At 36.4% G+C, this 68,185-nt stretch overlaps 1 protein-coding gene across 1 annotated transcript; it reads left to right on the forward strand.

The window, feature by feature from the left end:
* The first annotated feature begins 3,510 nt into the window (after positions 1-3,510).
* LOC121431049 lies at positions 3,511-58,041 on the forward strand. Its single transcript, XM_041628519.1, has 31 exons — positions 3,511-3,597; positions 6,061-6,176; positions 6,512-6,664; positions 7,496-7,628; positions 7,989-8,089; positions 8,645-8,755; positions 9,310-9,398; positions 9,926-10,103; positions 10,864-10,913; positions 11,231-11,276; positions 12,908-13,015; positions 15,782-15,845; positions 16,373-16,548; positions 17,971-18,141; positions 19,725-19,887; positions 21,686-22,942; positions 26,276-26,369; positions 27,242-27,321; positions 31,941-33,910; positions 35,852-35,937; positions 36,935-37,004; positions 37,470-37,688; positions 38,505-38,699; positions 39,143-39,418; positions 44,793-44,871; positions 47,780-48,028; positions 49,303-49,451; positions 50,499-50,593; positions 51,246-51,395; positions 56,669-56,804; positions 57,526-58,041. Exons 2-31 carry the CDS (start codon positions 6,138-6,140, stop codon positions 57,574-57,576), a joined length of 6,738 nt encoding a protein of 2,245 aa, XP_041484453.1. The 5' UTR covers positions 3,511-3,597; positions 6,061-6,137; the 3' UTR covers positions 57,577-58,041.
* The last annotated feature ends 10,144 nt before the right edge of the window (positions 58,042-68,185 follow it).

Genomic DNA, 68,185 nt, shown 5'->3' on the forward strand with positions numbered 1-68,185 from the left:
CAATTGCATAATTACAATGTTTTGTAGGGGTCTTAGTATTATTATACAAAAGAATCTGGGTGTGGGGTACAGACATATTTTTTACTGGGTGTAAATTTTAAAAATTGGTTTTAGATTTGATTTTCTTTTTTAATTCATTTCCTAGATAACCTGGTGTGAAGGAAAGAGTACGTTTTACACAACTCATGTTATTCCAAGAGAATATGATAGGGTCGTATGTTAGAAGATTTTTTTTCGTAATTTTTGTAATGATTAGGTCTGGAATAAAGACCACATTCTAAACCTCTTTTTAAAAACATGTTCTTAGGTTCAAGGATTGCTTGGTATTAGATTTGGAGTTATTTATATTTTTACTCTTAGCCTTATTTTGAAAAACAAATGACTGGGTCTGGCTGAAAGACTACGCAATATGTCCATGTTATCCAGCATTAATAAGATTATGTGGTCTTTATACGGTTTTTGTTTTTGTTGTATTGTTATTTACAATTTTTGAATAACAGGGTTTGGAGAAAAGGCTAAGCTCGATATTCTTTTTTTCCACTGGAATATCATTATGGTATCTTCGTTTGGACTTATATTATAATTTTTGAAATAACTGGGTCTGGAAAAAAGACTTTGGACTTACATTATAATTTTTGAAACTACTGCGTCTGGAAAAAGACTGGACTTTTGTGCTATATGAAGGCATTACTATAGGGTTTTAGTTTTTAGTTTTAAATAACCGGGTCTGGAGAAAAGACTATGCTTGATTCTCAATTTACTCATAGCGCGTATATTCACAATAAGTTCAGTACAATTTAAAACAACAACAAAGACTTTGATTCCACCAGTTTTAATTAACTGGGTCTGGAGAGAAGACTAGGCTCGATTCTCATTTTTATTCCACCGGAACATCATTATCGTATCTTAGTTTGGACTTCATAATATTGGAAACAATCGGGTCTGGAATAATGACTTTGGACTTATATTATTATTTTTTAACAACCGGGTCTGGAATAAAAACTTTGGATTTATATTTTAATTTTTGAAACAACAGGGTCTGGAAAAAGACTTTGGATTTATATCATAATTTTTTAAACAACCGGGTCTGGTGAAAAGACTTTGGACTTATATCATCATTTTTGAAACAATCGGGTCTGGATTAAAGACTTTGTACTTATATTATCATTTTTGAAACAATTGGGTCTGGAATAAAGACTTTGGACTTATATTATTATTTTTTTAAACAACCGGGTCTGGAATAAAGACTTTGGATTTATGTTATAATTTTTGAAACAATCGGGTCTGGAATAAAGACTTTTGGCTCATATGATTATTTTTTAAACAACCGGGTCTGGAATAAAGACTTTGTACTTATATTATAATTTTTGAAACAACCAGGTCTGGAATAATGACTTTGGGCTCATATTATTTTTGAAACAATCGGGTCTGGAATAAAAACTTTGGATTTATATTATAATTTTTGAAACAACAGGGTCTGGAAAAAGACTTTGGATTTATATTATAATTTTTGAAACAACCGGGTCTGGTGAAAAGACTTTGGACTTATATTATCATTTTTGAAACAATCGGGTCTGGATTAAAGACTTTGTACTTATATTATCATTTTTGAAACAATCGGGTCTGGAATAAAGACTTTGGACTTATATTATTATTTTTAAAACAACCGGGTCTGGAATAAAGACTTTGGATTTATATTATAATTTTTGAAACACTCGGTCTGGAAAAAGACTTTGGATTTATATTATAATTTTTAAACAACCGGGTCTGGAGAAAAGACTTTGGACTTATATTATAATTTTTGAAATAACTGGGTCTGGAAAAAAGACTTTGGACTTACATTATAAATTTTGAAACTACTGCGTCTGGAAAAAGACTGGACTTTTGTGCTATATGAAGGCATTACTATAGGGTTTTAGTTTTTAGTTTTAAACAACCGGGTCTGGAAAATAGACTTTTGGCTCATATTGCTATTTTTGAAACAACCGGGTCTGGAATAAAGACTTTGGATTCATATTATAATTTTGAAACAACCGGGTCTGGAATAAAGACTTTGGGCTCATATTATTATTTTTGAAACAACCGGGTCTGGAATAAAGACTTTGGATTTATATTATAATTTTTGAAACAACCGGGTCTGGAATAAAGACTTTGGATTTATATTATAATTTGTTAATTAACCGGGTCAGGAAAAGAGACTTTGCACTTTTGTGCTATATGAACGCATTACTATACGATTTTAGTTCAGAACGGATTTGCCAAAAATCCCTTCAAATTTATTACATTTGTGGGTAAAGTCATTATTACATTTGTGGGCGATCAAAAATTATTACATTTGTGGGTAAAGTGCATTATTACATTTGTGGGTGAAATTATTACATTTGTGGGTAAAGTGTTATTACATTTGTGGGCGTTATTACATTTGTGGGTAAAGTGTTATTACATTTGTGGGCGTTATTACATTTGTGGGCGTTATTACATTTGTGGGTGCAACAGGGACACGTCCCCCCCCTTCCGCCGCCTATGCCGACAAATCACGTGAAAGAGGAAATACTTCCAGGAGCCTAGGCCAGGGACCATTTCATGAAAGCTAGTTGTCAGCAGTCAGTGCTGACAGCTTTCATGAAGCGCCACACAATAAATGTTCCTTTACGATTCAAGATGAATGCTGAATATTATTTCTTCTATAGTTCAACCGAAAGCGATTGATTGTTGGTCTTCTTTTCACTTTTATTCATCACAAGTCCATACAAAGTACATTAAAAAAAACTCATTCAATTGACTGGAGAAATACAAACAAGCAAACACACAAACAAACGAACGAACAAACAAACAAACAAGCAGACAGACATACAGACAGACAAAAAAAAAAAAAAAAAAAACGAATTCTAGAACTGTGAGAACCAGATTCCGTTCCATGCCCTGGGAACGATTTTTGGACTGGGGGTTGCTGATGTATATTTGAGAAAAAAAAGGTTTACACCAAAAAAAATGGAGGTCATTCTGGTTACGTTTTCCCAATTTTACACATCTTCTAGACCCCTTCTAGAATACATGGGTGTGCTGCCTGTGGAGAATAATACTCACAGCACCCCAACCCCCAGCACCCGCCCCCTTCACTGGCCAGGGCCATGGCCATGTTCCGTGCCAATTTACCCATTCCCGTGCAGCGATCGCGAGAGCTAATTCGCAGATTCGCAGACGATTTTGTGCAATCGATACGCACCATTTCATTGGACAAAAGTTTTTAGAAGATACCATTATGAAATAGGGGGTAAGTAATTTGTGCATAAGTCTCTATCGTCGAAAGCTTGAATACTCTGCATTGGCGCGTAGTAAGGGTATTTAGTAATATTTAAATCATTCATTTAATTTTATACAATATCACAATTTTGTTTGTAATAAATGAATAAAAATTCTAAATTGGACCCTTTATTCAGCTCTACCCCTTTACGAAAGAAATGTAGTTGACGACGTCGCATATATCGCGATTGCAATGCAAGATGGCTGGCTGAGCTGACCCGAGCGAGGATATCAATCCAAAAACAAGATCAAGACAAGTAAATTTGTAATTCTGGATTGATTAGTTGCTGAAATGTAAGTATTTCGAGAAATGAACATCGGAATATTGAGTATTCATCTAATTATGTACCTATAATGTAAGAATTAATTTTCTACTCTTCTGAACAAAACTCCACAGCCCACACTCACACTCACAGCACTGACTGACGCTTTGCACGGAGCAAGCATCGCACTCGCAGGACTGCCAGGAGTTTCGGGTCAGATTGGCTCGAACTCAGGAGGCGTCGCGTTTACTTTACTTTAGTTTCGAGCTGATGAGTTGAACTGAAGCCCAGGCATGTAAGTTGTAACTTCACAGGGGAATTGGAGTCTACCTCGGTAACCCAGGGAGCCCAGGCCAGGGCCTACCGTGTATTTGCCATAGACACAGGACTAACTTAGGGTAGTTTAATGGTCAAAATATTAAACTGAATTGTGAAAACAGAAATTATGGCATGCACTTAACCACGATAATCGATATGGATAAAATTAAAGGTCTAGGCCTAAGTCTAACGAGTGGCAGTACCGTATCCTGACATCGAGGCACAGTCACAGACTGGAACCTCAAAAAATAAAAAAGTTCTGTTGCGATACTTCTCCTAATTTGTTCAAAATTCATTAATGGCCGATCGAGACTGGGGTAAACTAGTAGTAGTATTACTGTAGGCTAGAACTAGAAGGAGAAAACTTTGTTTTTTGACTGAGGTTCCAGTCTGTGCCTCGATGTCAGGATACTGGCCTGCCACTCGTTAGACCTTCATCCATATTATATATCTAATCGTGGTAAGTGCATAACTTCTGTTTTCACAATTCAGTTTTATTTTGACCAGGCATAAATTACCCTAGTCACGTGTGTATGGCAAATACACAGTAAGCCCCTGGGCTCCCTGGGCCTGGTTTACTACCGTATCTCAGGTGAAGTTCGTGCAGGCTCCACTCCACTAGTACGCTACACCAGTATGCTTCATCTACGGTACCCGAACTGCGGGACGGTGAATTCGATCAGATATTCCGAGTGACAAAGGTGGAATCCAAAAGTGGTTCATTGTAAAAATTAAACTTATAGAAAAAAATATAACGGGAAAGAAAAAAAAGCTCAATTCCTTAGTTACTCTTCACTCCGTGTCCATCCTCCGGTTATCCTCAACTGGTGATTTTGGGCCAGTATCTTTTTCCTCACACGTATTATTCACGGCCGATTTAAAAACACACTGATCGCTAGACCAAAAGCTTCAGTCTCTGTATTTTGGTTGTTCTGCTGAACTGCGTTGGCTCACTCACCAATACATAGACTGAAAAGCTTGGAGGCCCGGACGTACAGACAACGTATTTTAGCAGTAACGTTAGATCGAACAGCGAGAACCCGATTTTCCGATCGTTTTTTTGTACATAAAATGTCATATTACGAAAAAAAAATCACATCCATATTTACGAAAAAATGTTTAAAATTCAGAAATATCGTACCTTAGACCTCAGTTACCGCTAGTTCTTTTGAAATGATGATCGAAACATCGTCATCTTCGATCCTTTCGTTGGTCAAGGTAAGTTGCCATCTTGGATGACGTCATCATTACAGACGTATTTACCAGTCGCTACCTAACGCGATTTGTGCCGCTGCTTTGCGCTGCGCTTGGACATATTGATGTGCGTGCGTTCGGAACTTGTCGCTCGCATTGATTGGCCAAGATATCGAAAATTTAATCGGAACGCCTTGATAAAAGCACAACTCGTTGACGGCTGCCATATTTTCCTCTCCGGCAGATCGGTCAAAAAATAAGGAATAACCCGGGGAAAAACTCATCGGTAACGTATATTTTCAAAATATTATAAACTGTATATGATATCAATAGAAAGATTAGAGTCTAACGAATATAGTGGACCTTCGTCCAAGATAATATAATGTCATTTAGAATCTAAAAGAAGTAACAAATCTGGACAAAACCCGTCCGCCGAATTGTCGGACCAGATTACACATGAAGGCTCGTACTGACACATTGCCGTCGGTAAATGGGGATTGTAGTAAAATGTCAGAAATTGTTGAATAAATCCCCAGAAACGACGGTTATTGCTGTCTAACTGATCGCAGGAGTTTGTTGAAAATGAAATTGAAATATTTCAATAGTAAACACACATTAAAAAATTGATCATTAATTTGTTTTTGGCTTTCTAACATTTGTACAGGCAAAGAACAACAACATACGGTATGGTATATCTCAACAAACTCAAGGGAAATTGATAATATTAATAACATTAAAAAAAATTTAATGAAAGAATTTTTATCAGACCATTTCAACATGGTAGTTTGATGATGGTAGCAGGTAGAGTGATTTGAAGGTGACATTCTTTTATTTTTTGACTGACTTATTTTTTCTATGCTTTGTGTGGTTTTAAGGAAAACCTATACCTCATTTTGTGATATATACCAATGTTATAAAAATTGACTGACTCAGATTAATATTGTACAGATAATAAATGATTATTTGTATGACCCATGTACAGGTGCTGAAATTCTGCAAGACCTTTTTTGGAATTGGTAATTTTCTTGTGTAGCATGATAGTATAGAGGGCTCTTCAAAATGCCAGTGAGTACAACTTCATTCAAGGCTGGAACAGCGGTGAGTGGCCTCTACAGTATTAAATTTCAAAATTGCAGAATAGTCATATACTCTACGATTGATATTATATGGTACTTGGTAATGTCAGATTATTGTAGAAAATATTGTGAAGAATTACAAATAGACACCACAATATGGCTATGCAGTATTTCATGACTGTGACCATGTTATTAAATGTAAAATGTAGGCTCTTGTTGGTAGGTTATACAAATGCACAGACACACAGCTTCCTTTATAAGCTTGTCACACAAATATATTTTGGATAGAGGAAGAGCATTTTGAATGGATTATCATGGTGTTGAATGTCCATACACCACTCCCCATCTTCCCATCAGCTGGAGGCTGCAGTGCTGTGTGGTCAGCATGGTCTCTCCTACTTCAAGCACATTGAGAGCACTCTACAAGATGTGAAAAACAGTCGGGACCAACCCCATGAACAGGCATGCAGTGTGGAAATGATGAGGAAATTGATCACCACCATACAAGAGGTGTGTATACCTTGTTTCAAAATATAAAATATAAGCTAAACAGCAGTGAATGGGGAATATCCGGGTGCTCTTTTTTTAGGACTCTGAGCATATCTTACCTAGAACCCTTGAGTAATTTTTTTAAATCAATGGATCCATACTGATCAATCTGCTAATTGGTAATCGTCCTGTGTCTCACTTTGTATTATGAATTTTGGTCCTAACATTTGTTGATCAGCTGTTCTTTGCTGTTCTGACAGTCATTGGTTATTACTGAAGATCCTTTTTACTGAGTAAAGAATTAATCTGTTGTCTCACGATGTGGCAAACTGAAAATCGTGAGACAACAGATTAATTCTTTACTCAGATTCAGCTACCACGATGATCAACATCTTCCGTACTATTGATCCTTTTTTACTATTTTAGAAAGTACTCTGCTAGTACCGGGTACTTTTTTTTCATTAGCTTGCATTAAATTGTTGAAAAAGGTAGTTTTGTTGATTTTAGTTTTTTTTTATTAGTGATGTTATATTATAATAATAGTAAATGATTGTCACTAGTTTGACAGGACCTTGTATTGCAAATGTTGGGGGTTATTTTCATACAAATTGGTCTCTCTGGCAATGTTCTTTCCTAGTCTTACTACACATACTTCTCTTTTATAGCCAAACTTCTAAAGGATAACTGTCCCATTGTATACAGTCTTTTTCTTACTTTCCAATATAAATGTTATTTTGTTCTCATGGGGGAACGTGTATGAGATTCAGTTGCCACTGAAGCATGATTTACCAAATTTGAATAACTGAACAACACTGCCAATCAACAAGTTAGATTTATGATTTTATATTGTAGCAACTACCATGCCAGAGGTTTTGGCAGGCTGAAATAATGGTGTTGGTGATCAAGCATATCGCAGTATCCACACAGGAAGGAAAGTCAGACAATCTCTCTGTATTTTTGGACAATGGACTCTCTGAAATACTAGGTATGTACACAGAATAGTTTTTCCCCTGATAGAGTTTAATGGTATTGTCACTATCATTTGTGTTTGTCGTGGGGGGGGGGGGAGGCTGGAGATATACTGTTGATTGAAAAATGGATGAAAAAGCTGAATCGCAGTAAGGGTTACCATATATTTCTTTTTCTTCATAAGTGTTCTGGCAAAGTGTTTTTCTATTTCTATTTTCTATAGTGTTCCTCATGTGAACTTGTATAAATATGCATTCTGCCTCTAGGCACTTCATAAGAAAGAAAAAATATTCTGCCGTGTATTCACTACAATACGTACACCTCAAACTTTTTTGAATGAAAGATTTATTTTATAAGATAATGTTTTGTGTTTCAGTGTTTGTGTATGAAGAGACCAAGAGGTATATTTCTCAAGCAGGGAGAGATGTCCATCATGAAGCTGATAATTTGATGGAAGTCTTGTTTGAAACCATCAATGTGAGTTTATCCTTTACCCTCTGATGCTCATTTTTTTCATTCACAGTCACCATCCAGTTTTTTCTTTTAGTCTAATAGTTGTCTTTATAGATAGTCTGAAAAGAAATTGTACATAGGGAGTTCCAAATAAATTTTGGATTATTGAAAAGCACTTTTTTTTGTTAAGTTCTGAACAATGTTATATTTTCTGATACATGTAGTATTGTTCTTTGATACAACCATGGAGGTAGAACCTTCGGTCAATTTAGGAATTCATAAAAATCTTCATGTCAGAAGAATTAAATGAAGAATGAGTGAATCTTTGTAATATATCAATCAATTAAAATGTGACAAAATAGAATCTTTGTAATATATCAATCAATTAAAATGTGACAAAATAGAATTTTTTTAGAACAGTATTGATTCATATTTTATTCATTTTATATAAAACAATTAGATAATCTACATGAGTAAATTAATTAATATGAAGTGTATTTGCAATGTATATATATCTTTCTCTGTATGTACCTTTCATTAGTCATTTCATTTTTTTACCATCTCCAATTTGTTTTATAGGAAGTTTCTGAATACAGTGGAGCGGCAAGGAGGTTAATGGTAGAAGCCTTTTGTGCAAGATTGATCATGCTTGTAATCAACACAAAAATACTCTTCCATACAAGAATGGAGGTAATATTTCAGCTCATTATCATTCATATTGCTATTATATAACATAGAGCTCACTCATTATTTACTAACAAAATTAAAAATGATTTATTTTAATACTCCTTTTTTTGCTCTCATAGACCCAAGTTGCACAAAAACATCACAAAAAATTAGTTTCATTTGATAACACTATATACATTGGCTGCTTATTGCATGTAGCTATAATTAGTGTGGGGTATGTTTTGTGCTGTATGGAAAGTTGGCTGCACTTTATGGCCCCTGCATGCATGATATATATGACCTGCATGGGTTCAGTTCTGGTACAACAGTGAACTCAGTGGAGATGGATTGATTACACTATTCCCAAGCAATTGTACAAGTCAATCATGTGCAAAGTATTGTTTGAGAATGATTTTACATAGTTGAGACATACTGAACAGGGTCCTGTTTCATAAAGCTCTGTGATATACCAACAAATGTACTATCAACCAATCAGATTGAAGGATTTCAATAGCTTTTTACTAATAATAAGTTATATGAAACTGGCTCCTGGACTGGTTTTGCATTGAATTTCACAGGCGGAGAGGACATTGAACCTGATGTTAGAGGGATGTGAAGATGATGACCTTACCTGGGTTGGAAATGATCCTGTCACAGCCAAGCTAATGTAAGGAGTACTTTATTATATTCACAGTAGAACCAGAATGATCCCCCCTCAAAAAAAAAAGGTCCATACATGTACATACATGTATGGAACTCACTTCCCCACACAGTTCAAATCTCATCTTCTCTTCTGTCATTGTAAACAAAGTTGGAAACCTATCTTATGTCTCATAGGTCGAATTCATAAAGGTGGTTTATGAACCCATGGCTAATGCAGATTTCCTGTATAAATTACGCTTAATTACCGTGTATATTAAAAAAATTTCCAATGCTGATGTGCGCTTTTGTCACAGTGTGCCAAATTAGTGCCTGGTGCCATGGTTAAGTACGGTATTTTATTCATGAGTCCAGTGTTAACAATGAGCTCATTAACTCAAAACAGTGGACTCATGAACAGAATAGCATTAGAATAATGTTACTTTTAAAATATCCAAATACACTGGGCTACACCTCAGCAGTGTAAGAACTGTGGTTTACTAATATCAATGATGATGTGTATTGCTTACCTTCTATGTTAATATATTAATTCAGGCAACACCTAGCAGACATTCTGCCTGTAGCAGGAGACTTTGAGATGCAGATTGCCATAACGGAATCATTAGCAAGGATGGTGACAAAGAGTGAACGAAGGAGAAGATCACCGGCATGGTTCCCATTACAGGCCATCAGTGAAGCTTTCTTAGCCATTGATGACCAGAGATTTGATTCAGTGAGATGTTTGTATTTTTGTGTACCTGTATGTTACCCAATGAACTGACTCTGTCAGTACACTCAGCCTTTTGCAATTTTTGGGTGGAAAACTTCTGTTTTTCAATATTTTTCGGCGATTTCACTTTGTACCTTATATATCCAGCTTAATTTCAATTGTAATACATTCATGTGTTTTAAATTGCTGAATATTTACTGGATTGCACAATCGGAAACCTTCAAGATTGACATATAGTGCTAGTTGGACAGAATGTTGTAAACATTTTTTATGTACAAGTACTCTCTCTCTTTGCACAGAGTAAATACAGAGACTGTATTTACTGTTTTTCACTGTAAATACGCATGCAAACTTATGTTACACATCCATCGTTTACTGTGCATGTACTGCATGCATTGCAGCACAATGTCATTAGCAAAAAAAATTTACTTAATGCACTAATTGTATCAAGCAAATTAAGCACAAAAAACTTCGTGTTGACTTTTTGATGTCACAATATTTCTTTCTGGTATATGCAGTTTGCTGTGTGTCCCTATGTAAATATAAGGAGCTTTGATTGCTGTTTAAGAGCACTGACCCATGTCTCTTTATTATAGAACACTTTTAACTTTAATATACATATGCACATTCTTGATGATTATGTCTTTGGTATCTCTTTGTAAGACGGGTCCATTTCTTGATTATATTAATGGATACTGTCAACATATACTTCTTTTGATCACTTTGTGATTTAACAGTTATCTTTATTCACTTCATTTTGAAGGATTGCCGCATATTTCTGAATCTTCTGAACGAGAGTTGCCGGGAGAGAAGGTGGGTAGTATCACACCATTTCATTTTTATCATTAAAATGAAAAAATTTCATAGATTATTTTTTCTCGCTCTGCTCAATATATCAGTACTTTGGGATGGGATGGGCATCAACTGTAGCAAATTTTGTTTAAAGTGATCATTTAGAATATTTTTTTTCAAGTTTTTAATTTCAAGATAATTCATACACAAAAGAAAAAGCTCTGAACCCCACCCCCCATGTTTGCCTTTGAAAGCAGAAAAGCCAAAACTTGTACATGTGTTCATATTGTCTTAATATCTTTATGAATGAGTTTGCTTAATATTCTCTCATTTTACAGTGTGTGTTCTTTTCCATGTAAGAAAGCATTCCTTGGAGATTTTGAGGTGAGTAAACTCAGATCTTAATCCATGTACTACTATTAAATGCGATATGTTGTGATGATTCTGGCAGGAGGGCTTAAAAAAGTTTGTGCTGTGACATCTCACCTAATAATTGGTCCATATACAGAGCATGAGGAAATTACAGAATACAGTAGTCAACATGTTCATTGAATTCAACTGACTTACATCCTTATTAGAAGGTACATTTGTGTTCTGTTCCTAATATAAAGTACTCCTACCATTTAGCCTTAGCAGACAGATAAGTTTATGTTTTCAAAATGTATTGTTAAGTGTCAAAAATGAATATTCTATATTTGCATGTGGTCTATCTGCAATTCTTATAATTTGGTCAGGTAATCGAATACTTTGAACCCTGTCCACCCCCACAAAAATATATGATTTACTGGTATATCTGTAGTACAGGCACTGTCTCTCCTGAGAGAGTGGAATTAAATTTCAACTAGCATTGCAGGTGGTGAAATTTGATGAAACCATTTGTGGAGTCATGGACAGCTGATCATTATTTGATTGTATAATTTATTCAATTATTCTTGATGGTTGTATTTGACAGATTGTTGAAGTTTGCAGGTATTTTTTATCTACAGTACTTTCTGACAGATCATTTTAAACAAAAGTGAAACGTCTTTTATCATTTAATTGAGCATTGAAGTCAGAGGATTTTTAAAAATTTATTTTCATTCATCTGTCCACCCATCCACCCATACCATGATGAAAAACAATGCACATAGCAGCCTTACAGCTGAATGGTGTACAATTTACATTGTACAACGCCTACTTAGCTTGTTATACGCGATCAAATGGGAGGCTGAATGTCACACATTCGTGCCGTTGCACACAAGATGGACCATCCAAAATGTACCGTCCAAAATGTACCATTGCACGGCCTTAGAAGGTGACGTCACAATGCGATTTCATTGAATAAGGTGATAATGCGCGTACAGCCCACAGGCTGGCTAAATGCGCAATGCTGTCCAAGATCATGTGCGCTTGTGGGCCCGGCTTGTGGGATTTTGCTTTTCGCTTTCAATATTTTTGCTCCCTTTTCATAGATTACTGGAGGGAAAAACTCTTGTTTTTTTCATATTTTCCCTAGATTCCGAGGCGTTGTACAACACAAATAGCGAATATTCTTATTCGTGCAATGGTGCGAGATTTCGCAATCGGTGAAAGAAAGAAACGCTCTATTCAACTCGGCTAATGCCTCGTTGAATAGAGCATCTTTCTTTCACCTCATGCGAAATCTTGCACCATCGCACTCATGCCTATTCGCTATTTGTATACTGATGGATACAACAGTTAGTAACATTTAAGAACATATTGAAATTAAATCCATTGTCACAGTATTTTTACGGCTTGCTTTACTGATTCATTAGTTTCATTGTCTTTGTTTTATTATAAGATACACATTTAACCTCTTATTTATCTTAATACCACATACTCAAATTATATTTCTGTCTTTATGAGTGATGGCCAATTAAAAATTCAGTGCTTTTGTCACTGTGTTATATTGATATTGTATTCAAGCGTTGAGACAGAGTTCATGATCATAAGAAATCACAGCAAGTTTATATTGATTGAAGAGATTGAATAACTATTTTTTCATTGTATGATAGTTGAGGAACCCTAATGAAGATAAAGTCAGTGAGTTCTGGGTTGACTTCAATGCAGTCAGTCAATCAATCACCATGTATGTAGCTGATGAAGATACAGGATTAGAAGAGGTAGGGGAAAACAACTTCTGCGATTCTCTTGATACAATTTTACTGAAATGGGAAGAATTTCATGTATTTTGCTCTCATTTTTTTTTATAGAATCAAAATGAAGATGTGAGAAAATGAGTTTTAAGATTTTTTTTTCTAAAGAGATCTCACATTGTCAAATCATTGATAATTCCACAGATACATGTATATTTTGCTCAACTCACCCCCGAGATAATGCATATAGAAATAAATAAAACCCATCAAAAACATACAAACCAACAGACAAAAAAGAATAGAAAAAGATTAAGGGCAAGTCTAAGAATTTGTGCGCCTCACGTACGGGACATTTCAGACGCTTTAATGACCTGAAAAATAGTGTTAATTGACTTTGATTAAATTGAATACCCTCATGATGGTAGACATCTAGGAGAAGAATAATCATGCAAAAAATGGTGACGTATGACCTTGTCCTTGAACTTTTAGAGAAAAAAGATGTGCCGTTACGTATGGGACGCAGAAAAAAGACAATTTTTAAAACATTTTTTTCAAGTTGAGAATTCTCTGAAAGTACTTCATTTGACAACTTGTAACTTAGTGTAATAGAAGTCACAATACTCTAGTATGTCTAAGGCAAGTTTCATGTCATAAGCCAAGTCCCTCTAATTACAGACTCTAATTAAACAAATTAATGACGTGTTACGTATGGGACATTTTGTCCCCACAGAGAACGTACAGAATTTTCCCCATTATTAAAAAAATTGAAATAATTTAAAATATGGAAATAATAAAAGAGTTTCTGTCTTTTAAAATGTTCTATTGAGACATATCTGATATGACTGAAAAGGAAATTAGCCATTTAAATTTTTTTTTCTTGTTTTTCATGGTTTCATGAATTTCTTATGTATTTCTATTGTTTTTTATTTTTTTCATATTTTCCCATTTTCACAATTTTTTTGCTTCAATTGTTTTCATTAATCAGTATTCATAACAAATCAGTCTTTAAAAACTAAAGAAAATGTAAATAATCACTTTTTAGAGCACTCTTGTAATTTGTTTTTTCTCCATTCACTTTGTGCACAAATCTCCCCATTGACATTGTGTGTAAATGTCCCATACGTAACATGTCGTCCCATACGTAACGATTGTAAACTCTATTTTAAAAACTTTTTTGGTTATAACATTTTCATTCTTTACAAATTAGAACTTCCCAGAGATGCAACAATACAAGTAATGTATTATGAGATATAACTTAAAAAACATCCTCAAAATGTTACGTATGGGACATTCCATCCTTGGACAAGACCTAATTTGCATAATTAATTAGATGACACCACTTTTTTCCCCAGAAGTAACAGATGCTAGGGGGTCCATGTCCCACCTATGACTAAAATCTCACAAGTTTTGTTTTTATTTTCTAGGAGTTTTTATAATTGTCCCACACGTAACGCCCATTTTACCAATTATGCAAATTAGGTGCCCAAAATTAGCATAAATATGCGTATTATCAAATTTTTCTTAATGAAATTTTAAAATTCAACATTTGGGCTTTCTTACCCCACCAAAGATAACTTCTTAAATTAAAGATGAAATTTTGCCTTCTAGGGTGACCTTTTCTTGGACTTGCCCTTAAATTCTTTTTATGATGCTTGAATTGTTTTTGCTGTTCTATTGACTAGATTCATCATTATGATCACGATTGTTTTCATGAGATACATATAATGGCTGAAAATAAAACTAATTTATTTTGAAGGGTTATTTCTTATTTTTTCAACTTGAATTATACATTCTGGTTTATGTCATTCTGTATTCAGGATCAAAGAATGAGTTTTCCACAGTTGCATGTTGTCTGAAACAGAATATCATTATATCATGCATGTTATTTTTGTTAGTGTTAATGGCGTGATATTCAATAATGGTGATAAAAAAATGTGATTTATAATGTGCCATATCCACTCGGCAGAGTGCCCAAGGCTCAGTGAAAGAAAGAGAGAGAGAGAGAACAGTACAAATAAATAAATTAAGGAACAATTAAGAATAGGAAGCATTGAACAGACGCATCTTAAGGTAGCATTTAAACATGTCAATGGAAGTGCAGTCATGGATAACCATGGGAAGGTCATTCTAGTGAACAGGGCCAGCGTGAGCAAAGCCTGTACCCCCACATGTCTTAGCAGATAATCAACCATCTGTGTTTTTCTATGTTGTTTACAACATGATTGAAATACGCTGTTTGATGTTTCTCTATCTGTAGGCATGATCGAAGATTGGGTTTAAACCCAATTTCCATGCTTGCATGTTGTCTATTTAAAACTTTCAAGTGTCATGTATGCAATTTCAATTGTTGTAACTGATGACTTAAAAACCGTCTGGCCCGAATTCACAAAGGTGGTTTTGAAAGCCCACGGTTCAGTTCATTCTTTATTTAGATTTCCTGTATAAATTACGCTTAGCGTGTATGGGGTGCGTGTAAAAAAATGCCCAGTGCTGATGTACGCTTTTGTCACAGTGCGCCAAATTGACTCCTGTTACCATGGTATTAAAGATAAGCAATTTTATTCATGAATCTCAAACAGTGGACTCATGAATAAAATAGCGTGGATAACCACGGCAACAGGCGTCAATTTGGTGCTCTGTGACAAAACCGTGCATCAGCATTGGACATTTTTTTGATATACGCAGTAAAATAAGCGTAATTTATACAGGAAATCTGCATAAACCATGGACTCAACCGTGGGTTTTCAAATTCACCTTTGTGAATTTGGGCCTCTGTGTTTATGTGTATTGTAGGAGGGTGGTTTGTGGGAAACGGTGACTTTCTCCAAAGAAAAGGTTCAGGAATACCTCGTAAATGGTAAGTCCCTCGGAGCTAGATTTGAATTTACCGATAGAGATTTCATTTGAGCCCCTACGAACATGTTTTGATTTTTAGAATGAAACACATTCACTATAATAGACTCTACCTTCATATGGCTCAATTGGCTCATTGGCAGATTAAGTTTTCCGGTACAATATGTTATTTGTCATGGATTTTGCTTTTCAAAATAGATATATCAAAATTAGTGTCATTTAGTGGGCTGTTTTTGTCTCGTCTACATTGCCAGCAATGGTCCCATCAATCAAAATCTTATTATAAGGTTAAGTTGTGAAATAACATGAAACTTGGATATAAGGTTGATAGAGTCTCAATGATATTTTGTATGATTTTCAGGTTGCTAAATTTATATAAAACATCTCTAGGGAATTTCTTATTTTTGCTCTTCTTTGAATGACCCTTTGAAAATTGAATGAACAGAATCCAGTTTCTTTATCTGGGATGCGATAATCTTGTCATGCAATGAAACTTAGCATAGTATCTATGACAATGCTTTGCACCTGCAGAGGATGAAAAAGGTTTCATTAACCTTATCGTCACCCTAAAGGATCCAGCTTCTTCTATCCTTGCTTTCTGTGGCAATGACAGCCGTACAGCTACCATCATATTTAATCAGAGAACAGACCTGGCTGATGCTCTGGTTTTGTCTTTAGGATCAGACAAGAATGCTGCTCCAATTGAGGTAATCATACTCTTTGTGACTGATTATTACTACTGAGGCCTGTTTCACAGAGCTAGACAATCGATCAAACATCAAATTTGCATGCCTTTTTCACATTATGATAATTGTAATGAAGCATAAACATCAACCCTATGATTGAGAGCTATGCTTTGTGTAACCGGGATCTGGGCTCAGACCTATCAAATCTCTCTTTTGTTTGATAGTCCATGTTTTGGTATTTCTCCCTTTAATAGGTCATGAATTAGATAATAGTTATGGAAAGGTACTTGAATAATACAAGACTTCTTGAAAACAAGCCTCATTGTGTATGGAAAGAAAAAACAATTACCTTTTGCACTTTTGTTGATTATATTTTTAAAATCACATTTGTGTAATTTATGCAAAGATCTGTTTTCAAAGCCAATCTTTTAATTCTTTATTTTAAAACACATCATCTTCATTGAGTTGACTATGCATGTATGGTACTTGCACTTCATTGTCATGTTGTCATGTTGTTTCTGTCTTTTAAGGTAATCTTACTTCTTCACCATAGAATACCACTTCTTACCATGGGGTATTATTTGAATTTCAAAGTCACTATCAATTAGTCACCAAATTAAATAGTTGGAAAAGTGGTATTCTGCTTTCAATAGAGCTATTAAGATCACTTCAGTATTCAGATAATTTCCCCAGGCCTAGTCTGTATTTGAGTGGCAGTTTAATCTGTCGCTTCTTTATAATAAAAAGTAATGATGGCAAATGTTCATTGCAATAAAACTCTGACCCACTTGATTTTCCATCATCTTTGAAGTTCAAGACGGTGTCAAGTTCGTTTCCAAGTAAATCATAAATCAAGTGCCAACATTAGTTCAAAAAGCTATATTTCTTCATTGGCTTTGTCATCTAACCATACAGGGATTGTTAATACTGGTCTATATAGATGTGTAATCTTTAATTATAGAGCTACAATCATTATTGATTGGACGAAGATGAAATTATTGTCAATAAACTTTATATCACTTGAACTTATATAATACTTTAATATTAACACTCCAGTGAAACTTTGATTAAGTCTACAGATCCAAATATATCACTTAGCACTATTTTGTAAACAAAACCCTTCATACAAGATGGTTCGCATTTGTATAAGCTTGTTGACTATCTTTGAAGTGGTTTACCTATTTGTCAACAGTTTTGTTTAAATCCTACAGTGTATTTCTAAATAGGGAATTTGCCAAAGTGTTAGGCTATATGATATGAAAAAAGTAATAAGAAAAGGATGTGCAATCAGAATACCCCAGAGGATAATAGAAATAAATGGTATGTTGTAAAAATGTTTGCTAGAACTGAATTTGAGCTTTTTGCAGTGGGGAAAAATGATGTAGATTTTTATTTGCTTTAATCGGTGCATTAATTGCAATTGATACTGTTTGCTCTTTACAGACACCATCATCATCTCGTAGAAGTTCAGTGAGTAAAATCAATGTGTTGGTGAATCGGGCGAGGAACACGAGCTGGGGGCTGAGTAACATGCCGCAGTCGTTCAACGACGGATACATTGATGTTGGAGCTCATCAAGAGTTGCATTCTGGGAAGCATGTTGGAACTTCTGGGGTAAGAAATAATAGATTGTAATCACAGGGAAGCATTTATTCAGTCTAAAGTCTGAATTAACTCAATCCAAAGCTCTCCAAGGTCATAGCCCTTGATGCCATATTAAAGTTTTCTCATTTGTGTAGTATTATGAAAATTTATCGTATAGAAAAGTGGTCCTGTCCTAAAAATATCAAAATTTAACCCATTAAACCCCAAAAGCCATAATACTGGCTTCTCCATGAACAAGCATATACCCAAAAAGCTGGAATATCGGCTTCAGCTCATGTGATTTGCAAAGCAAACGTTTTAGATATCAGGTGACCTGTAAAAATTACGTAATTTACTTCTGTCAAAGCAGTGATTTTGAGACAAAAAAATGTTCGTACAGGAAGCTGAACAACATCAGCCGGGTCAGGCCGGGTACCATTGGAGTAAGGTGCCGCTGACATTGCTGGGGCTCGGAAAATGAGAATAGGAGATTATTTATTTCAAATGTCATGTATTCCTCCATTTTACCAATTTCTGCAAATAATTCAGGGTGAGGGTCACGATCGTCCCAATTAATTCATGGTTCAAAGGGTGAAGGCCTGTTCATTGAAGGATTAATAGGGGGTACTAGTCCTGACTTTTGTCTTGCAGTCGGAATATTGCGTATTCTAATCTTAGAGCAGCACCTACATCCTTATGGTCAATTTACACTTTGCCACTATCCAATAAGGTATTAAATGGTATATATGGTCATTAGAAGGCAAAAGCTGTATGTATGTCTGGCATTTGCACTTTGAATCTCTTGGTTGAAAGTTCCCTTGGGATTGGAAAAAGTATATACATTTTGTGCACAAAGTACACAAGCCAGATTTCAATAATGGGTAATCTGTAGTTTATCACTCCAATGGGGCATCTTGGATGACTGTAGGCCATATTGGTACAAATACCACATCCTTCTACCTTTTCAAGATATGAATGATAAATGAAAGATATGAGGTATTAAAAAGGGAATGTGATCAGAGCCCTGATCACATTCATAAAGCTCATGTTTAATTGACCTTGGGTCTGATTTTAGACTGGACTGCATGATAATTATGTGCAATCAAACACACTAATCAAATTTGAGAATCTGAGTCCATAGAGTGTCAAAAACATGGGGCATTCTCACATTCACATTATAGAAAACAAACATGTATGCTGTTTGTTACAAGGTGAACTTGATAAAAGTCCAGCCCCCCTTCAGTTGAAATGTTGAATAATTGCCTATTTAAAGTAAACACAATTTTTAGTATAAAGCCAAACATGTTTATCTTTTTCTATTTTAATATAAATAAAATTTCTACCAAGTTGAGTATATTTTTACGGTCTTTAATTGATTTGACTGGGGTAAATTTTTCAGGACATGCATGCCAATGAGGCAGAGCTGCCAAGTAGTACTGATTTTCAGTGTTTATAGTATTGCAAAGTAAGAAAAATACTGGTAGTTTAATGTAAAATATTGATTTCTAAAGTTTCAGCTTTATGTGTTGTCCTATGGTATTTTTTGAAAATACTGATTTCCTCACCGAAATACTGATTTTCAACTTTAAAAATACTGAAATGTTCTTTTTCAGGTCATGGATGCCGATGAGGCTAAAGCGACTCCAGTCAGACGGAAGATATCGATACCACTTGTTCCTATGATCACACCCACCAGGACATCTCTTTATTCAGCAGCATCATCCAGTGTGTCTTCCTCTGGAAGTGTGGATTGTCAGGGCAAACAAACAAATCAAGGTACGGATTCCTTTCCTATTCCCTTTTTACCTCTCATTTCCAGGGAGGTGTATTACAAAGAGTTAGTATGAATTTATAATGTCTTACTTACATATGCTGATGCTGAATCGGATTGAGGGATACGCAGTAGCGCGTGTCCTGCGAGCATTATCTGACTAATGTGGTGATGCGTTATATACCACATTCATCTGAAATTTAAGTGCGACTCTAAGTCAAACTTGATATTTTTGAACCTCCTTCCCCCTGGTCACTTCTTTTCTTTCTGCCTTTCTATCCATTCATCTTGTCCCTCACTCTCCCCCCCCTTATTGTCCCTTATGCTCTTTTTTCACCTCACCAGGGGGTGTAACATATAGAAATATGATCAATATTTACGTATGATTTGAATGTTTTGTACTTTTTTTGCCAATTACGTTATGCTCAATTGTAAGATTGATTGTATGCTGCAATGCCTATATCTCACTCTCTCCTGCTCTCCTATTCTTTCCTTCCCCCTTTCTCCCCCACCCTTATATCTCTCTCTTTGCCATCTCTCACAATCCCCACTTCTTTCTTTCTCTCCTATTCCTCTTTCTCCCTACCCTTATATATCTCTCTTTGCCACCATCACAATCTCCACTCTCTCCTCCCTGTACCCATTTCTCTCCACCATCACTGCTTTGTGCCGAGACCGTTTAGATCTAACAACTCGTCTGGAGCGACCTGTGGTACCAACTGAAGGCGTTCCATATTTTTAGCAGATATAAATGGGGTGATAGAAGGCATATGGTTAGAGTTATGATTGTAATAGAAGGATTAGGTGTTATTTAGTTCTGGGGAGCATTTCATCAATATTTTCATCCGAGAAGTTGTCAGATCTGACATCTTTCCTTGATTCTGATTGGCTGAGAGGTACTGTTACTATGGTAACTGTCGGATAAAGTGGTACTTGTCGGATAAAACGTCCGACAAGTCCTTTCATGAAACGCTCCCCTGGAGGTTAGATTTGATGTTTGGTTGCAGATTTTTGATAGGAGAATTGTTGCGAAGGCAACAGGGAAAGAATTACTTGTGGGGGCTGGGGGTTATCTAGCCCCTGAAATACTCAGAAAAGCCCTAGACAATAACAAAAGAGCCCTGGAAAATCTCCATTCAGTACAGCGTTAAAGCTTATATGTTACAGATTTAGGTAGCCAATTGTGGAAAGTACATGTAGCCCTCAAGAATAAAAAAAACAATCTTTTGCCTGTGGAGCAAAAATCGAGGAACCTTTCCCTTTGGACCTGGGAGATGAACTTTCATTCTTGCTGTATGCTGTTCTTCATATGACCCTCTTAAAATATGTCAACTGAGTGTCCCTTAAACAAATCATTCATACATGATCTACCAGCACAATCGTAGAAATAGGGTTCATGAATAGTTTGGAACCCTAAAATAATCTTTGGAGGGTTATTAAATATCAATTAAACTTTATGAATTCATCTGTCATTGAATGAAGAATCAGTAGTAATTTTTCAGCATAGTAGGAGCAAGAAGAAAAAAATCTAGAGGGCATTATTTATTACTATCAAGAAAATAACCTGGTCTCTAATTCCTCTGTTTGAACTTTGCATGACTAGCTTGGCTCTATAGAGGAGAGTAACAGTGTGAAATAATATGAATTATGAATTTGATAATAAAATGGTAGTCATCATACAGGATGATATAATAAAGTAGCATTAGTTATTATCTTTACATGTTCAAACCATTTTGCTATTAAGAATTTGTATATTTTTTGTTATTATTGTATATTTGTATTATATGATTAAATCACCAACAGGTTTTGTACAGCCGAAGACTCCAACTGGACTTCATGGGAGTACTAAGAAGGTGAAGACCCCACTTCAAGTAACAGTTGCAGACAAACCCAGTACCTCAGGGACGGACAGCGATCACCCTAAACCCCAATCAAGAACACCTGCCAAGGTATCCGTGACAAGGAACACCATTGTCTGCCAATCACCTATGGTCTCTCAAGAAGAGACAGAACGGAAAACCCCTAGACTGGTGGCCAACCATCTGGAAAGTGCCAGCTCTGATTGTGATGTAGTTGAGCAAGAAGTTGCAGTGCAAAAGAAGGCAACTAAGGGAAAGGGTGATCAGGTTGAGATTAGCTCAGCTAAAAAGTCAGCCAAACAGACAACAGTTAATGATGCAGGAAAATACAATGTAAAGAAGGGTCGGTCAAAGAAAGGCAAAGCAGATCAGGTAGTGGCAGTTCAATCTGCTCCAAATGAGCTGTCCCAAAATGTCACTGAAATCCCAGATACCCAGTCTCAGAGCTTGATCAGTCAGGAGAGTGAAGGAAGCCAAGGAACACAGAAAACTACCGGGAGAAAGAAAGGTAGAAAAGCTGCTACCAATCCAGCGCGTGACGGCTCGAAGAGGACGACACGTAGCTCTAGATCTAGTCAGGCTAAAGATGGGGACACTGCCAGTGATATGCCTCAGCCATTACAAACTGGAAGTAAGTCCAGAGGAGGGAAGAAGTTTACGCTGTATTCAGAGACATCCTTCTTGATGGACAGTTCTGAGAGCGAGGAAAAGAACACTGGGGGCAAGACCAGGGGTAAGGGAAAGAAAGCTCCCAAAGTAAGTAATAAGAAATCTGCAGTTAGAGAGATGGAAGAATCTGAGGGTGCAGCTCCAAAGAGTAAAGGAGGTCAAACCAAAAAAAGGAAGAAACAAGAGGAACGAAAAGACCTTCAGGATACAGGAAGATCCAGCAGAAAGTCAGAAAAGGAAACAAATGAAACGCAGACAAAAGGAAAGTGGGCTTCCAAAAAGATCATAAATGGCATCTCAGAACCGCTCATGATACATGAGGAAGACAACCTCTCGCAGGATTTTGTGGTGCCAAAGACAACAGTGAAGGGAAAACAAATCCGTGGAGTCAATGACCTCAAAGGAGATGGGATGACCACTTGTAACCCGATGTACAACCCTGACCCACAAGAAGAGCAGGAGCGTCAGACATCTCGCCTTCCACAGATTGACAGAAAGGCAGCTGCTCAAGCTTTAGCTGCAGAAAATGCAGGTTGGTTGGTAATTCTTTATTGATAAGGGATAATAAGTCTTTATCAAGAATTCAAACTTCCAGTCAAATGGTTGAATTCAAGTCCAAACAACTTGTTTTCAGATCATTGAAACAAAATTCTTTTCTGAATGAATGTGGCCATTCTAAATATTATTTGTCTGGTTTAGACATAATATTAATAGTAATGATTATACATGTAGTAATGATGATGATAATATTCCAACTTTCATCTTTATGAATGATAATACCAGTTGTGCATTGCTTATCAAAAGAGGCATGTAAAAGGTACATCTAGAAGTACATGCAGGCTGCTAATGTATTCAGGGTTAACATTGTTAGTTCACTCTATTTTACATGTATATCATCCCATCACAAAACTACAAACAATTAAGGTATATTTGCCATTAGGGTAACTATGCCTGTACAATGTGATTGACTTTTGAACCCTGAAAGCAAAGATGTTTATGTTGATAATGGTATGAAAAACAGGGCCAGGAAAATTGGCGAACGAATCTTGCTCTTTCTGCTAGTCTTGTTTAAAATGACAGTGTCGTACAGAACAATTATACATAAAACTGCACAGACACGATTATAAACGTATATGCAGTCATATCAACAATTAAACAAATAAAAGAAAAAGAACCTCACTGAATGACAGTGTTTTCTCGAATTATGTATATTGTAGGAATGGGGTGAGTTCTTTGGTAGAGTGAATAAATCTTTGAAATTAAATGTACCCAAACATCATTTGTCACAAGAGACCCTTTGCGCTGCCGAAGAACAAAAAACAGATACGTTTGCATGTCATATTATTATTTAATGTCTATCAATTCTTTATGGCCATTTGTGGTGAGATTATGAGCTACAAAAAGCAATTTGATCTCTTAAATAAAAAGATTGACTATTGTAAGTTAACGATTGAGATACCCTTTCATACATGTAGGTCTAGTGTCTCAGACATTTTATGGTTATTGAGCATATACTAGGTAAATAAAAAAAAATAGGAGGCTACATGTACTTTTGAAAACCTGCTTAATTCTTCAACATTGGATAAGCTTTACATTCCAACGATTGGAGATTTTCAGGTGCTTTTTTTTATTTTCCAGGGTTCTGTCGATCACGGCCGAACCCCGTGTAATTTTTCCCTGATGCATACGCAGGGTTTGTATTTGTTACAAATTCTGGAATGTCGTCGGAAATTTAATACTTATTGATTGAAGTTCCAAAAAATTTCATTTTTTCTTGGCCTGTCTTGTATGTTTGGCAAAAATATCGGGGCCCTACCTTACAAAGTGTTGCAATTGATCTGATCAATGTTAACTATGGAAAGCCAGCAACGCCCACATCTTTAATGCATGTTGGTTTAAAATGTTTTCTGGGTATGATGTATATTCAAAAACTCATTGTTTTCTTTACAATTTGGTGTGTACCCGTTTGTTTACAAAGGACAGTTGCAAATTTCCTGTTGAAAAAATTATGACAATAATGGATTTCCGTAGAGTTACGAGTGATGGGATCAATCGTAACTATTTTTAAGACGGGCGGATTTGTAGTTTTATAAATGAGTGTACATGTCTATTGGTGCGTCATAGAAATGTACATTTTTTTACTGGAGGAAGAAATGGAAAATCTGGTAAATTAGCTAAATATTTTGAAGTATCAAAGTAACTTAATATCTGCTACCCTATTACTCCATGTTGCAATATTTTAAATTGCATTCAACCCATGTAACATGATTTAATTTTATACATACTTCCCATAAGCCCTAGCCTGAGATATATTTTGAACCAAGGGCTCATTGTATTCAGCACGCAAAGAGGAGTAATAACCAGGCATGCTTCATCACATTTGTAAATCAATGACCAGTTCTCATTGAATACATAAAACTTTTAGGAAGTTTTAAACTATTCTTTATTCACTCCTCAAATTTGCAAAATTTAAAACTCATTCTGAAAACAACTCAAATATAGATATAATTTGAGCTTAAAAGTGAACTAGAATGTAAAATTTTTATTGAAATGAAATGAGAATATTTCATTATAAAATGTTTAGATAGTAATTTCCTTGCATTCCCAACTTACGATACTAAAGCATTATGATTATCTTCACGTAAATGAATTACATTTCATAAAGAATGGAACAATGTACCTTAATGGAATTATCATTTTGTTCTGTGCATTTTTATGTATCAAATCATGTTCCATTAATGAATACCAGCAGTCATGATAAAAAGAAAGTGCAAAATTGTGAAGCGTTGTGGCCCAGTGGATTAGTCTCCGGACTTTGAAACAGGGTCATGGGTTCGAATCCCAGCCATGGCGTAATTTCCTTTGGCAAGAAAAAGTTGTGTGCGCTGTAATCTTAGTAATTACGGCTGCTAAGCTACATCTGAGTTAATAATATCCAAGTCCTTTGGAAGCGCATAGAGACATTCATATTTGTGATTTGCGCTATACAAGAACTGCTTATTATTATCCTAAAGAGACATACTAGTACCATGCAAATATTGGGGCCTGGGGCAATATTGCCCCCGAAATGCTCAAAAGAGCCCTGGAAAATATCTATTTGTTGCAATGTTTAACTCGAAATGGACTGGGCTATTCTGACACCTAAGAAGGTGGGGGGGGGGGGGGCTGAGGGGGCTGATTCAGCCCCCGTTATGATCTTGGCTGTTGTTCGCGAGATTACGATGTGTGTTACCCATGATCAAATGTAGCCAAAAAGAAAATCAATATCACAATTATTTTCGTATGTATTTTATTGTTTTGTAAATTTCTTATGTATTTCTATGTTTTTTACTTTTTGTTTTTATTCTTCTACCAATGGAAATCATTAGGAACTTTATTATGACCATAAACACATTAAAAGTAATTGAGTTTAATCAGTCAAAGGAAAAATGATACATTTACGAATTTGTGCTAAAAATCACTATTTGCCTTGGATTTGTACAAAAATTCATGTGTTTGAGCAATTTCGGAACCGTGTATCCAGGGGTCAAATATTTGGTCTCAAAAGTTGAGCGAGTCTTGAAAATAAAAAAAGTCAGCCAGTGGCTCGGTAAAAAATTTAGTGCGGCAGATTTATCATAAAAAATGGTCAGGGGGGGGGGCTGAATTAGCTCCCCTGTCTCATTAGTGTTAAGCTTACTGGTATCCAATGTTGTAGATTCAGCCAGTAATTAGTACCAGAAAATCAAAAATTATTTTTTGCGTGCAGTATATCTCTATGGGTGATGGGCAGTTCCCATGTCCACCTTTTAATTGCACTTGTGAAATAGTTTGTCTGTTAGAAAACCTGGACAATTCCTTTCAATTGTTCTTCTTGATTGTACAGAATTCTGCATCCCAAGCTCAGCTCCAGAAGAGAGGCATGTTTCTTCTCAGATTGTCCCCAACTCTCAGCCAAAACGTGATTTCTTCAGGAGAAGGTGATCTTAATAACAACTGATTTGAGTTTGTTTTACAATCCATATTAGTACAATAATATTATGAAAGTCAAACCTAGTGTCTAATGCAATAATAATGATAATAATAATAATATACAAAATTTATAACGTGCTTTATACAAGTTTCAAAGCCCTGAGAAAGAAGGGGGAAAAAGAATACAAGATACATGTATCTCAGTAAATTAAGAACAACAAAGGAACTGAAAGTGAAAACACCATTATGACAAATTTATTATACGTACAAATAAAGAGATAAACAGCGAATACACTACTTAAATATAACGAGTCAATAATCATGTATGTAAATTTAAATAATTCTAATAGCTAAGAACACAATTTGACTTTAAAAATCTGAACAAAATATGAAAATGCAAATTAACTGAGGGGTATAATTTCATACAAAAATAATGAAATATTTTGTTTTCACAAGTATTACAGTTTTAATTTTTTGTTTTCACAAGTATCTTGATATTTGTCATTTCTTTTATTTTTTCTGATAATAATTGATCCTAGAAATAAAAAATAGTAAATTTGAAACAAATGCTACAGTCATATGAAGAGCTCAGTTCTAAAAGTTACTATATCCGTTTAAACAAAAATTGAGTTGTTGATATCCGATATCATTTTGACATTTGAACCAAAGTTTTGACCCCAATTTTAGGATCTACCATTAGAAAGTGCATCTTTTAATGTCACCTTTCCATGGAATCATGTGTATACATGTAATGTACAGTCAGCAATTCCTTTTCTTGCAAAGCAACAAGGTCGCGGAATCGAGCTCTTCTTACATTGGATTCATAAGATCCTTTGATGTGTCACATTTATACGTTGATCTGCTTGTGTTTATATTACAGTGGTAGATTTCCAAGTCCTTTGCTAAGCGATATTACTGAAGAGAGTACATTGAGTAAAGGCAGCAGTGGTCCCAAACTTGGTATGTAATACATGTAGAGATGATGATTTAGATTTAAAGGATACACACAAAGAAAATTCACGATAGTGATGATTATAGACAAATTATATATGAATGGAAAGGTCTTGTCTTTTTATACACAAATATGTCACTAAAAAGTCTTACAGATGTTGTGGAAATGCAAGAAATGAAATTAATAGAGACCCTTCTCAGCCCCCCAGGCAGACATTCACGCGATCGAAAACAGTCGAGAATAATGACGTCACATGATCGACTACACACTATCTCTCTGTGCATAATACACTGATACACCTTCCTGGTCTCTATTTTTCTTCGAATTTACCGTTTTCTTCATGTGTTGTGATATCCGATTTTGACATCTTCAGACTATAAGAGAACCAGAACTGTGTTACTTTGTCCATTTTTATTGAATTATGAACTGGAAAGACCGATTTTGTCCACTCGACAGTCTTCGTTGTGTTGCTCTGATTCCAAGCTGTACGGTCCCATTCACTTGCTGCCGATGCAGGTTACGCTGTTTGATCCAGTCAAAAGTCAAGGTAAGCATGTTTGGAAACTAGTCTGTACTTGTTCTGACGATGCATTCAGGTCAGATGACAGATACAGATCTGATATAATTTTAGAATCATGCATTTTGGCATGACTACTATTAAAATTAAAAAGTCTTTATTTTAGAAATAATGTTTTTGCACAATTCCAGCAGATTTTTCTTCACAAAGACTTCAGTCAGATTTCTAAATAAACTGGTCAGGACTCAGGCGATTAAATTATTTAGGAGCACTGGCATGGACCATGGCTGAAAATATGCTGTTTCAGAGGAATGTTTGGCATTATCGTAGTTTTTGTCACCAGTCCATTCACTGCCGTTTATTTCGTCAACGGCGGTGATCCACTCCCATTGACTTTGTACACAACGAGCGCACAAACACCAAATTTCACGATAAGGCCGAATGTTTTCACGATAAGGCCAAATGTTAAGTTTTTATTATACACAGGTCTAGTACCCAATGCGTTTATGCTCAGGAGGGCCCTGTATCGTATACATCCAGATACACAGAATTATATCACCATAATGCCGATGTCATGAAGCAAGACAAATTTTCAGCAGTGGTTACCCTGATCATGCTGATTCCTGGCCAAAACTAGAGTCTGGTGTTTCTTTCTGATTAGAGTGCTTCTACATATGAATGCGTAGTGCCTTCAACATAAAACAATGAAGATAAATGCACTCTTTGTAATGACACAGAGTACCGTACTTCAAGTGATTCACTACCGCTAAGCGGTAAGTAGAGTGGGGCCTACACAAACATCACTTGAGCGTTGAGGTAGAGCACCAGTGTTCTGAGTGGAATTTTTCAGGTGTCTAAACCTACTATTATGATTATTTGTTGTTGACCGGGAATTACATGCCACCGCACGTCGTCAATCATCAAGATAATGAAATTCATACTTTGATTTGATTATTTAAATTATTTCTTTATTTTTTCTCTCTTCTACACACAGATCTGCACACTTGCTGACTCTGGTGACTTCTGGTCTCTGCTCGCTACTTCAATCTGGGAGATTCCATCATGTCCTCTTACTGATTTGGATATAGCCATTTTTTTCTTCACTCTTTCCAGGAGCTACGGTGCAAGTTTTGGACTGATAATGATGCAACAGAAAATTTATCTTTATCGATCTTGGAAACGATTTTGAGCACAGTTTTGGAGAGAACTAAAAAAATTGACTTGGACAGGAATACAGCTTGTCGAAAATAAGAACACACAACTTAAAACGAAAAAAACAATTTTAATGTTATTAGGGCATTTTGCAAGAAATTTTCTAATCAATCACACGTCCCAAATCAAGGGTAAGTCCTTTGATTAAAGAGAAACATGTACATGTAGTTGAACTGCTATTGCAACTCGACCTTATTACGCTTGAATTTGAATTTAAGACTTACGCTTGATTTGCAATGGAACATAAGTTTCTTGCAGTGCCCCATATTTGTGTTTTGTTATCAGATATCTAACGTGCTGATTTTTCTCGAAAGGTATAATATATTTGTCCTTTTAAACGGTATTTGAATATGGGTACGCCTTTTATTTGTTTTCCACAATATTTATTGCATGTACATGTATGAACAGAAGTGAAATATTTATTGTGAAGCACTGAATGTTGTGTGCTGTTGTGTGATGGTTCATCATTTTTTTTGTTCTAAGACTGTAAGCCTGGTGGGTGTGAGGAAGTGGCCTGGATGAAAGAAAAGTGAACATGTGCCCAATTACAGATTTGCATATTTTAAGACAATTTTGTTTCTGGATAAATATTGCTATGCATTCCCTACATTAAGAGTAAAGGAGAAGTCCACACAATCAAAAATTCATTTGAATTTAAAGGAAAATAAGATATTGCAGGAAATTTCATAAAAACTTTGATTCAAATTTATATAATTACTACTCTAACATTGAGAAATTTTGCCTAATTTATAAAACGATGATATGCTCATCTGTGTCGATGTGCAAATTACACTAACCGTTATGTCACATGCACTAAGTTCTTTTGTATTTTGTTGTTTGATATATTTACATGACATTTAGATTTGATATTTAATTTTCTATTTATTTTCTGAAAAATTTTCAGAGGGATTTTAATTCCTCCAAATAACATTTAGAGTTACAGTTACGTAAATGTAACCTATTGTGTTCGGATGAAGAAATTCCTATACTCAAATCTGCAAAGAATTAAAAAACAAAATGCCACAAAAAATTAGAAACGAATGTGATGTGAGTGACAACACTAATTTGCATATCATTGTTTTGTGACTGTTTTGAGTAAAAACAGCAAGGGAAATTACTCTATTCAAATAATTTTTAGTTGATGTGGACTTGACTTTTAACTCATCCTGTACCCCTCCCATCCCAAATAAGAGTAGAATCTAATCAAGAACTTGAAAATCAAAAGCAGCAATTAAATAAGATTTGATAAATACAGGTCTGAATGGGATTTCACAAGAAAAAAAAGCTGGGTAGGGACGAGAAGGAATAAAAAAAAATAAGCAAGTTAATCCGAGTTTTGAACCAGGGTCCTCGCACACGACAAAACGATGGCCAACACGTTTGGCCACAAACCATTCCCTACATTATGGTGGGCTTTTAAGATATATGAAACAAAGTCCGCTCGCCGCTGTGGGCTAATCATGTTTCGGCAATTCAACTGCAATTTCAATCATTTCGCGATGGATATTGCCGTGTTATTGTGTGGTTCCTGACTTTGTTACGTAATGAAATTTCATAATTTTTTTTCAGTCGTGACGAAGAATGTCTATGCTTTATATTGATTATAATATCAATTTGTCGCAAGTGTGATTTCTAAGTGAAAATATGCTTTGTTTATTCAAATATATTTCTTGAAAAAAAAATCATTTTTTCTAAGCTAAATATCGGTTACCAAAATACGTTAAATGTGCACTTTATTTTACTGTTCAGTAAATTCAAACTTTTATCTATATAACAAGACCAATCTTGTGAGGAATAAACAATTCTAAGAGCAAAAAACGCTGATTGGAAAGATCGTCTTCAATGGGCTGCTGTCAGCTCAGCTGCTCACGCTCATTGTGTGACGTCACTCAGCTGGAGCTCGCAAGAGGACCGATGGAAGGCAGAAATATGGCATGAAAATAAATCATTTTTGAGAGCTGATTTCTGCAAACTCTAATGACTATTTTGAAAAGTGAAGTTATATATCTGATTAGTAATACTTCCCCTTTACAATGATGACCACAAAAAGGCATTATAAAATACTTTGGATTCTTCGGGTGTCTCCTTTAAGCTTATTTTAGGGGAGATGGAGCAGATGAGAGGAGGGAAAATGTAATGCACCAGCATTATATTACAGCAGCACACAAAATATGTTTACTGCATCTTTTATCAAATCAAAATCATTTATTTCCACAATAATATAAAAAAACATTACAAATATTTACAAAATAGGATAATACACACATATGAAAAGGAAAAATGAACCAAATTTTCTCTATGTATTAGACATTGAAACCTTATGAAGAATCTTTATCAACTGACTTGCCATCTTCCTAATATCCTTTTTAAACATCATGCATCTATTGTAAAAACATTGGTCCCATAACACATGTCTTGACTGATTGTATAGATTTTTGATGATTGATAGAATATTGTTAATGCAATGAAGCAATAATTTTTTTTTCTACAATCACTCGTTCAGTTTTGTGATACAGATATAATGGTATGATACTAATATGATTGGACGTTATGTAATAATCATATATAACTTTGGGTTGATAAATGATATTACATTCAGCAATAAATATGCTGCCTTAAATAAGGCTTAATTGAACTGGTTTATGAAATTTGATTTGAACATGACTCCAAATATATTCACTTAATAGCCAATAAAACTGCAAATTAAAATATGTACTGACTCTTTGTGAGTTAGTCCAGGTCCAGGTGACAAGCTTTCAATGTGAAAGTTTCTTCAAGGTTTTAGTTTGCAAAGTAAACAAAATTTAACTAAAAATATTCTTTTGAAATCTTTAAATCAATATGAGAATATTACTTCGTTTTGAGAATATTATTTCTTTGGTGATTTTCACTGTGCAGGAAAACAAGTACCACAAGCTTCTAGTCAGTCAGATGAGACCTCTGAGCTTATGGTGATAAAGAGCAAAACCAAACCTGAGACTGCCAAGGCCGACTCTACCTCTACAAGTTGCAATGGGAAAGACCCCTATGACTTTGTGGATTCCTCTTCTGTTGGGAGCTTCCCAGTTGGTTCCAGGAAGACTCCTGCTAAAGGTAGTGGAGATGATGGTACCAGTACAAAAGCTCAAAAGGGTGGTGAAATGACAGCTGCAGCTAAAAGGAAGAAAGGAGGACGTCCTGTTGCTCTTTGCGAGGAGGATGGAACTGAAGAAAGCAGTCAAGATGAGTTTGTGGAAAACAGTCACAAATTTGGACTAAGGAACAAGGGGAGTGCCAAGAGTATGGACCAAGGTAAAAATCAGCGATCTGCCAAGGGCCGAAAGACGTCAGCAACGTCAGACCACCAGCAGGAAACTACCGAGACTGAAGATGATGCACATGAGAAGCCCCGCCAGTCGTCCAGGAGAAAGATGAAAGGGAAACTTGACAGTGAGGATGCATACATACAGCGCATTCAGAAGGAAACAAAGGAACTTGCAGAGTTTGCGAGTCGGATGCAAGACCAAGAAGAGGAGTATCCAGATATTGAGGTTGCAAGAGATGTGCCACTTGTGACTGAAGCTTATGATGACACTGATATCCGTACTTTTGTAAAGTCTGTCATGAAGAGTCTGCCTGAGCGAAGGATGAATAAGGATGTCCTCAAGAAGCCTATCCAAGGAAAAGGAAAGACTCTTGACAGACAGGACAAGACTTTTGATGATGAGCTAGATAAAGAGCCATTGTGTGCAGAGAAGAAAGATCCAGAGGTAGATGATGCGGAATGTGGCCCCAGAAGGCAAAGCTCCTCAAGTTCGAGAAAGAGGAAGTTGAAGTCCATATCAAGAAGTCTAGATGCTGAACTAGAAGGAGAGGTAACTTCAGAGCCTCACAAGAAAACTTTTCATAAGGACATCTCAAGAAAAGCAGTTGAAACAGCTGCAGGAATGTCGACAAAATCCTCCAGAAGGTCTGTGAGGGAATCTGTCAAGGGTGATGAGAGTCTTACTGAGGGAGAAATGAGTGTGGATGACATGGTTAGTGCACACATGGAAAGCATCTTGGGCGACAGATCCAGTAGCATTAAGAAGAGTACTTCAAAGAAAGCTGAGGACAGAATGAAAGAGAAAAGGGTGGCTTTACATGTGGAAGAACTTGAGGTGGACAGTGAGGTTTTGAGGCATGCAGAGGACAGTATATCCAGACGGAGTAAGACGATTGTGGCACTACGGCGTAGTTCTAGTAACATGCACCAGGATGAGGAAAATAACATTGATGCAGAGAAGGTAGAAAGGAAAAGATCTGGAGATGAGATGCTTCATACATCCAATGATAAAAGCAAGAGGACCACGCGATCATCAATGTCTTTCAACCAAGGGGACCATGCACTGCATGATCAGGTACCATCTCCTAAACATCACAAAGAAAGGAAATCTAAATACGAGAAACCAAGATTGGAACAATCAGACGATGACAGCATGTATGATTATGAACGTGATTTGCAAGATCTTCAAGCATCTAGGAAGAAGATGAAACAAGAGAAATCTAAAAAGCAGGATAGTATCACCAATAAAAGCAAGAAATACACACCTAAAACAACTACTGACAAAACCCCACCATACTCTGCTAAGAAGAAAAGAAGCATGGAAGACAATGTAGAAGTACATGAAGAAGTTCAATCAAGGATGACCAAAGCCAAGCCAGTGACCACCATCGATAAGATGGAAAGGTCAGCACTAACATCTAAGGTGTCCAAGGACAGGAGGACACACTTTGGATCACAGATCGAGGACTCGGATTCAGAAGAGATCATGGAAACTGCTACTACTACCCCGCCTGATGAAACGTCTACTGTTGTCTCGGTGGAGAGTTTCAGCAGCATGTGTAAGGTATGTTTGCATAAGTTTATTTCTTATGTTTTAAAATACTTTTGCATTGTTTTTGTTGCTCATTGCAAATTTCATTTATAGGAAATATACTTTTTTTGTTAAAATGAAGTAAACACTAACTTTAAATCTGAAGGAGATATAAAGTTATGTATATACATACATACATTGCTATCAATTTATTATTGTTACAGCTTGCTACCACCCAAATGTGTCGGGATAGACTTTGGTACGATAGTCTAGATATAAAATTAAAGTAAGTCTAGAATCCACTTCAAAACCATATTTAAATCATGGTAATATTAGTAGTAGTGCAAAAATACCATTTAACGAAAATTGAGAGAATAACAAGCTTGCCTTTCCCCCAAAAATGCCCCCTCACATTGCTTTTCGTAATAAAGGTTGTTCCTTGGATGTATGTACTCGCTGCTTTCTCGGCCGCTCCACGTATTAGAGGATCGCACTTTATTTTTTCTCCCTGTCTTCTGCATGTCTCGCACAAGATTTTAGTCACATATGTGATACCCTCTGCAGTTGTTTCCGTTTTGAACCCAACCCCTAATTAGTTGATGCATCCTATCAATTCGTAGTCCACTCGAGACTCAAAAGATAGAGAAGTTTTAGCTGTTTTACTGAAAAAGAAAAAAAGTCCAATTATCAGAAGAAGATGTGAACATAGTGCAGATAAAGTTTGGTTTTTAAAACTTGTTTTAGGTTTAACTTGCTCTTGCACCAAACAAAATATGCAGATGTATTGGTTGATTCATCCTGTGATACATTTGAGACTCCTAGAGCAATCTATGGTGTTATTGAGAACAATTCACTTATCAGTAGTAGATGTGAACTTAGTAGATTTAAATCTTAGTGTTGAAAAATTGTGTTAGTGTAACCAGCACTTTATACACCAAACATGAGATATGCTGGTGTTTTGATTGTTGCATGACATGATACATTTGAGATTCCCAGAGCAATCTATGGTGTTATTGAGGATGATTCAATCATCAGCAGTAGATGTGAACTTAGTGCATTTAAATTTAAGTGTTGAAATTTGGTGTTCGTGTAATAATCGCTTACACCATTGACCAAACATGAAAAATGTTGGTATTTTAGTTTTTTTATATATTTAAATTCTAGACCAATCTATGGTTTAATTTATAACAATCCAGTTATCAGCAGTAGATGTGAACTTACATGTTCTCTAGTACGTTTAAAGTTTGGTGTTGAAAAATAGCCTTAGGGTTACCAGCTCTTACACTTCATATGAAATATGCTACATGTAGTGTTGAGGTTGATTTGGCTTATAATGAATTGAGACAGAGCAATAGATTGTGTACAGTAAATGAAAACAATCCAATTGTCAGCTGGAGATCTGAATTTAGTATCGTGAAAGATTGGTAAAAAAAAGTGGTGTTAGTATTGAAGCAATATTATTACCAGCAATAACGTCACCGGGAACAGTGATTTTCCATTAAAAAATGGCCTTTTCCATGTCACATAACCTTAAATGTACATGTAAATGCCGTTTCAGCATGTCTAGAAAAATGGAAATCCCATTTCCCCAAAGACTTTGTGTACATGTAAAAGCAATATTTCTGTTTACATAGAAATCAGTACAAATGCACAGTCCATTGACATAGGTACACATTACCACATAGATGACATACAAATATTGAAAGACATGAGTGAACAGGAAATGTCACAAAAGCAAAATAAAAATACAGGACACAGCAAAAACTGGGAAGTTATCTGTAGCAAAGACAACAAAGCACAGAACAGCAATAGAAATTGCTTTCTAATCCTCAACGAAATACAAATACCAACTGGCCACAAAACACGATCTTCATTACTTCACTAATTTGACCAAGACTGTTACAGTGAGGAATGGGGTTTGAAATCATTCTAAAAAATCTCTTTATTTTGATCCAATTGATTTCTATTGCTTAGGACTTGTTGAAATCTAGTAGAAGAGGGATTGCAGCAGGCCGTACAAGACGGAAAGTACAAAAGGTGGATTACACAGAGCTAGAAAAGTGAGAAATTCCACATTCCTTATTTTCATTATACCTCTTTTTTACTAACATCATGTGTGTTTCTATTGATATGGAATTAAAGTTCTGTGAAATTCCTACCTACATGTACATGTATTTAAGTCGCCTGAGACACCAGTACTACTGATTTGTTCAATATCAGCTAAGAAAAGCTTTGAGATGACTTGGTCCAATCAAGATTTTGAATTTGATATTTCGGGTGACCCAGGTGACACAACATTTGCTCCAGCGACAATTGCTCCAGGCTTTATTTAGTCTAAGAAAGACAGGGTTGGGTTTAGTGTTGCAGTAGGGGTTTATGTTAGGTTTAGGTTGGGGTATAGTATTAACTCCAGTGTTGAAGTTGGTCATTCTATTAGTGTGTGGAATTTTGAGTGGAGCAATTGTCGCAGGAACAAATGTCATGGAACTGATATTTACATATATAGCACTCAAGATTGATTTAACATATGTAGCTGTCTGTGAATCATCCCCTGATATAAATGTAATAATAGACCTTTCTTCATTTTTTAATAGTTTGACATTAATTAATTGCAAATTAGGGCTTAATGTTATTTTTTTAAACTCTAGGAACATGTAAGTTTACTTTGTTGTTCCTTTTGTTGGTCTTTTATATTGTTATATTTGGGTGTTTATCATAAATGGTTGTCCAGGAAGTTAAAGTGTCTGGATGTATTATTTGACCAGTATGGGACTGACTGAAACAAAATAACACACAAAAAAGCAATTTATGCTTGCCAATTGTTCGTCTTTGATAACACATTTTTGGTAAACAAAAAGAATATTCACCCACATTGGCCCTGTCTTCTTAGTCTTGCAAAAATCTGTCTATGATACTGGGTACAAAATTCAGCAATGTCACCATTTTGCCTCCATTTGTTGTAATTTATTGGTTTACTGGGTTGGCAAGTATGTCACGATTTTAGGTGTTAGTTTGTTTGATTTTTTAGATCCTTGTCTTTGCCCTTTTTATTCATAGCTCGTCTGTTGGATCTGATGATCATTGTGATCTTCAAACACCTTGCAGATCTGCAAAGAAAACATGTGACGTAAGTATTGGGCTTCAGTAAATTGTGGAAATGCCATGATGAGTTGAAGACTTTGCCACCATTGTATATATTTTTCACTGTCAATACACACAGGTATACTTCGTGCATAAGTGATACTTAAAGGGTATTTGAGAGTGTCATTTGGTGGATGGTATATGAATTCATGATGGAATATAATATAATGTCAATAATATTCAGTTAAGCTTGCATCTTGATACAATGAATATCCAATTTCCATGGCAACACTGCATAAGAGAAATATTAATATTGCCAACTGGGGGGAAGGGGGTAGGGGAAGGGATACAGTTCCTACTTCATGACATGGCTGTAAATGTGTGTGTTCTAAAAGAGCATTTTGTAAAAATAATATACATCTTGGACAGCAATTTCTCTGTCTCCTTTCTGTAGGCATGGCTATATAAAATACATAAACGTAATTCTTATCATCTCACTCATTCATCGCAGAAATCAACTAGTGACATTTACGAGTTCCGTGAGGAGACCAGCTCCTGTTGTACAACATCCTTCATTGAAGATGCCGTCAGTGAATGTAGCTGGCTGGCAGACAAACCTAAACAGAAGGTCTCCACCTACTCCAAAACAAGAAGGGAAGTCTTTGGCCTTGCTAAAATCACCATGAACCTTGACACGGTGAAGAAACCTGGGAACAAGCCACAAGTAAAAGTATGTAGAAAATGTGCTAGTCTTGTAACTAAAATGAAAGGGACAACCATCTTAATCATGTCTTTTATGTAAAAAGGATATTATGAGATGATCATTTGAGAAAGGGTTTGAGAAACATTCTTTCAAAAAAATGAAAAACAGGAGTTAATTTTATCTGAGGCCCTTAAAGCAGTTGCCAACAACATTTCCTTTTTATTGACTCTACTGCCAAACCTTGGCCATCTACTAGTAAATCTGTTGGCAGAAATCTTGAGCTTTTTATCAAATACAAATATGCCAAAAAAATCATGTCGAGTTCCATAACAAATTTGAGCGGTGGATATATTGCGAAAAATGTTGGGGGGGGGGCTGAATCAGCCCCCCAGTCTTTTTAGGGTTAAACAAGCGTACATTGGCAGATGTGAACAAAGATTCAGATAGTGAATGGAATATTACTTTCTATGTAGCGCACTTTTAGCAGTGCATTAAAACACTTTGATCTGCTTGATTTGCCTGTGAAGCATTGCATGAATTCTGAAATCTGGGGAATTCCCCATTGGTTCGTATGTTAAAATCTTGATGTACAATATCATGCTGTATTGCATGGTCCAATGAATAATGGTCATTAAAGATAATGATTATTATATTTTATGGCTTTTCCATTAACATATTCCACTCATTTAGACCGATATACTATTCGTCAACAATTCGTGCAACATTGGCCCTTGCTTGAGGAATATTTTTTATATCCAATTTTGAGCCACTGAATATTGGCTAAAATCATATATTCTGTTTGTTCTGTGCTACAAAAATCAATGTTTTCTTCATTTGTAATAGAATGCCAATGCTCCAAAGAAAAGGAAATCCAAGAATTTGACAGATGGAGCAGAAGATGAGTTTCCGCTTTATTACTATGAAGAGGAGAAAGAGACAAAGAAAACTAAGAAATCAACTAAGAAAGGGACTCAACAGAGAAACGAACCTGATGATACCATCCAAGTGCCTTCCCACCAGAAAATGCTCTCCAAAAAGGTACATTTGCATTTGCAAATACTAATAATTTTCAATTATACATAGAATCTTCATAGGCTCAGTCCTGGTTTAAATCTTTTTATTAAATCCGGTACTTCATAATTGTTTATACATGCAATCTGAACCAAAAACCAAATTGGACAAGTTTGATAATGAAGTTCATACCTTTTACTAATGTAGGGACAGTGATTTTCTGTTTAAACAAAAATCGCCTTTCCTCCTCATAAAACCTTTAATTTCGTTTCAAACTTTATCCAAAATCAAAATTCAATTTTGTCATAGCATGTGTACACAGCATATAATGAATTCTGTTACACAGAGGTAAATTTAACCTACTTTCACGTGAAAATTAAAGAACCAAATCAATTTTCTGCTCTGATTAACAAAAAAAAAATGTCCCTAGTAATGCATACTTTGTATTACTTTGTTGTTGTTTTTTATAGCCAAAGAGCAGCTGCCGACGAAGCCTTGCGGATTGCATGTCCAGCTTTGGCAGTAGCAGCATCAGCCATATGTACGATAGCTCTCAAGATCTGAGAGAGGACAGTGATGAAGGGGAAGAGAATGACGAGAGAGGTGAGGAGGAGAAGGAAGAAGTGGAGGAAGAGGAGGTTCTGATAACACCAGCCACCCCTGCCCTTACCATTGAGACAGTCACCTCCCAGCTGTCCTGTTGGAATACCCCTGGGAGTAGCACCCGGACACCTAGAACACCAAAGGTATGTGAGTCTTATTTCAGGATCCGAAATTCATTTGCGTGGGGCGTTGTGGTCTAGTCATTAGTATTCTCGTCTTTCAAATCTGAGGGACGTGGGTTCGATTCCTAGCCTCGGCATGCTTTCCCCAGGTGAGGTGAATGGGTACCAGGTTAGAATTAATTTCTGGAATGCTTGAGTGTACCCGTGCTTATGCCAGGGTAATAATAACATCATGTCAAGCAGGGGCCCAGTAGTTGTGTTTCTTTGGTACCTTCACAAAAGTGACAGTCATCAGCATCCTGTTTGTGGGCCTCAATGTACATGTAGCTTTCCATACCTTTATTGTTGTGTCTGTTCATGAACTTGAGGGTAAGGAAGGACTAGAGAAAATGGTGGTCTGGAAGCTGCTGTCAAAAGTAGCTTAACCTTTTGTCTAGGTACACCGTTGTGGTAAATGTTACATCAATGCTGAATCACCCTCTATTCTAAGCATCTCATTATGCTGAAGAAAAAAAATCTTATGATAAACCCAGCCCTTAGAATGTTTATTCTTGGAAATCAAGAGAAATTATTTTTGGACAAGCAGAAGTCACAATTTCCCATCTAAATATCTGAAATGGCCCTTGCAAAATAGCTGCATAAATTCATCACAATAAAGTACCAGGTTTATGACCCCCCAACAGTCTGGGTATATCAGTACTTTATCATTGTCCAGGTGGGTGTTTCATGATGCTTTTTGTAAGAATGACTTTACGTACCACTGATGGCCCTTCGTTGTTGTTCTGTGATAAATCCCTATGTAATCGACTTAACACCTAAGAACATGTTCCGGTCTAGACCAAAAGCTTCGGTCATTGTTATATTGGTTGTTTCGCTGAACTCCGTTGGCTCCACTCACCAATTACAGAGACCGAAGTTCCAACTCGATCTGTAGAGGGACTCACTGGCCATATGTTTATGTATTAAGTTCAGCTAAACAAGGGAAGTGGGGGTTGCGCAACAGCCGAAGTAAGTCACTGTTTTTTTTTTCCTTTTAAGTTTTTTTCCCCTTTTTGGTGCATTTCATGCCAAAATGGAATAATAATCTTTATTTGGTCCAGTTCTTTTTATATATTCTTATGAAATAAAGACAAAAATCGATGAGCCCGTTGGGGGATTTTGCATTTTTAACCCCCTAATAGCGGCTGCAAGATCGTGAGCTGTCTGTGTACGAGGACAAATTAAAAAAAGTTTAAAAACTCTTTGAAACAGACAGCTGCCAGCTGTCTAGTTCCGGTCATGCATGTAGTCCTGCATAACTTTACAAAAAGCTTTATAAAACACCCACCAGAGTTGTGTTTTATGTACACGTGTAAGGTCAGGGGATGGTGGCTGGGTGAAGATGTAAAGAAAGATGAGCAAACAAGACATGTGTCTTTGCGCTGTTACGCCATGGCCTCATTAATTTAACCTCATTCATTTATTACATCATATATGGATACAATTGTTGGTTTTGATAAAAGTTATTAATGTATTGCAGAGAAAGGGTAGTACCTGCTACAGTGATTATGTCATTTCATATTAATTAAATGGCATTATATAATTCTAATGTTTAAACAAAACAGTGGCTGTTCTTAATAAGCATTGGTGTACTTTTAGGATTAATCTAAGGACAGTCTATATACCACTCTGTGAAATAATAAAATCCGGTCTGATAACCTTTGTCGTTGCTCATAAATTTAATTTCAGTTATAATCATATCTGACCTCTAATGATGTAAAACATCAAATAAAAACTTGTCCAAATCTATAATAGACGGTCTATACCGGTAATGATAATTATACTCAAGTTTCATAATCTAATAACAAATGTGCAGTGAAATGCTCAGTGGTCATTGAATCTTTCTTAAACCATTATTTTTGTGAAAATTTAAATCTTTGATATGTTACCTTTTTTGTTATGGTCTGATGCTTCTTTAGAAATTGTCCTTACAAATTACAGTTAGATATTACTTAGAAAAGTTTGTGTACAAACAAATATATCCTGTTTTTTTCTCACTATTCCATTCTTGAGAAGTGGTCAATACATGTACATGTATGTCAAAGAGAAAAAAACCCCACATGACTCAGGATAATTCATTTTGTTGGGCATCCGATCAAAAAATATTCATGTGAAATTGCAATCCTAAGCATCGCAACTATATGTATACATTCAGCTAATATTTTGGGAAAATAACATGAGTACATTCACTTTTCATTGTTAGGGGATGTACATGTACAGTACTAAGGTAACACTGATTTCAGTATATTTTGGCAGTGACTGATGTTCAGTCATTTACATGTACCTGTATACCAGTACATATATGTACATGAACCTTCATATATCAGTGCAAGGTTTTCTGAGAAAATTTGGCACCTTTATGACAATTATTTCTGTATCCAATCATGTCCACATGGCCTCTATGGATCCACTTTTTGCTTGAATAATAAGTATTGTGCTATCAATACTTTTGTAAGTCTTTCAGTATATTTTGTACTAAAGAGAATTTGCATGTTGAGTGTTTGTTATTAATAGAATTTATTACCAGGCTTACCTGTAAAAATGTATTTTCCTCTCCAAGAAATCTGTTGGACCAAAATGCCTCTTAATTTTTATGATGATACACGTACTTAAAAATTGAAAAAGAAAAGATCAACCTTCATTTGAGCTTGCACTTTACTGATGAGAAATAAAAAACTTAAAAAGTTAGTCGATAAATGTAGAAGTGATCCTTGGTAGTGTTTCACAAAGATTTATGCATGACTCGATCTTATTAATCAGTAGGGGAAGGCGGGTAAGTTGAGCATAGGGGCAAGTTGAGCCACCACCCCAGGCCAATAATGAATGAGTCAGACATTTTGGTGGTGTCATGTATTGATGACCCATTACATAACCTTTATTCCCCACCACAATGTTTTCAACTTTGAAACAAAAAGTACCCTTTTTAGAAGGAAATATACAAATTTCAGCCAAAAAAGAATTAAGGATGTGAAATAGATCAGTGCTTTTTACCCACACACATCTTTAAATATAATAAAGAAATAAGAACAATAATTTTAGTCCAGGTATGGATTCTCATTCTTGTCAAAGTTATTTTGGATGCATAAGAAATGCGTGGATGTGAAAATATCGCATGAAGTTCAGACTGGGGTAATTTGAGCCAGCCAACATGGAGCAAGCTGAGCCATGGTAATTCTTATGGTAATGTATAGTAAGAAACAAACAAACCTAAAAAAAGCACTTGATATGCAGGCAGAAAGGAGCAAATTCACATGACATTTCTTTTACTTTTAGAGGATGTTAGCATTTATAGAGAATGAGCAAGTGAAAAGAATTTAAATAAAAAATTATGCTGGTTCTTCCCGCATACATTTTGTACATGGTTTTTTATGGCTCAACTTATCCCAGAAGGTGGCACAACTTACCCCACAGATTGGGCAAGTTGAGCCACTTTGTTTTTTTTTTCAAAGGTCACAATGACTTTCAATGTGGGAGTAAAAAGATTTCGGTGAAAATATTTTCCAAGAATAACGTAAAATACTTATTCTAACATGCAAAATGCAAAAAGTGTCACAACTTTAATACCCCACCTTCCCCTACGCAGTAGCGAGTACATGTACGCATCCTCGTGGCACGATCTGACCAATGCGGTCATGCTTTTTTTACTGCAGGCAACCAGGCATTTAAGTACTACTTTAAGTTAGGCACTGCTGACTTATGATGTTAAGCCGCACTTTTCTTCGCTGTACTTCTGAATTCATTATTACAATTTAATTGCCAAGTATCATTATTCTGAGCTTCATCCGATCCAGAGTATTTGAGAGTGGATTTATGAAAGGGGTGTCATTCCTATTGATTCATTCAAATTTTTTTCTTTGTCACTCTCATTTACATACATGCATACACTCATTTTCCTTGTGAGAGTCTATTTTGTATAATAAATGCACCATACATGTAGTTCCAGAAAAGATACAGATGTAGGCGACCCTTTTACACTTCTTAAAAGTTACTTTGCTCTAATGATTGTACGAAGTCAATTAATTTGGCAGTTTTTCAACGATATACCTTCTTAAAAATAATCTAGTATAATTGAACATTATTTTCATTATTTATTTTTTTACATGTATTTATCTATTAAACTATTTCATTTACTTATTTTTTTAATTTTATTTATTTATTTATCTATTTTATTTATTCATTTGATTATTTATGTATTCATTTACTTATTTATTCAAATATATATATATATATATATATTTTTTTTTTTTTGTGGGGGGATGTGGTCTCTGTTTGAGATGAATGTTCACAATGTAATTTATATCAGCTACATGTACAGTATTTTTATAATTTGGTCTGTTGAAATATTCATTAAGAACACTGTAGTATTGTACCTGTGTCTATTAAGTTTGGACTTTAAAATCTCGGACCTTCTCATTTCCATGCATGATGTACCTGCATATAAAATACAAATTTATTTTTAGCTTTTCTACGAAACTATAATCTGGTCTGCAGTCTTGCATGCTATCATATATTTGACCTAATGCCCATGTTCATGCACCCAAGCCTAGGTTCATTTTTGAAGATTAATTTTCTCTCAAATAATTATAGATTTCAAAGTATAGTCATTTGTGTAATGTATACATGTATGTAAATTGCATTGAATTGAAGTTCCAGATATTACATGTTCAAAATACATAATTTTAATAATTTCTGTAAGTTTTTAGGTACACTGTATCTGTATGAATAAACGCATTATGTCACATGCTAATGTGTTAATTATACATAATCCTGGATTCATTTTGGATGCATAATTTCACCTCAAAGAGTATGAATATTTAATAAATGGTTTTTATATTTCATGTTTATTCATAGAGAAGACTAGGTAGTTTTCATGAATTTAGGCATTTATGCTATACCTGTGCTCTCATAATAGAAAGCATATTTCCCAGTGTATCTTTGCGATCCATGAAATTTGGAGCATGTTCAACATTTTTCCACTCAACTGCCAACCTGTTTTATAACTGAACTCGAAACTGATAATGTGCAATTAGTTTGTGATGTAATACAGATGCAGATATCAGGTATTCGCAAATTATACATTGCCCTGGAAATATAATACAATACTTTATTCCGACTGTTCACCTGTTTCATAAAACATATAATGCACAGGTCTATGATTCTGTCATCTCATGTACAGTACTCACAGTGTTATGCAAAATAACCACTCGGTTCAAACACTGTGCTTTTCACATAAAAATACTGTACCATGGATTTTGTTGTGTTACTTGTGTAATACATTTTCAGTTTGTATTTTTCATTGATGAATTGGAAAGTTAAAGATAAACATGGATTGTATGTTTTCTTTTGTTTATTTCAGCAAGTTTCATTTGTTGATGAGCTGGAAAGTTTAGGATCTGATGGCGAGGGTGACTTTAAGATGGATTGCCCTGTGTCAGGTATTCTAAACATCTTTCTTATATTCATTTTATTCCAGATACATATAGATGTACATGTAACAATAAAAACAAATTTTGAAAGGAAACTTGACAACATATACAATGATAATAATATTCAACAGTTTTATATAGTGCTTGATACATTGTTTCTAAGCAATGCATATTACCCCTGCTTTATCATGGCTACCCTGATTAGGTGCTTGAGCGTACAAGGAATTCCTTCCTACCAGGTACCTAGTTATCACACCTGGGTGGAGAGTGGCAGATGTAGATAAACACCATGCTAAAGATGAGAGTGCTGTGGTGGAATATGAAACCCGGACCTTGTGGTTAAAAGTCTAGAGACTGATCCACTGTGCTACAAAACCTCTACAGGTGTTTTTTTAATACAAAATCTAATGACCTATGCCTAGGGATTATACCTAAATGAAATGATCATTTCTTTTAAAGGCTTTCTTCATATGTTGGCACTCTACCAATTTCATACAATCAAATTGAGATAAATAGCATGTACATGGCAGGAGTAAAAAAAAAATCATTTAAAGAAGGAAAGTGAGATGACATGCTTGTGGTATTCATCGGAAACCAATAAGAACACTTAACACTGTTATTTAAATCCTTACTAAAACTTGATATGCATCAACAATAAATTTTAGGCATGTCAAAATATTACCTTAAGCATAGAGTTTGCTCTAAGTTTTCCTGCATTGAACTTGTATATTATTTGTTCACTTTTTGATTTTGATCATAATGTTAGGTATGATTTTGGTGGTAGCATAACTAAGAACAGTACCTGTCACAAACTTACAAAAATGATTACAACTACACAACCTTCGCAATTGTCTCTTGTAACACTGAATTTGATAAGGGTTCAAATGTTCAAGCATGAACTATGCATGCTGACTAAACAATGCTTGACATTCTGATTTATTCAGTGCATTGATAGCACTGTCCAGGGGCTTGTTGCATAAAACTTACTTTGCAATCCAGGGGTATGAACTTCCATGAAATCCTTAACTTTGATTGGCCATTGATCATTCTGTCATGGTATGTACATGTGGCTACCATGCATTCAAAGGAAAGATTGATTGATTACCCACAATGATAGCATTTATGTAATAGGGCCCGGATGATCATTGTCCTCCAATGAAGCTTCATTAGATGTCCTTTGATTTGAGACTATTTTCAGCAAGTTCATAAAGTGCATAGAAATGACATTATGAGTCCTTGAGAAATCCATGTATTCTAACTAATAAAATGACCTGGATATTGAACTATTGGAGTGGTTAAATGTACTTTGTACTAGTTTCTTAATAAATCTTTATCACATGAAGCGAGGTAGAACTTTTTCCACATGCAGGACGATATGATTTTGGCAAAAATAATGAAAAAAGATCTCATTAAAGTTTGAGCAATCATCAGAGTACTGTCAGTGGGCTGTTTGACCACTCGGGGACCTCAAAATTAAACAGAAAACATATTGGGGACAGCTGTGAAATGGTTGTATTGATAGAATTGAGGCAATGATGACAAGTTGGCAAACTCAAATCGTTTGAAGACTGTCCCCTTTTTCTTGGAGAGAATTCTTTTTATGCTAAAATATTACTTGCTTTATATGTCATAACTCTAAAATATAGTTTTTCCTTTGCTGTCCTCTAAGTACATGTATTTAAATTTGGGACGTGAATTTAATAACTAGAGCCCACCAGCGATGAACTGTATTGTGCATGAATGTGCTATGGATTTGATAATTGGTTTGTGGTTATAAATAAAGCCATATGATACTGCTACTGCAAATAAAAAATTACAGTATGATGTGCATTTTTTACCAGGGTAGGTTTTTACCCAGGTCAGTATGTACTAGTATTTTAATACCAGGGTATACATGTATATTTAATACCAGGATCATATCAGATGATAATGTCTTGTACCGGTATGTGTATGTGTGTGCACAGTTAAGAAATTATATATCCAGGATATAGATTACATGGTATATTGGTTTTCTTACATAAATGTCTGTCCCAAATTTATGCGTTGTGGCCTAGTGCTTCTGACTCTCGCCTTTCAAACAGAGGGTCTTGGGGTCAAATCCTAGCCATGGCGTGTTTCCCTTCAAGAAATTTACCCACACTGCTGTACTCAACCAAGGTGAGGTAAATGGGTACCAGAATAAAGTAGTTCCTCAAAAAGCTGTGAGCACCAGAATCAGTAGACTAGCTAAGCCGGGATAATATAGGAGCGCCTTACGCACCTAGCAAGGTGGATACGTGTGCTATACAAATCCTATATTATTTTTTTTATTATTTATTTATCCTATCCCCTGTAATATCATACATGACACCTACCTATCAGGAATTGTAGTATTGAACATGTGTATCAGCCTCAGTGTCATACACAAGAAAATCCATGAAGATTCTTTATTCTTTATTTTGAAGCTTCTCCAATGTTTAAAGATACAAGGTACCTTTATCAAGCATTTTTTTCCTCACTTTCCTTGGAGCATGGCAATGACAATGAAATAATTCCACAATAACTGTTGACCTATTGACTTTGCTTAAAGCTATTCTAATTATCAATGTAAAATAATGTGTGAAAATTTTAAATTTTACAATATGATTTTTTTTCTTTCCTTTTCAATGAACTAACATTATTAGTCGAAATACTCTGTTATAAATGCAAAGTCATTTAATTGTGGTCTAGCTATTTTATGCATTGCCAGAAACTTACGTTCAAAATCAAAGCATAAGTCCTTTGATTAAAATCAAATTTGTAGTTGATTTGCATTTGATTTACAACTCAACTCTCTAGCAAACACCTATTACGCTTGATTTGAATGTCCAATTAGAAGGTTTTTGACAATATCTTTATTGAATGTTTTAATTTTTCATATGACATTGTATATGTCCAGGTCCGTCTAAGAGTATAAGGCCATCTGAATCAACTCTGAAAAAGAAGTATGCCAACCTGCTCTTAGATGACGAAGATGAGAACATCAATGAAGACATTGATGAGGATGTGAGTCTTGAGGACAATGCTCACCCTGAGGAAGAAGACAAGTCAAGAAGCAAGGATAAGAATGTAGGTCAACTGAACCACAGCTCAAAGCAAATTTCCATGCTGGAGCCCAGAATACTGTTTCAGGCTAATAATCTGATGGGTAAGTGATAAATTTGTTTTATAGAACTTCTGAAGCTTTTCTGCCTTTTTTTCCAAGCATTTTCTTGGTCCTTGCATAAAATAAGATTACCAGGGTTCCCAGTCCATCAGGGAAATTAAGGAAAATTGTTTTACTTTTTTTCCAGTCATGGAATTGATAAAAAATTCCTCAAATGAGGGAAAAATCAGGGAATTTTGCTCTGCTCAAAAGTCCAAAGCACGATAGTTAGCCAGACTCTGTTACATTTTGTTGCATATCAAAACAAAATCAATTGAATGACTGGTTATGGTGGTACTGAATTAGTTTCACATTATTGTTTTTTTTTATACTGAAAATGCATGTAATTCACTGCAACAAGTTAAAAAACATGTGAAACTGGGAAAGGGTTTAAATAATTATCTGTGAATTTTTTAAACTTCATCAGGGAAAAATCAGGGAAATTTGTTTTCTTGAAAAGATGGGAACCCTGGATTACCCTTTATCTCAAAACTGACAATCACCAGAAAGGTACTCTGTAAGTAGCCAAAATAATAATTTTTATCTTCAAACAAAGGGCAACATATTAACAGCAGGTAATGTAGAAGAGTGTCCCTTCTCTTCTATCATGTCAAAATTTGAAATTGTTGTTAACCAAAGGCAAGATAAAGAGGTTCTTTATTTTCCCTGTGGGACTTCTGAAAGTAAAACCAAGTCTGCACAGTATACATCAAATCAAGAAAATTCTTGATAAATTATGACTTGCTTTGTCACTTTAAAGCTTTAGGATCTGTTTTTTTAAATGTAATGAAAATTTTAAAGTTCATTTTTGGGTGACTTCCTGTGGGTTTGAAGTGGAGGATCACTTTACTTTTCTCAATCTTCTTACAGTCATTGTTTCGTGGTCTTTTCATAATAATATAAGAATAATATAAAAATAATCGAGCGTAGAAACTATTCCATAAAGGATATATTCTACTGCGCTTTATGAGACTCATAAAATGCATGTTATTAATTGAATGTGTTTGAGCTTTGATTTGAAGCTGTTTATAGATGGTACTATCCTAACTTTCAGGGGTAAGCTATTCCAGAGCTTGGGGGCTATACAAGCAAATGCTTGATCACTTAGCGTTACTTTTGTTTTGAAGGATGGAATCTGTAAAAGCAGAGGATCCGTTGAACTGCACAAATTGCGACCATGATTAGTGGTTTTGTAACTCACTAATTCCGTAATGTACTGTAGCCAGAAACTTGACCAAGAAGTATCATATTATTGTAATGTTCATTTTTTTTCACAGATGTAGGAGAGCAGAGTGAACATTCTGGTGAGGATGGCATCAGTGATCATTCTATCTCATCCTCCTGGGGTCATAACATGGACTTCCCTTCCATGCAAATGCCGGAGATGTTTGGTTTCATGAGAAACAGAATCAAACAAAAGTTGACGGTATGAAATCTCTCGAAGCCCTTCTCTTTCCTTGGTCTGACATTTGGAATGATAGCAATTGTAGTGATGAAGGTGATGGTGATGATGTTTGGTTTCATGAGAAATAGAATCAAGCAAAAGTTGACGGTGTGAAATCTCTCGAATTCCTTCTCTTTCCTTGGTCTGACATTTGGAATGCTAGCAGTGATGAAGGTGATGATATGGTGATGATTGTGACGGTGTTGGTAATGATAATGATGATAATGTCTTGGTCTAACATTTGTAAAGATTGCAACTGTAGTGATGAAGGTGATTATGATTGTGATAGTTGTGATATGGTGATGATTGTGATGGTGATGATGGTGATGATTGTGGTGGTGATTGTGATGATGATGATGCCTTGGGCTAACATTCATCATGATTGCAATTGTAGTGATGAAGGTGATGATGATGGTGATGAGGTGATGATTGTGATGGTGGTGATATGGTGAAGATTGTGATGGTGTTGGTGATGATGATTGTAATGATGATGTTGGCAATTGTGATGGTGTTGGTGATGGCGATGATAATGGTGATTTTGATGATTGTGGTGATGAAGATGATGATGGTGGTGGTGGGGACAGTGATGATGATAATGGTGATGTTGATGATTGTGATGATGATAATTATGATGATGATGGTGAATGATGATGATAATGTTGATGATGGCAATGGTCATGATGATGCTGAAGCTGATGCTACTGCTGCTGATGATGATGACGATAATAATGATGATGATAATAATGATGATGGTAATGATGATGATGATTACTGGTCATGAGATGAATGTTGTGTATCAGATAATAAGGATCCGCATCACTATTTGAGAAAAAAGCATATGATACACATTATTTTGCATAGACATAAAAATAATACCCACTCTTGTTTGAAAAAGTCCAAAAGTGTCCATCTGTTCCATAGGTATGTGTACCTAGTGTGTGTTATTTTTACTAATGCCTGTGATGATGCATGATATTTATACACTATTGTCCTCTACTTTATAGAATTTTTATTCTTGAAATTTATCAGGAGAAAAGGACCCAAACCCAAAAGTTCACAGAGACAGCTATTCAGTCCACCCAAAGGCAGATGAATAAACTATTTTTGGAACTCCACAATGCAAGGTAAATTAGACCACCTTCTTATTTACCTGTTTTGAGGTTCCCAACAGGCTATCTATGTATATGTAAACATTATTGTAATAATTGAAAATTTTTGCTACTGTGATAACGTGACCTCTTATTTTGTCATATGATTTGTACTCTACTTGTGCTTGTTATGAGATTTCAATGAATGAATTTTTTTATTAATACTAGTAATAGTAAATACTCTTTAAAATAGATTATGGGATAAATTGTATATGCAAACATCATCATCAGTATGAATTTGTGTTGTGACATTTTACATTCATGTCTGTTGAAATCTAAGTTTTCTATTAATTTATATAATCATATTTATTTAGGGGGATTTAGAGCAGTGACTTGTCAATTAGCCAGTAATAATGAAATTATCTTAATTATATATCTTCCCTGATTTTTTGTTGCTAGGCAAAATGTCTTTACATAGACTAACATTCTCCCAGCCACCTAAATACTTGTATATTGTTGCAGCGTCATATTTTGCTCAAAACCTTTCTATTTCACTCTTAACTCTTTATTTGCCTTGAGCACTCTGCACAAATAATTTATCGCTTTATAAGTTTTATTATTATTATTATTGTTATTATTTTTATTCATTATTATTATTGAATATTTATCCAATTTCTCTCTAAATCAGGCAAAGGGGCCAGAGTGACTTCCAACACAAACTTCTTACAGAGTTGGTCGGCATGGAGGGTAGTTTGGAGAAACTAGGCAAGATCCAAGCCCAGAATGAACACCTTCTCAAACAATACGCCAAGAAGTCCACACAGCATGTAGAAAGGCAGTAAGTAAATATTCGTTTCTGTTGAAATGTGACATAAAAATTGTAAATTGCCAATTGGTGTACACCCGCTCTGTCTACTTAAGACCATTCCACATGGTGTAACCCTGATCATTGTCAACCTGTTTGTCTAACCATTTGGTCCGATCATCATTTATACCATTTTAATTTGTCTAATTTCAAGTAAGGATATACCCCTTTGTCTAATATCCACTGGTGGGTGTTTCATAAAGCTGTTCGTAAGTTAAGAGCGACTTTAAGAGCAATTGGTTAACCTTTCTTACGAGCTTAACCATCGCCAATTAATATATCAATTATCACAAGAAAGGAACACCAGTCGTTCTTAAAGTCGCTCTTAACTTGCCAACAGCTTTATGAAACACCCACCTGCGGTCTGTTGCAGAAAGAGTTGCGTTTAAACACAAGTTAAAAAATTAATCGCAAGTCCCAAATGCGCGCTGTTGATTGGTTGAAAATCAAGTTGCGCATGATTTTTAGAGTTGCGATTGAGTGCAACTCTTTCTGCAACGATTAGATGAACTGTTCGTGAACCGAATTTTCAGTTTACAAAGGAGAAAAATAATAGGCAAAGTGGTAATTAGACCAAGTTGCCTTTAAGAGAATGAATGAGGCATAGACAATGTGAGTATTGGATCAAGGGTAGAGTGGAGCAAACAGGAATCAGACCAAATTGATAGTAGACCCAAGGCTCGACATTAGCGGTGGCCCGATGGCCCGGGGCCACCAAAAATTCATCTCGGGCAACCATTTTTGAAAAAATGTTAAGTTTTGGTGGCCCGAATCGGGCAACCACTAATTTTCAAAGTAGCGCAATTTTTCTCCCGATTTTGCATGTATTTATCAACTTTCTACAGTTCAAATAGCAAGCCATTCGTCATGCGCCTTTTTTGTTAATCTACACACAAATACACACACACACACAAAGATTGCATAGTCTTGACAGTACGTAGGCCTACCGCTAGCATACAGTAACTATTATTCAGCCGGCCGCGGCTGTCTGGCTGAGCTTTGTGTGCATGAAACCACTGCAGCTAGCTAGCTGTGCACGAGCAGACTATTCAGACTCAGGGAGCTGCGATACGAAATGTTACTGCTAAGAAATCTTCCCCAGAACTCTGAAAATCTACGACAAAGTCACATTTTACACCAATGAAATGCCCTTCTACAGTCCGTATTACTGAAACCTGATTATCTGCAAGAATTAAAAGGAGGAATTATGACCTCTCTTTTGACTCAAAAAGACCGATTTCCAAATGCATTAATACACATAAAACACATAGGTGAGTACTTCAGAGTCCCATATGTGCATTTGTATGTATGTTGATATTTGGTTTATTTCGAAGCTGTGTCTCTTCTAGCCAAAAATAAATAGGCAGCTTCTTTCTTTCTTGTTTACAAATGACTTCTTCAACCACTCTTAAGGAAGTAAATACTTTGGGAAGGGATTTCATTGATATGAAATGTGAATTTTTCCATCATTTTGTCAAATATAGGGAAGGAATTTTCTCACTGTTTTTTTTTGCCGTTTTCTCATTTTTTTCTGTCATTTTTTTTACAGTGATTAAACCATTTATACCCCTTCCCATTGAATATGCCCGATTAAAGAACATGTTTCTACTGAATAATAATAATTTTCCCCATTTTTTGATAATTTTGTCTTATTCATTTTTCTTACATTTTCTTTTGTTTTTTCTCAAATGTTTTTCTCCTGTTCTTTGTTTTTTCTCAAATGTTTTTTCCTGTTCTTTGTTTTTTCTTTCTTCATTTTTTAAAATTTTTGATTTCTTTTTTCAGTATACTATTCTAAAAATGATTTTTGTTTATTTCCCCCTTTTACACATTGTTCTAATTCTGCAGCATATTTTTCTGTGATTTTCTCCTGCTATAATATGCTGGAAAAGAGAAAATAAACTGGATTTGGGGCCTGCATAATCTAGGTTTTATGATAAAAAAGGAAGAAAGGAAAAATTGTTTTGTAAATCTGAGTATGCTATATGCACTATGTATTTACTTTACCATTATGAGTGTGTGTCGATACGGTGATTAAGAGTCCACAACCTGGGAACAATACAATTCTTTTATTCTCTTTCAATCATTTCATATTTACAATGATAGAACAATTTATATATTACCACAAAATAAGCAAAGTAAAATAACAGCAAGCACGATTTACATACAAGATGTACAAAGAATAGTGGTACGTCTTAGTGACTGCAGAATATTTCAATTTGTTTTATTCATTTTAAATTCATGTTTTTCTTTATATTTTTCGGGCCACCAAACTTTACTAATGGGCCACCAAAAAAAATTATTTGAAGGTTTTGGTGGCCCGAACGGGCCACCACCAAAAAAAGTTAATGTGGAGCCTTGGTAGACCAATAGGCCCGTATTCTGAACTCTGGTTTAAATTAAACCCAAGTTTAAAGTTGTGGTTTAACTATGGAGAGCCAATTGGGGCACAAATCACTAACAGTACCCATTAAATTTAGTAACTCTTATAACACCCAAATTGTTCATGATGTTCTGGGAATGATAACTGAAGTATTTTCTTCCTAATGAAAGCAAAAGGAAACAAAATAGTAATCTTAGCACAGAGTTAGACCGCGGTCTAAGTTTAACCTGACTTCAGAATACGGGCCAATGGGTTTAGCCCCTGTTTTTGTTAGACTATCTGAGAAGAAGATCACTTGCTTGTAGACCTAGTATATACAAACAATAAAAAAACTACCCTCTTATCATGCATTAAATGCATCAAATACCCCAAAAGCTCTCTTTTCCCAAGTGGCACATCTGAAACGTCCTTGCGATCTACTTATTCAACCATACTGGTATGCAACCATTAAAAATACTTTCTCTCCCACCACACTGCATGATCTACTTTTGTTTATTCATTGTCATAGCTGTCTAAAAGGTGTTTTTAGGTCAACCACAGATCAATTAAGTTCACACTTGCTATAAGGGAAAGACCAGCCCCTCCTCTCTCAATCAATATTCCTAGGTCATGGGAGTTCAGCTGAAGGTTTTATCCGTGTAAATGCCCCAATTTAACCTACCCTGTGGCAAGCCAGATACACTATTCATACATGCCTCTATTCATTTTTTTTTAGATATGTGTAGTCATGCATGTAAATCACTGCTCCTCTCTGCTTCCAAGTGGTAATTGTGTTCCTGTATTTGAAGAATTGTTGTATAGATGGTGTTTCAATTCAAACACTTCAATATGTTGTCCCTTTTGCAATGTTTTGATTTCAATCCTTCTTTAATCAGTTGCAGTCTTTCCTTTGAACTTGCCAGAATTATTATTTGCATAGTCCAATTATAATATAGATTATTAGTCTTGTATTGTATAGTGTTGTAAATTCCAAATCTTTATCATTAATGTGCACCTGTACATATGTTTACTTTGTAAATGGGATGAGTCTCACTCTTCAGACTTTTGTCATGCATCCATTTCTCACAATGAAACCAGAATTTAAACAAATAGTTGTGATTGATTAGATTAATCACAACTTACTGTATGATGTTGGCCAACCAAGCGGTAAATTGCCGATTTGTCTATTGCCAACTCGTCCACTCATCACATGGTGTACGTTTATTTAGTCTAATGGTATCCTGTCCATCATCATTTCGTCTATCAACCATGTGGTCCAATCATCAGTTGGTCTGATCACCAGTTCATCTATGGCCATTTCGTCTCATAGCTAGTTGGTCTAATACACATTTTCTTTTCATTTATTTGCCCTATTAACACTTAGTTTATTAACAATTAGACCAAATAGTACTAAATGGCTATTGGACAATCTTGTTATTAGATGAAATGGTGAGTGGAAGAAATGGCAATTAGACCATGGTGGATAGTGGACGAACTGATGGTAGACCAAATGATAGTAGATAAGTTGTTAATTAGACAAACTGGCATTTGACCAATTGAATGTAAACCATCCAATCAGGTGATCCAAGATTCTTTTCACATGACTAGTGACTTCACATCTACTGTAGATTTTAAGTCCGTATTCTGAAGTTTAGGCCCCTGTCTTACAAAGAATTACGATTGATCCGATTAAAATCAAGTATATGGAAATCCAACACTGTCATAATTTTTTAAGGGAATTTACACATTGTCCTTTGACAACAAAGAGATCGAAGCATACTGGATTGTCGAGAAAACATTGAATGTATGAATGTACACCATATATAGAAAATGTTTCGAACAAACAATGAAACATGTATTTTTAGATGTTGGAATTTGCTGGCTTTCCATAGTTGTGGTTGATTGGATCAATTGTAACTCTTTGTAAGATGGCCCAGGTTCAACATAGATCATGGTCTCGTTTGCTAATATGAGATTCTTTTAGGTCGTTTACATTGTTTATTATTTTGCTATTTCCCCATGTTTTTATGGTGCAGAAAATAATTTTAATTATTATTTCCTATAGTTATGAATGATTTGAGTGTCAGATGAGCTGATAAATTGAACTGACACTGCTTTGGATTTTTTCTTTTTGTCACAGTTGGCTATCCGTAGTTCTAAAGTTCAGAAGGTGTATTTCCAATTCGTCTCATGCCAATTTGTCCAATTGCCAACTCGTCTACTATCATTTAGTCTACCATCAGTTTGTCCACTCACCACATGGTCTACTTTTATTTAGTTTATTGCCATTCTGTTTAATAACCAGTTGGTCCAATAGCCATTTAGTCCATATACCATTTGGTATACTTTGACTAAGTGTTAAATTGTCACAAATGAATGAGAATTAAATGGATGTTAGACCAACTGGTTATGAGACGAAATGGTCATGGACAAAATGGTGATTAGAAGAAGTGATGATTGGACCGAATAGTTAATGGACCAGATGGTTGTCAGATGAAATGTTGATGGACGGAATGGCATTAGACTAAATGAAAGTAGACCATGTGGTCAGTGGACGAGTTGGCAGTAGACCAATTGGCAATTTACCATTCAGAAAAAGGGCCTCAGCATTTACTGAATATACCTACCTAATTGTTTAACATGTATGCTGCAAGGGAAAAAGTACATGGGACATTTGGCGAATTTGCCTCCAAATAGCCCATAGATCCCTGGAAAAGTCAGAAAACGCCCTTGAAATTCCTGTAGGATCTATGTAAATGTACTACAATGTATCAAAACAATTTGGCGTGTGGGCCTGAAATTAATAGCCACAGATTAAAACTTATCAATGTTGTTATTATCTATAAACTTTATTGTATTGATCTCCAATTATTTGCCTTGTCAGCTTGTCGAGAGTTGAAGAGTTGCATGCAGGCTTCTTGAGGAAAGGTGCCTCTCTAGGAGAGAATGTTGTAGAATCTCTTCAACATGTTATCAACAAGGAGATGAAGGCTATGCTCAAGAAAATGCTTCAAGATATGGTAAGATATAAAATAAATTTCAGAGCGTTAAGTCCATTAATACTGTATATTATGCTGTACAATTAGTGTTGAATAGTTATTTTTTAATGCTATTTTGTGGGAATCAAACTTGGCTTTTTGTATCACCACAGTTTTCTAATCATTTTCATGTCTTGTTGTGAACAATAATAACAAAATAAGGAAATAGATTTATGGAAATCTATTGAAGTTGAAGGCCATTTATATTTATTGTATGAAACAAACATGTAGGCACCAATATGTAATCTGACTATGAAACAGATGGTCATGGGTTTGAATTCCAGCCATGGCATAATTTCCTTTAGTAAGAAAAGTATCCGCATTGTGCTGCACTCCACCCAGTTGAGGTAAATGGGTACCTGGCAGGAATTTATCCCTCAGAGTGCAAACGCGCTGTCGAAGGCTGCAGGGCTAAATCCAGGGTAATAATATCCAATTGAGTGCATATAGGGAAGCATTTAGCAGAGATATGTGCTATATTAGCATATTGGTATTATTATGTGAACAATATGTTTCAAATTATTTTATTCCAAGTGAAATGATCACTTGCAAAATATTAAAAAAAGAAATGTGACAGCTAAAGCAAATTTATGGTTTAAACAGTGTTAATAATAAGATTTCTGCAAAAAATTAACATGAATGTACATGTACATTTGTTTACCAGTACCTTTCCATTTTTCTTTCTTTTTCCTTTTCATTCTAGCAACAAGAACAGATGAAGAAAACTATGCAGTCTCTTTTCCTAATGCGGTAATTGGCGACTGAAGGTCTGTTCTGTAATGATTCATTGAGCAGTCTTATATCTCTACTTGTGTATAAAAATTTAAGTATTTCCTTTTTAAAAATTGAAGTATTTCCTATCTTTACAAATAAGATATGAATTGATATAAACATGATTTTGTTAATGTACAGAGTGGGGGAAAAAGCAAGCTTGTTCCTAAACGTTTTTTTCGAAGCTTAAATTAATGCTGAACACTGAGTTGTTATTAGCTTTCAATGTAATCTGTATACCTGTAATCTAAACTTTTTCCTTATGATACTTGTTTTGATTGGAGTATTTGAATTTTGATTGAATTTCTTTGTATTTGTATTGAATGTCACTGTTCAGTTCAGAGACTGCTTTTAAAATGAAAAGAATATTGTACAGATAAAGCAAATATTGTCTGACATTATTGATATTTTCTTGGATTTAATTTTATATATTATTGATCAATATATTTAGTCATTAACTTAAAAAAATACATTATCACTTGGAACAAAATATATTTACAAAAATGAGACTGCATGCATCTATATGAAAACAAGTTTATATCTTTAATGTCATTTTGTGTCAAATGGTGTAAATACATGTGTAAATTAGTAAATTGTTTCTAGAACCTACATGTATGTAAATCTGCAATTTATAAATGAAAAATTTATTTACTATTCTATAGTTGAATTAAGCTACATTCATTTAAATCACTTCCATAAACTAAATTCAGGTTTGATAATTTTTGCTGAATTTGCAATGTATCTCTTATTTCATTTTCTATTTTTTTTGTTATAATTTCAGGCAATATTATTTTACATAAATAGAGCAATCCAGAAGATAATTTTTTCTCACTCGAATATTTTTTGTACATATTCCTGCAAGATATACCATTAATTTAGAATATATGATTTTTTTGTGTAAGTGTGTGGGTGTTTTTTCTTGAAACTTCTGTTCTATTCTTGTTTTTTATGAGTATGTGTTATTTATGTATCAGTATTGTTATATTTGAATATTTGTTGTTGCCAACAAAGATATGACTACGGAATATATTGAGTTTAATTAAGGATAAATGAGATTACATACCTTATTCTAGTATGACTTCAGATAGAGTTGGAAAAAATATATGAAGATATAGATATACAACCATTTCAATTTAAATGGTTATTTACAGTATTTATTTATGATACATAGTAATATATATTAATTTATAACTATTTGCTAATTCAAGATATATTTACCAAATATATACAAAAGCACTTCTAATGCTGGCAATGTTATAAGCATTGTGTCATTTGAATGGACATTTATGATATATAGAAATATACTTTATATGCTGATTTGTGAATATTTGCTAGTTAAAGATATAATTATTGATCAGAGCGTTACTTATTTTGGAATTGTTATGGACGTTTGATCAATATCTCTTGAGAAATTTTCATAATTTACTTCAATAACTCCATACATCTACTTGATTTGCTAGTTCAGCCCTCTGGACTGCCATACCCGAATAGAACTCCCAAGGATTTAAAAAGCGCGAGCGCGCCCTCTCCCGTTCAGGCTTACTACCCATGATCACCGCGCAATTAGCGTCCATCTTCCTCTTTTGCTTTCGGCAAGCCACCTGTCAAGACGTGCTCAGATAAGTCTCCTAAGAGCTCAAATCTTTTTGAGCTTTGGTATATTATTTTCGCTTATCTGTGGTGCATTCTCCCTTTTAATTTCAATCTTTCCATTTGTGTGTAAGATTGTGTTCAGAATTTACACTTGGCGTGACTTTTTAGACGTGTTTTTGGTGACACTTAAATTGTTTTTCTAACGTTTGAGTTCTCGTCGCGCCGCTTCGCTAGCGCGTTCGCGAGGCACCGGGCTTGGCCTGCCTACGTGGCAGCAAGCCTTCACCACCTGTCATGGTTATTGTTCTTCACGTTCAAAGCGTGGTGGCTTTTGGTGCCGTTTTTGAATTAAATTCTAGACAGCCTCTACACTTTGTTGTCGAGGGTGTTATTGTTATTTCTTTTTGCAGGTTGGGATCTTCAACTCTGTTCCTTCCTTGCTTTCTGGAATTGATTTATTAAGATTTTCGATTGATTATTGATTGATTAATTCTTCAATTCTCTTTCCTTTCTGTTCTGAATAAATTTCTTAATTGATATTTTATTCACAGGCGGATCTTAAAGCTCATTTCCTTTTTTCTTTTGTTCTGAATAAATTTCTTGATTGATATTTTATTCACAGGCGGATCTTAAAGCTCAATTCCTTTTCCTTCTGTTCTGAATAAATTTCTTGATTGATATTTTATTCACAGGCGCATCCTAAAGCTCAATTCCTTTTCCTTTCTGTTCTGAATAAAATTCTTGATTAATATTTTATTCACAGACGCTTCGGGGATTGTTTAGTTCGGCTTACGCAATTATACCTGATGATTGTTTGGTTATTCAATCCCCCCTAAAAAAAAAAAAAAAAAAATTTTGTTCTTTACAGGTGGGGTCTCCTTCCTGTTAGAAATTTTTTTGACCTGTCCCGGAATTGTTTTCTTCGTTCAATTCCCTCTTCCCTCCTAGTCTTATATATTTTTTTATTTCGACAGGCGGGCTCTACGATTCCCTTTGAGGATTTACTGTGTCGTTCTTCCTCTTGGAATCGTTACTAGAGACGTTCCTCCTTCCTCCTGTTCTGAATTTCTTTACCTTTCCACAGGAGGTTACTTTTTTTTTTTTTCCTCTTGGAAATTATCGTAAAATTTCTCTTATCTGGAATTATTTGTCTCTCAATCCCTTTTCTTCCTGCTCTGAAATGCTTGTTTTTGTGTTTCTTCGCAGGTGGAAACTTCGTTCTCTTCTGAACTTGCATTCATTTTTGAATTTTTGTTTCGAATTTTTCCTTCGGGCACAAAAAAGAGAATATAGTAGGGGAACCTTGTAGGAGTTTCTTTTTTCAAAGTCTCCGACCTCCTTTTTATTTTCTTACAGGCAGATACCTAAACTATTCTTAGGTTCTTCTTCCTCCCTACCCCTCCCCTCTTGTTTTGTTCTGTTTGCTCAAACAAACTCCTTTTAGGAGGAGGGAAAGACCACTCCGGTCTCCACTTTTAATCTAAGCGAGATCTTTGTAAAAAAAAAAAAAGAAAAAGAAAAATTCTTGTTTTTCCTTTTTCAGGGTAGAGAGAGGTATCTTTGAATGGGACTAACACAGCCCCAGAGGACCTGGTGCCCTCCACGGGGACAGTCCCGATTGCAAGTTACAGAAGTCGGCCGCCTCCAGGCGAGCAGGAGGGACGCCGCGGTGAGCGCCCAGCGGCGGTGAGTATGAGGGTGCGTCGATCAGCATTCCGAATTTGCGGTCGGATGCTAAGAGAAGGAAGGCCGAGACTGTGGTGCCACGGTCTCGGACAAAGGAAAAAGTGGTAGCCAAGGCTTCCAAGCCTAAACTAGGTCCTGCCGCCGCAGCACCCATAGGGCTATGCGACCCACCGGCTACCGGGTCACCAGAAGTCCGGAGGGAGAGTGCGGTTCTCTCCCCCCGGCACAGGTCAGGATCTCTGCCGTATAAGTCGTCCTCCGTTGACAGCATCGGGAGAGATCGCCCAGCCCCTGACCGCGAGAGGCGTCACACAGACTGTAACCACAATCTGATCGTGACCACAATCTGACCCCGTCAGATTCGGGTGAAGTTTCGTTGTTGGCGGCCGCCCTGCCAGGGGCGGCAAATCGTAAGAGATCACCCGTGCCTCTTGTGCCTTCTTCTGCTCCGGCCACGCTGGCGGAGCCCGCAAAATAAGAAGAAGAAGAAGAGGTCGAAGGAGAGGTCGGCCAGCCCTGTTGCCATGGGCATTCCTCCTTCAGACCCTCTTATCGGTGGCCAGATGTTACAGTCATACATGTTATGCTGCTATATTCTGCTACCGCGAGAGGCGTCACACATCGGGCTGTGACCACAATCTGACCCCGTCAGATTCGGGTGAAGTTTCATTGTCGGCGGCCGCCTTGCCAGGGGCGGCAAATCGTAAGAAATCACCCGTGCCTCTCATGCCTTCTTCTGCCCCGGCCACGCCGGCGGAGCCCGCAGAAAGAGAAGAAGAAGAAGAGGTCGAAGGAGAGGTTGGCCAGCCCTGCTGCCATGGGCGTTCCTCCTTCAGACCCTTGTGTCGGTGGTCAGATGTTACAGCTATTCATGCTGCTACATTCTGCTACCGCGAGAGGCGTCACACATCAGACTGTGACCACAATCTGACCCCGTCAGATTCGGGTGAAGTTTCGTTGTTGACGGCCGCCCTGCCAGGGGCGGCAAATCGTAAGAAATCACCCGTGCCTCTTGTGCCTTCTTCTGCCCCGGCCACACCGGCGGAGGCCGCGAAGAAGAAGAGGTCGAAGGTGAGGTCGGCCAGCCCGGTTGCCATGGGCGTCCCTCCTTCAGACCCTTGTGTCGGTGGTCAGATGTTTCAGCTATTCATGCTGCTACATTCTGCTTTCGAGTAGTGCGGGTTCACCCCACCCTCGACGTCTACTCACCCCGCTGATGCCCCTGAGCATCAAGCGAGACAAGTGGGCAATAACCACCAGACACCCGGGAAATCCTCGAGCGATTCTGTTAAATCGCCAGCCAGTGCACCGACTAACCGGGTGCCCCCAGATCGCGTGTGCTTTCCAGCATTTTCGTCGATCTCAGAGCACGTGTCCCAGCCGACACGCGGGGCCACCCCGACGCTTACTGGACAACCCCCCGGTTCAGTCCATAGAGCGAGACTCCCTTTACGAGGACAACCCCTATCCCGCGGTCGACTTTTCAGTAAGCGCTCAGGCGCTGCTTGACAAGTATCTACCTCACATCTACCCTCCGAGCGGGGGTATTGATGAAGCAAGGGAGTCCATATTTTCTCGCCCCGCCTCTTCAGGCGCTCCGAGCTCAATCGGCCGAATTGGGGGTCTCGGAGAGTGACGGGGTCGCTCTAGACGAGGCGGCTCCTACGACGAGGAAGCCGCCAGCTCCGTGGGTGTAAACCCACCCCCGCTCTGCTGCTGCCCGGAAGCGCCAGGCTCCGGCGCCGCCGTCTCGAAATTTTCAAGCCTCTCGAGGCTAGCGAGAAGGCAGAGGCAGGGGGGGGGGCAATTATTATGCAGGTACTCCCGAATTCGCCCTCTACGTCAAGCTCACATACGGCGACGACTCCTTCAGCGGTAACTCTCTCCATTCTTCCCCCTAAGCGGGCCCGTAGATTGGAGGTATGAATCTCTTACATACCGCATGCCGCACTTCTCTCGTGAGAATGTTTGGCTGCTTTGAGAGGACAACCTATCACGTCCGCGGACCGTCCGCCCAGGCGACGGGACCGTCGCTTTTCTGGCCTGAACCTCACTTTCTATTCGAAAGTAAGGGTGCCCTGTCTTACTTAGCTCCTACCCTTGCAACGCCAGAGTCAGGGCTAGTACAGACACCCGTTCTCCAGCGATCGCCGCTGAAGAGAGGTTGACTCTGATATGAGCACCATCACCGCTCAGCGGTATGTCTCACTATCTCATAGCTCTCCGAGCTTATGAGTATGTATATCAGATCTGAATGTCACGGCGATTAAAAGTTCACCTGTGCTTAATAATCGCTATGCCTTCACCACCCGGTGCATTATGGTTATGTTAACCTATTTGTCTCGTATTCGGGCGGCTCGTACGAACCCTGCCCGAGCTGCCATCACCGGTCGTCCCCTCGGACACCGCCGGCAGCACCCGCACCGAATACGTGGAAGGAATCAGCTTTTCATATGCTAGATATCCCTCCTGTTGACATTCACAGCTGTTCCCCGAGTCTTTCCCGGTTGGGTAAACATCATCTCGGAGGAAAGTAACCGCCGTACATCTTATGAGTTTGTTGGCTATGTACGCGCGTTCAAACTAGTTTAAAGCCCCAGGATTCTCTGTCGGCATTCTATGCCTACTTTCTGGGCACACCCACCGTACCGGGTCGGCGAGTTCACACCAAACTGTACACCGACAGACCATCGGTCGAGCTCTAACTGTCTATCTTATAGACTGCCCTCTATGTGGGTCAATCTTGCGGGCGTCTCCGCCGCTCCCTCCTTGTGCGGAGTGGTCTACGGTGGATGTCTTTACCGTGCCCGTTAGTCGAATCGGCTTTCTTAGAAATTTTTTTTCACGGCACACTCGAGTCGCCCCGCATGCTGCTTTCATCCTCCTTCCATGCAAGGCATGTGGCCAGGGTCACCGCACGACCGAGGATGATGTAACAGTGGATGGATGTATGCTTATGCCTTCCTAACCACGATCACTACGACCCGCCTTCTCTCGGGCCGACTGTGGATGAGCCTCTCCATGTAAGTGATTTACTTCACTGGAGTTCTTCTTTTAGAAATTTAGATTCTCATCCCCCGCTGCTTAGGGCGTCATTTTTGCCGCCCCCCGCAGCTTTTTGGAGCTCCTTATCTTACCGATATAGGACTGTTCCACGCTGCCGCAACCGGCGCCGGCGGTGCTCGCTCTTACGATCACCTGAGAAACAGGCCTTGTGACTGTTTTCTTAAACAACTGGTTCTCACCGCAGACTGATGGAAATTTTGTGATTACTTCCTCAAGTCTCCTTCGCTTGTTTCTTCAAGCGAGGACTTCGACACTCTTAGCCAGTTTCCGTCCCTAACTTGATAGGACAGGGCCGTTGCTACCTCATTCGATTCCGTTGGGAATGTAACGGTTGAGGTATCATATCTGGCGATGTCTGTTCGTTTAGAGCATCTCTTGATGGTCGTTTACACGTAATATCGTGACAGATTTTTTTTCGCCAGCTCCCTCTGGCGTACACTTGCTGCTGCTAGGGATTCCCCCGCCCAGCGGACAGCCATCGCAGCCTAGCCTCACGGGCTCTCTCGGCGATGGTGGCTTGAGCCAAGCCACCTCTTCCACCGCGGGCACTGCACGCTCAGATGGGTGCTTCAATCAGTATGGGAGAAAGAGGATCCTGAGTTCTCTCTCGATCACTCGGTCTAACACACTTTTGTCGTGATGTGTACCGCGCTGTATCCCTGACACGCCCGGTTGAGCTGTTTTGACCAGACTGCTCTATTCTACATAGGCAACATGTCCGCAGCATTCCTTATTAACAGGATGGCACTCAGTCGCTTTCTCGACCCTTGTCTGCCTTACGAGTGGTTTTCTTCCTAAATCCCTACTCTCCGTCGTTCCTGGTCCCCTTCGGACCGCTAGTAACTTTTTACCACAGCTCTCTATCAGAATTCTGCAGATTTCTGCCCTCACGCATTTGAGACAGATATCGAATTCTGGGCGCTTTCTCCCACGCGGAGGCTTAATTCTGAGATATCTCGCCTTCTCAGATTGGTCGATTGATCACTTACTGAGCCTTAAAAGCTTCAGTTTTCCGATCACGATTCTTGTTGAAATTTTCAACAAATTTCAATTCTTACGCTCTAGTCAGCAGGTGATGTTGTTCTCCTGACACTAGGCCGAGGGCCCATGATACTTAGTATTCCTGAGTATACAGGGCATTCCTCTCGAGGACATTTTTGAGGGCCGCCTTTTGGCGCTCAACTAACTCCTTCACTTCTTTCTACTTGAAGGACATTCCGTCCAGCGAGGCGAGATTTGCTGCTTCGGCGCTTAAAGCAGCTGCGGCTTTTTCCCCCTCTCCCTAAATTTCGTTGTTTTTGTTTTTTCTTTTAAATTTTCTTAGGCTTACAATTGAAAACATGCCTCCCTACGGTTTGAGTCCGTGCTGGTCTAGCAAATCAAGTAGATGTATGGAGTTATTGAAGTAAATTATGAAAATACTTACCTGATTTTCTTATTTACGAGATAACTCATACATCTACTTGATACCCTCCCACCGACCCTCCGCCTTGCGTAGCAACATGTTTCAACGTATGGGCTTGCGAAAGGTGAGGAAGATGGACGCTAATTGCGCGGTGATCATGGGTAGTAAGCCTGAACGGGAGAGGGCGCGCTCGCGCTTTTTAAATCCTTGGGAGTTCTATTCGGGTATGGCAGTCCAGAGGGCTGAACTAGCAAATCAAGTAGATGTATGAGTTATCTCGTAAATAAGAAAATCAGGTAAGTATTTTCATAATTTGGGAGTTTTAAATGTTTTTTCCCACTTTTTCGTAGCTTTTGAGATTGACCTGTGTATAGTCAGACCATCCTGTATACAATGTGTCCAAGAATAAACGAAACCGAGGTTTATCGATGATTTATCATAACTTCATCACAAATACAATAGACAAATGACCTACCATTGTAAAGCTTAGGGTCTCATTCATTTGAAGAAATCAATATAACCCATACGTCACGCATGAATACATAAGAACAATTTAAAGAGAGGAAACCAAAAAGTCATTTGGCGAGCAATATCTGACATTCTCTTTAAGATTTTAAACATATTCGAATAGTTCATGAAAGAGGAGACCCTAAGCTTTAAAATGATGGGTCATTTATGAAATTTGATTAAGAATAAGTTATGATAAATCATCGATCGATCTCGGTTTCGTTCATTCTGGGACGCACTGTACAATAAATGGAGTTGATTTAACTTTTTCACCTTGCAGGCAATTAAATGTTTATATATGTTTATACTGAACTCTTGTTTTAGAAAAAAAAGAAGTTTTACCAGTTAATTATTGACAAATTTGTCTGTTTTCTATTTAAACCTTTTGCTACTAACAGATTTATGAGAGGAAAAATTGCTCCACTTTTTCAGCCTTTAAAGGATTTAACTTGAAGACGATTCAAGAAGTGTTAAATGTTCATGTCTATGTATCATACATTCAGAATTTCAATTTTGTTTATACATAATTGTAAGAGTAGAGATTCAAACATGAAGTCTAATTATCAGTTTGTAAGTTTTCACGATTGCTTCTTGTAAATTCTCCTCACAAAATAGTTTCAAAATTTTCTTTATTTCCAGTAGGGAAATTCAATGGAAATAACCAACTTTTTTGTAGTGTACGTCCGACCTCCCCCCTTTCTCAATTTTGACCTCACTTCATGAACTATCCAAGTCAAGATAATTTTGAGAGCATCACAGATATGAAGCACAAAGCAGAAACATGGAGGATCCTTCATGGCAAGTGATTTATGTACATGCTGTATGAAATTGCCTAATAATTTTTGGCTTAAAGTTATTTCATGTATTTCATTGCAAAGTAGATTTTCATTACCATGTGAAAAGTTAAATATTTGTGTTTTATTTATCTGTTTTTATTGTAATTATTATTTTTATTATTTTTTGGGGGGAGGGGGGTAATAGAAGAGAACTTTACAAGAATGTGCTGAATTTAAGTGTTTCATGATGGTTTTAATGCAGCATCAACACAGATCAACATGATGAGAAGTGTAGAAGTTTAAAGACAAGTTTGATATTAGCTTTTTGTTTTCTTTTGGCAAGAAAACAGTACCTTACAAGAATGTACTGAACTTTGTGTTTCATGATGTTTTTAATACAGCATCATAGCAGATTAACATGGTCTGAATAAAAGTACACTGGTGATATTCCCTAACTGATGAACTTTGATTTGATGGCCTACTTCAAATCTCTAACACATGGCCAAAACCAGAATTTGAGTTGGAAGGTTATTCTGCTTCAATGACCTCTGGGGACCATTTCATAAAAGTTGTCAGCTCTGACAAGTTGACTTTCACCAATTATAGGAACAGTCAGAGGCCATTGCCTCAGCCAATCAAAACTCAGGATTTCATTGAAATTTGTCTCAGACACTGCAAACAACTCTCATGAAACACCCCCTGATTATAGACTATAGATGGTATATCATCAGTTTAACTACTCATTCATAGTCATTACAGTTAGGGGCTTCATTCCGTACCAGCATTATTGTTGATTCTATATAAAATGTTCAGTCTCAGTTGCCCCCTGGTAATTTGGCACCACGATACTCAAATTTAATTGGATATCATATAAGATTTCAATCTTTTTTTTTTACTTATTGGTAGATAAGTTTATGTTCTTCCCCGAACTAGCTCAGATATATATATATATATATATATATATATATATATATATATATATAGTAACTATTATGTAATTATTTTTTATTTTTGGACATAATATTGAATTGCTATTAACTGCACATGTTTCTCTTAAACTATTATTAGCTTTACCTTGTAAAAAGTTTCAAATTCATTTGTCAGAATGGCCATTTGCGTTCCCTGATTCAAACGTTTCGAAGTTTTTGAATAAACCAAGTTGAAAATATAATAGTGAACTGCATAATTTTTTTCCTTAATTTTGTCTACTCTGAGGAATGGGTACATATAAAGGCCACCGCACACCTTACAACTGTTCGCGATCCTATTTTGGAACAAATCGCAATTTGCTCATTTTCTGAAATGTGAATGGACCATATCATTTTATTTGAGGTTAAAATTATTTGAAAGAATACTAATATAACCATTTTGTAAGATTGTGAGCCTTTATTTTGGAGTAAAGGCCAAATTAGTTTCAAATGGTAGCCAATCATACGACTGCTATGACATCATTACGACTAGATATTAATTTTTTTTTATTCTAAGGATGATAGCATAGTCATGGATTTGAACATAGGTGGTATGATTTCGCAGTTAGATATTCCAAGTCTCAATATTAG

This window comes from Lytechinus variegatus, chromosome 17, assembly GCF_018143015.1.
Source record: "Lytechinus variegatus isolate NC3 chromosome 17, Lvar_3.0, whole genome shotgun sequence".
Taxonomy (NCBI): Eukaryota; Metazoa; Echinodermata; class Echinoidea; order Temnopleuroida; family Toxopneustidae; genus Lytechinus; species Lytechinus variegatus.

Coding starts and splice junctions, on each gene's coding strand:
- LOC121431049 (XM_041628519.1), top strand. CDS start 6,138: ATGCCAGTGAGTACAACTTCATTCAAGGCTGGAACAGCG. Junction 8,756..9,309: donor TCTTCCATACAAGAATGGAG/GTAATATTTCAG, acceptor TGAATTTCACAG/GCGGAGAGGACATTGAACCT. Junction 18,142..19,724: donor AGCATGTTGGAACTTCTGGG/GTAAGAAATAAT, acceptor GTTCTTTTTCAG/GTCATGGATGCCGATGAGGC.